A 72089-nucleotide genomic window follows, 5' to 3' on the forward strand; every position below is an offset into this window, starting at 1 on the left:
TGTACATGTTGACAAACAGATGTCTTCTACACACCCAGTGGACACAGAGCAATATCAACATTTGTTTGAGTTTTGTTTCTATCACTCCTTTCAGCTCTGTTTTGGTCTCCACCAACTCCAGAGATAAATATCGGACTCTTTAGCTTCTAAGGGGCCAAACACATGCAGCATTTCTTGTGCCCTCAAATTCATTGGTTTTAATATAGACGTCAAGCAGGTGCACTCAAGCGCCAGAGGAACACTGTCGAGTTCAAGTTTTGGAACGCAGTAGGGCACACTGCATGTCGTGTGACATGGACCAACCAATCACAGCTGACGGCTATCTTTTCCTTCTTCTGTAAATATCAGTCTGTGATATATACTGTATGTAGAAGTTGAGCCTATTACTGCGGGGCTGCCAGAGATTTACATCTGTCCCACAGACAACAGACCCGCACACAAACAGTGCCTAGAAGACGATCAGCTCTGCACTCAGGATTTCAGGTAATGGGTTACGATATGGTGCTTGTTAAGGTTGCATAGCAACCTCAGACGCAACCTGCCATCATGCTCTTGAAAGCTGGCACTGAAAAGGCACAAGAGTAGCTCCCAGTGCCCGACCTCGCTTTTTCCAGGCAGTTAAAGATGCAGCAAGTGTATGGTCCTTAGGTAGTGTCCAGTGGGTACAGAACATAAAGTGAGTTTAAGAATTGTTTTTGTACCCTTATTTTTTCACTCCTCAGCTTCCCTTCCTCATGACTTTGGTGTACTATCCAAATAGACTGGATACATCAACAAACTAAAAGAGGAAGTGAATGAAACTGTCATTTTGGAAATCTTTAGCAAAATTATTATCCTACATTTGGTCTCCAGTTCAACTGTCTGTGATGCAATGAAACAAAACTGCTCCTTTGTGTCCCCATTGCAAAATTAACATTATGGTCATGGGGGATATACACCGAGGAAACAATAATGAATCAGTTGTGGTGCCTGGTGCATGACATTATTTAAAAGTGTTGGTGGAGTTCCACAGAGAATTAGTTTGCCTCTTATCAACGCCTTGTTCTAATAGAGAGAGTGTCTGTGTGTTGACAGAGCGATAGGGGGAGAGTGAAAGATATGATAGAAACCGGAGAAGTGAGGGGAGGAAAGAAGAGAACGAGATAGCAAGAGAGACACAAAGAGACAGAAAACAGTACAGAATCAAAAGAGGGGGTTGCTCATCGTTATTGGTGTCAGTACAGTCTGATTCATTCTGTTATCTGTCATTATCTTGTTATACTAGGAATTCAAACTCATCTGTATTGTCTGCTGCCTGATTAGGAACAATGCTGGAGGCTTGTTTGAACACTCACGCTGCATGCTGATCAGCAGGCATTTTTACCATACACAATGCTGATTGTTTGTTTTTTGTTTTGCTTTTTTTTTAACATCTTTGAGTGTACATCAGGGATAATGTCTGCATTTTTAATACAGAGATCCAATGTCATTTCCTTCCATTATAGGAGTCAAAACATTTGACAGTTGCTGTTTATTCCTGTCAACATAATCAGCATAAACACAAGCAGCTGGAAAACACTCAAGTATCGGCTTAAATCCCCCGACGATGAAGTTATACTGCTGCTGATGGTAGTTAATCTGTCCGTGCAGGACGTCTCAAACCATTTTTTCACTTGTTTCTAAAATGTGGTTCAGTGATCCAAACACAAGTGGACAGTTGAGACACATCGCCGTTCACAGCTGTGTCTATCATACGTCCCCGGCTGACCACTTGTGTTCAGATTTCATTACTGCCTATGTCAATTCTGCAAGAAGGTCAGAGGGCTCAACAGTCATGGTAACGGTTGTGTCTGTACAGCTGGAGATATCACTGTGAGGGGAAGAAAGCACATCTCCTTCCATAGGGAAAAACGATAGATGGTCACGCAACACTATGTCCAAGTTTTTGTAAAATGGGCAGGTTACAGAAGGTTGGTCTGCTGTCCTCCATTGGTCTGGGTCTGAAAAGTGAAGCCAATGCTGAAGTACCTTAAACCTGTATTTTTTCAAATGGCCCTCAGGGATTGACTGATTGTAAAGAGAGTGCATGTAATGTATGAAATGTGTAACTTTTCAGTGTCACATTTTGAAAATAGCATGTTTGAGTGTAACACAAAGTACAGTGACAGAATTCAGGCATCTGATTTATCTTTCAAGTATTCTTTGAAGATATCTTCCTCCTGTTCTCAGACACACCACCAGGTAACAGACAGCAGTCTCACTCCTCCTTTGCACTGAATCATCCTGTGAAGGACAGAAAAAACCCCAAAGGGATGTGTTTTTAGTGATTATGTCACTGGGAAATAAGTCTAATGGGTGAGGTTTATGAGGCTTGGCGTGCAACAATTATTGATTCCTACTGTGTTTAATTAAAATTAAATAACAAAATTTAAAAAGAAAAGCCTTTAGAATTCAGCTAATTAATTTGGATTTTTATTCTGCACTACAAATTAAAAAAAAAAAAAAACAGCAAAAAAAAGTAATTTACTAATTAATAATTCTCCACCATTTTATTGCCTTAATCTGTCTTTAAAGGTTGAATATTGACTCAATTAAGAATTAGTAATTGAAATGCTAAATTAATTTTAAGAGGGCTTTTAAATTTCAATTTGTTACTACATTCACTCTCTGACTATGTTCCTCCTCACAGTTCATTTGTTTCCTGACTTGGTTTTCATAGTAGTAGTAGTATAAAAAAAGGCACAAATTAAAGGCACAATTTGATAATGTTAAAAAAAAGACACCTTCATAGCACAAGTCACAATGCCAACCCAAAAAAAGTCACTGACTGGTTGTGCTAGAATTGACCACTTCCTGCCTGCAAATTTGAGATTGTGTTGTAATGCCAAAAAATTAAATAAATCAAATCATCTTTATACAGTGTTACACTGGGTGGTTTTTTGTGGATCAGCTGATAAAAATGCACCTAGCCTTGGCTCTGTTTTCAGGCTTTAGAAAATTTAGCCTGTGACAGGAGAGTTTGGCCAATCACAGGTCATTTCAGAGAGGGCGCTCCTATTGGCTGATCTACAAATGCAGACATGCGTACATTCCTTCAGAGGCTGAAAGCCTGATTCGGTGGCATAGAATCCTGCAGAGAATGTTATTATACCAGCATTAGTCTGAGTGGGTGGAAGTTCACTGTATAGATCAGCCTCTCATTGGGCAGAACGAGCCACCCGCTGAAGTCCCGCCCTACCACCTCCGGTTGCAGTTTTCAACACGTCCTTTACTAACTTTTGTGGTGTTTGATCTTGCGGGGATGTAGCCATTTTTCTGCCATGGTTCGCGTCCTGTAGGTGATATTTTTGTGGGCGTGTTACACCAAAACCTGCTTCCCCCCGGCAATATTTTTGCAAGCGCCCCGTTGCTGTGGCACCGCCAAGAACAACTGTGATTGGTTGAAAGAAATACAAGCAGCCGGGATGTTTTTTTCTCCAATCTTAAAGTGAGAGTCGGCCCAGCCAGACCTTTCTTTTCTTGAGAAAGGTCTGGTGAGCGAGACTATACTAGCATTGGTAACAGCTACCTACCCTGCAAAGCAAGCAAAAAAAAGGAGATTGACTTTTTATCAAAAGGAGAGTCTAATAGTAAAAAAAAAGTAAAGAAATTCAATAAACAAAGAAAACAGGCATCAATATCAGAGAAGTGTTTGAGATGGAGAGAAGATGTTGCTAATAAGTTAGCCTTGAACTTACCAGAGCTGAAGGTTCACAGTAGCTAAGGGGGCATCACATGCATCTTTAGCCGCCTGGAAAACGCAGGGTTGGGCACTGGGCGTTGCTCTTATGCCCACTCTGTGCCGACTTTCAAGGGCGCAAGGCAGGTTGCGTCTGAGGTTCCTAAGCGACCATAACAGCACTGTATCATAGCCTGTTTACCAGAAATCCTGAGTGCAGAGCAAATCTTCTTTCAGGCATCGTTTTGTAAGTGTGTAAAGGCCAGAAATACTGTCCCTGGGACAGATGTAAAGCTCAGGGTAGCCCTGCACTAAAATGATGAGCTTCTCCTCCGAAGTTACTGTTGACAGTTATTTATGGAAAAGAGGAAAGCTATCTGCTGACTGGGATTGGTCATTCCTCATCACATGACATGCAGGGTGCACCACTGCGTTCCAAAAGTTGAAATCGGTTTATCTCAGAGCACAACCATTGCGCCTTGAAAAATAGGCGCTCGGGAACGTGTGCGCCATGATGGTGCCTTTCTGATGTTTGAGTGTATCTGCCGTGCGTCTACACTGAAAACAATAATTTTGAGTGCACAAAAACGTGGCATGTGTACTTTCCCTAATTCAATTCCATTATTATGTAAAGTACATGTAGCTAGAGCCTCAAACCACAGTTTGTGACTTGTGAGCCTCACTTCTTGCCACTGCAGACCACCTCACCCAGTGTACAGTAGGCAGCAGCTCCATGGACAGACCTTCAGTCAGCAGCTGTACTCAAATCAGTCAGCGCCAGAGGACCAGACAACACGACTCCTGAACTCTGTCACTGCCATTGCACATTAGATGTGGTATTTCCACTGGCCACCAGCCCTGTGACCACTGAATTCTAGTATCTACAGCCGCCGTCCAAAGGTCCATCCCTGGAGCCACTGTAGATCCCCTGGGGCAGTGAGGTGGAGGGACCGCAGTGTGAAGCGGCCAGCTAATTCTTGTCTCATTTGTGGTCTGACAAACAGAGAGAGCTCTACAATGAAACAAGATTAAATAAATCAATAAATAGGAAGCACTGGGTCACTGTATGAAGTGTGAGTGTATGCATAAGCATACTCCCGAGAGCCGCAGGAGGAAGCTGTATTTTCAGATTCTGCTGTTTTTTGTTTTTTTTTACCTCATTTCCAGGATCTGCATGCCCCAGCTTTAATATATTTTATACAATATTCATTGACTTTCATGTCCATTAATATGAAAAACCACAAAAACAAGCAACATTATTAAAAAACACAAACAATATTATCAACCGACACACCCAGTCACATGTAAAACCTTTTAACCATGAGTGCAGGCAGGAAAGCAGGCAGCATCCTGAGTGACTTACACACAGGTCCACTCCATGATGTGAGTCTTGTTGGCATTCAAGTGTATTTATTCATGTATTTATAATACAATGTCAAGTCTACATTATTATTTCTACACTCTCTGCCCAACTCAAGCTGAAATAGGCTCCAGGCTCCTAATAACCCTGAATGTGAGTAGAAGGGTATATAGTAAATGAATGACTGCAGCACATATGTATGATGTATATTTAATATCTGTGTGGGTACTTAAATATGAGCAGTACATTATGTCCTCAGCTCTTTAAAGGTGTTCAAACCCATGGCACATGAATCAGTCCATTAAACGCATGCATCCTCTAGCATATATTATAATTTTAGATACTGTGGACATGTATATTTCATTTAAATAGTGGAAAAAGTAATTAAAAAAATACAAATCACTGTATTTGTACATATTTACCTATATTTACCTTTTCCTGAATTTCCATGAGTGCACTATACATCCCTCAGTGTGAATTTTGTGCTTTTAGGATGTACATCCCTCCATTCATTCAGCCATTTCATTTGCCCAGGTAGCACTGGGAGCAAAATAAGCAATGTAGCCTAAATATAATTTACCCCAGCCATGTCCGCCAGCTCCTCCTGGGAATCCCAAATTATTGTAGAGTCAGATTTTCCTCCCTGACAGACATGGTCGGAGTTATCTCCACAGGGAGGCCTCCAAATCAGATACCCAAACCACCTTAACTGGCTCCTTTCAGTACAAAGGAAGAGGACACAAAGCTGTCGCACGGAGCCTTCCGTTATCTTTTCTTCTTTCATCACTTCACACATTCATATTAGTTGATAAAACACAATGGAAGTGGTACTCTGTGAGGAGGAATGAGCACTGAGTGTTAACACCTGGACTTTCAAGTGGCAAACTGCATCTTGTGGCGGCCATGGAGGTCCCATCCTTTTTTAAACACTAAATATTAAAATTAGCATCACGTTAGTTCAGGCGAGACACGATGTCAAGCTCAGTTCACATCCAAGTGACATCAGCTGATCTCAAACAGCCCAATCAACTGATGGAGCAGCTGATTGATGAAAGGGAGTCAGATCACATGATTCCTTTAAATGCAACCAATTGGCAAATCTCATTCAGGGTGCCCTGGTACTGCTCTGGCCCGCCTACTGTTGCTGCTACCTTTGCAAGCTGTTTTGCAACCTGCCTCCACCCCAGCTCCTCCTTTTCATGCTGTGTCTGACTTATCAGTGTCATTTCTGTTTGTCTGTGATGCTGGCTCTGTTCTGTTCCCAGATGGTCTTTGCTGCTGTTCCCCTGCCTTAGGCTTTTCATGTAGGTGCATGGATGGGCAGGGAGGTTTGCTCTCTCTGCCTCAGGCTTTCCTTGTTTGCATGTGGAAGGGCAGAGAGGTGTGCTCTCTCCACCCTAGGCTTTCCACGTAGGCGCATGGAAGAGGCTTTCTGCGTAGGTCCAAGAAAAGGCAGAGAGGCCCCAGAGCAGAGCCATACCGCCAAATATAATACTGCAAATGGAAATCAAGTTTTCTTTGACTTAAGTGTTCCTGACTGAAATTGCTTTTCTTTTCTTAACTGGAAAGTGATTTTACATTTATTGGTCAGGTAAACATCAGTATCTTGTTAAGGTTATAATCTTGTTCAGTAGTGGTTGATTTGATGACACAGCTTACCACCTCAACAATCGGCAAGCAAAAAGAGAACTGGTCGTGTATGTTGGCAACAACCACCTGCAGTTCCAACAAGCCCCCAAGTACCTCGGCGTACGCTTGGACCAGACATTGTCCTACAAGCAACAACTGGATGAAGTGAAGGCCAAGGTTATAGCTAGGGTCTCGCTCATCCGCCGCATGGCAGGTTCGACTTGGGGAGCTTCCCCCCAGACCCTACGCATATCCACACAAGCCCTGGTCCTACCCGTAGCCAAATACTGTGCCCCTGCCTGGAGCAGAAGCCCACACGTGAATAAGGTAGACACTGCCATCAACAGTGCCCTCCGGATAGTGACTGGTTGTCTGAAACCCACTCCTGTGTCTCACCTGCCAGTCCTCCCTGGAATTGCTCTGGCCAGTCTCCGACGGGATGCAGCTACCCTCGCCCTGGCAAGAAAAGCCCAGAAGTACGACTGGCACATCCTTCACAAAGCCACAACAACACCGGCGCCACCATGCAGGCTCAAGTCTCGCCATCCCTACAACAAGGTGGCACAAGAGCTGCTACAGTCTATTCCTGAAGACTTGTCCAGAGACCCCTGGCTGGCAGCATCCTGGAAACAGACTTGGGAGACGGCTGGGCCCTCCCGCATCCACCGATACATCCAGGACCCAGGTGGCGGTGTAAAAGGAGAAGACCTACCACGCCATCTATGGACCTCGCTGAACCATCTACATACTGGGGTCGGCTGCTTCAAGTCATCTCTGAAGAAGTGGGGCCTATTGGACAGTGCGGCATGCGAGTGTGGCGAGTCTGAACAGACTGCCGAGCACATAATCACCGGCTGCCCCCTATACAGTCCACCCTCAGAATCCGGCCTCTTTGACTTATGACCGGAGACGAGGGCATGGTTGCACAACAGGGAGTTGGCCATCTGATGATACACGAAAGAAGAAGAAGAATACCAATTTTACCCAGTGTTCTATCTGAAGTCACGCATCTGTTGATCACTGAAGGCAACAGGCACAACTAATCTGTCAGGAATGCAAGGATATAATATGAACTGCTGCATCTGTTTACAGTGCAGCCAAAAAAAAACTGTGGGCTGAGAGAAAACATTGCATCACATCATTTCCATCATGCTGTGAGCAGCCGTGATCTGATCTCATGCTGCAACCGTGGCACAAGCATATTTCCTGTCACCTGCAGCTCTTCATCTAGCAACTCACTGTAGCTGTTTCTTCTTGTTCCATTACTATCTGCAGAGATTAATAATGATTTCCTGACAAAATGCGCCAAAAATGATTTTGTAGACACTTGATAAGTGATCTGTGCCAATCAGGGCTAACCTTGGTGACAAATACAATGTCTTTTCTGTGGCACTTCATAATAAAAGCCACCCAGTTGAAGCTATTTAATATTTAGCAGAGACAGTAATGTTGGGTTTCAGTCAGAGCTGCAATTATTAGCCAGTTAATTAGTATATTAATACAAAATTTAATCATCAATTTTTTTTAATGATGGAGCTATGGTTAAAGTCAATTTTCAAGCAAAAATGTCAATTAGTTTTTTGGTTCCAGCTTCTTGAATGTGAGAGTATGCTGCATGTACTTGTCTTACATTATAATAAAATTTAATATTGTTGGATTTTAGACCATTGATTAGACAAAACATGACACTGGATGACACTGTGGGCTCTAAGAAATCAGGATGAATATTTTTACTATTTTCTGATGTTTAATAGACAAACTACAAATAAATTAAGTGAAGCAAGTAAATAATCTACAGATTAATAAATAATGAAATAAGTGGTTGGTTGCAGCCCTACTTCTCTTTAGCAGTAACTAAATGCAGCTCGGATACTGCCTCAATAGAGCGTTTACAGTGTCCAGAGAAGCTTATCTCAAGGAGTTAAATTTCCAGCAGTAACACTGAAGTACAGTGTGTGCATGCATCATTTCCTGTTTATCACTTATGTATACATAGGTAACTTTAATCCCATGTTGGAATAGTGGACTGTTGCTAACAATGAAAACCACTATGTAGGGAAGCAATTACTGAATGTTAATAGTCTGCATGGAATGGCTCGTGCAGAATAAAATGCCAACCATACAATGTATGAAAAATGGGGTTTGAAATAATGAAAACCTTACGGATGACATATTTACACACATTACCGTGGTAACAGCTTTTTTGTTTAAATAATAACCTAAGGACACATTTTCCACCCCAAACCATCAAGCTTCCTTTTTTTATTTAACTTGAATGAAAGGTAAAAATAAAAGTAAGCATCACAACATATAAATGTGCAGACGGAAAAGAACGTACCTGGTTTTAAATCATTAAATGTGTATATTTACATACTCACTTTCACAATTTCTGTAATTCACTGCGGCAATAACTTCTCTGACCAAAGCTTTCTGAATATCTTCATGTTAACAGACCCAAAGTATGGGATTAGCAGTGTCAAGATTCAATGGTAACACACCAGTAGAGCATCTCAATTTTAGTCATACAGCATTTTTATACATTACACTTATTTCATGAGTCAATTTTGGAGAGCACTACACTAAAGCACACCACTTTATTTAAGTGGAAACTGTAGTATTAGTTTCAACAGGCATTTGCCGTTGTGCTTAGAAAGCACTCATTTTTAAAACCCCCAATTGTAGTAAAACCATTACATTGTATTGACCTTCATCTCCATTCCGCGGTAATGAAGCACCTCATTTGGTTTTAGTGACAGACTGTGGACCGCGCAGCACTTCCCTTCCAGGAAAGTTGTGGAGATTGTGTGTATGTGTGTGTTTGTGTCTTTGAACTAGTAGAAATGTGTGCAGGAACTCGAGCATGTCGAGTGTGCAAATATGCGTAGCAGAAATTGTGGGCTATTATAAAAATATTACTGCACCTCACCTCTGTATGTGTGTGTATGTATGGGTGTGTTGTTTTGTGTGGGTGTATAGCATTTGTGTCTTGGGTAGAGAGTTAATGGTGTGAAAACTGCTATTTGTCCTAAGAGGAACCCCGGGCAAGACTGACAGGCAAAAACTCTCACCGGGCACAGACAGACACACGCACACACAGACACACGCACACAATTACCTCTGTTGCATACAGACCACAAATAGAAGGTTCAGCAAAAGAAATGCTGAGGATGGCAATGGATGTAAAAAATATTGAAATAAAAATACAGTTAAGAACATCTTCAGTTTTGCCACTTTTTGATGGCCAGGATTCAATAAAGCTGAAAAAAATCTCCAATCTCTCCTTTGTCCTTTAGTTTAGAAAAAAAACTTGAATAATGTGGTGGAGATGGTTGTAACATTTTTTGTTTTTTTGTTTCAGCGCCTATAACTTGTTGAATTTCATGCCCCCTCTTTTTTTTTTTTTTTTTGCTTTAATTAGCAATGTTTCCAACTTTTCCAATGATATGACAGAATTCATTATAGTAATTGACTGTCAAATACAAGAAGTTATGTTGTTACAACCTGCCTCACCAACGAAGGCACTATGTAACAATATGAGTAAATAATTAAAAATTACGTAATTAAAAAAAAAAATACACGTAAAAAAATGATGCATATATTAATAGCCAATTCCCCATTAAAACATTTTATTGAGAGTGGTGTCAGGTTGCACAGATCATAAGTAACTACATATAGATAGAGAAATTTTTGGTAAATACTAAAATGCAATACGAAGATAATTGTTTGCAAAACTGATAGAGACACCGTTCTCTTTTAGAATTAATAAAAATAATAAATAAAAAACACCAGTGAGAAAAAAAAAAAGATAAAGCCCCAAACCTACCCTGCCTAGACACCCAAAACAAAATTGAAGAATCCTACATTAAATTGCTAGCAAGAATGTGCAAGGGGCATCACAATGTTGTGTTCTTCAGATATTGAATAAAAGTTTGCCAGATGGCGTCAAATAAATTAACCCGCCGAATTCCTACTAAACTCTAACTTGCTAACCTGTACTGTTAAGGCCCAGACACACCAAACCTGAATCAAAGAAATAGTGGTGACAACTGTTGTATCACCTCATGTCCGTTACACTGAATAAACTGCAAGGACTACAACCAGCGGCCAACTAGCACATACATTCTGCGCCTGCGTGAGAGGAATAAACTGCCAGCAGAAAGCAGTAGTCTGTAATCGTCATTCAAAAAGGGAAACTGAAAGACCAACGGGACAGATTCAAGATGCTAGTTAGCCAGTTAGCACATTAATAGCACAACCGAAAGAACAGTATTCTTTGTTAAAAGAACAAAGGATATTCATCACTTCCGTCTCTCTGCTTGTGCACTGGGCTGAACTGCCTATCACAGTGATATTACTCCCCAATGAGCTTCACTGTCTCTGATGCTGATTCAACATGCTAAATCGACTGGAAAAAAAGAAGACAACGGCCGGCTAGTTCAAATAGTGCGGGACACACCACAAAAACTAAAGTGCAACACACACTGCTGCCATACACCGCGCGTCAAAACGCCCGCCTCCATTATATTCTATGAACCAACCCACACTGGCACCGGCCGATGCGCCATGCCGCTCTGCTTCAGCCCACTGCTCTATTTCCAGCGCAGCTGGTGCTCATGGCGGCGCTGGGAGAAAAGCCTTTTATGTACGTTTCGGCCGCTGTAGTATCAACTCCGGTTGTTTCAAATTTTTAATAAGACAACTTTGAGAAGAAACTCACACGTGAAATCCAAGTTGTTATTGCCTCAAAGTTTTTCCTCTTCTTACTTCCGTTACTAGCAGTTGGCAACCGTTGGCAACTAGTGTAGGTACAGCCACCTAGTGGGCTGGGGTGGGAAATACACGTTGACGGTGCCGCCACACACCGCTGCTAGTGTGTGTTGGGGGGCGGCACTTAACGGCCACAGCGCCGTGCCGGCCGCGGTGTGTGTTGCACTTAAGTGACAGACGCTAACCAATGGCCCACCACTGACAAATGGCCGATCATTGCCTTGGTGTGTCAGGGCCTGCAAAAGCTTAATATCTTATGTGGAATCAGTCCCCAATACAAGTCTGCTGCCTAAATCAAGTAACCAGTCAAGGTATTGCTGCACACTGAAGAACTTTTGACCGCTGTGATCTCCCACACAGGGCAACTGTGCCGATTCTCTTTCTCTGAGGTGTTCTAAATATGTGCTCAGTGTCACATGGCAGATACTTTGACGACAGACCCTACTGTCTTTCCCTGCCTCGCCTCATCTGATGCAGACCTTAGTACATGTGCCGACCCCTAGCACTTTTTCTCATTAACTCTCCTAGCATGCTGAGAAAAGGAGCAAGACAGACTGAGAAAAAGTGGTTGTAACACCTTTCTTCATGTCTGAAAATTTGTCTTTTGTCTTTAAATTCTGCACACTTTTTCACACAGCTATGCAATGTCACATGCAAGGTCAGTAAAGAAGTGGTCACACAATAACCTGTGAGTATGACATGACTCATAGGTCATCCCTTCTTGGTGCTGTTACAACCATCCTGCTGTTACAACCAAAGTGGGTCTGCCCCTTTGGGAAACCTTCATTCTTGCCTTCCTTTCTAAGAGTAACATTAGAGAATATCAGTCTTAAGTCAAGTGCAGAGCTGGAGTCGAGGCATAGTAAGCCTAGCTTAACTAAAGACTGGACGCAGGGAAACTGCTACCCTGGGTTTGTCCAAAGTTTAAAAAAAGGAATATCAAGAGCTCTAAAGCTACCGAATGAAAATGTCTCTTTTGTTTAACCTATTCATAAACAGAAAAGTAAAAATGATAGTTTGTCGTTGTAGACTAAGTGAAGCTACATAGAGATAATTACCAACAACCAATAAGGACCAACTGACACCTGAGCTAACTTAGCACAAGGCTTAGCACAAGTCTGTAAACTACAGTGCTAACAACTTAGTATACTGTATCTGGCAACCAGACGGTGCAAATCAGTCCTAGGTGGATAGAAAAACTGTTGTTTTTCAATGAATAACACCAATACATACCTTCCTCTAAAACACAGTTATAATTGAAGTACGTAACAGTGCGTCAGTAAGCAAGGTTTAGAGGCATCGCAAAGCATATTTCTAAACTCTGGACAGAGCCAGGTTAGCTGTTTCCTCTTGATTTCAGTCTTTATGCTAAGATAAACTAAGCTAAGCTAACAGTGACATGTTTCCTTTATATGCTCAAATGCTACAAAGTATGAATTGTCCTTGTGTTTGAAAAGACCAGGACATGTCTGAATGCTTTGAATATGCAGCTAAAACTGAAAACATAAAACACGTACTTGGGTAACAGACCTGAAACACTGCAACAAAGTATTTCTCTGGTTTTATAAAATCCTAAGCAGCAGCTATCTGTGTAGGTGTGTGCTGTGGAGCACAGTGACGCCTCTTTTACATCTGAACTTGCACATATATCGTGTTTACATCGGTAAATATCTCCAAATATTTGTCCAATTATTCCAGATGCAGTCTAGATCAACAGAAAGGGGAGAAACAAAAAAAGACAGGGAGTGAGCATGTAATGCTGAGTAAAATATTGATTAGTGATGCATGGTAGATTAGCTTTACTCTAAACAGGGAGATGATGCAAAAAAGCTGTGATTGCCTGAACCACAAACAAAATGATATCCAATTTATTTGAACATAACACAAATATCGACTGTGTCATTCAAGGCCATTTGAGTTGATGTGCACATGTTTAAACATCCATATATCATTGTCATATTAACTGTAGCCCACTACTCTGGTAGAGTTTCTAATATTCTTCCAGGTATGATAATCTGTAACACTCTACATTTATTATAAAACTACCAGATACTTGCTGAAATGGAAGTGTAACATGATCCCAAGCAGCAGGGGCCAACCTACATAACATGGTAGACCACTTTGCTGTTGCTTATAAAAACAAGGTGGTTAATGATCCTGGCAATTCAAACCACATTTCCCTCCTGCTCCCTAAAGACAAAAGACATGTTAGAAATAACATGATGAATTTTAAAGGAGCTGTATAGCCAACATATTCTCACGCCGACCTCGTCACATATCGACGTTTAGGTCATGGACTTTCCACGTCCACATACAACGTGCAAGGTACCCTGGGTGCATTGGTTGTTGACGTTCTGGAACACTCAGTACGTTTACATGGACAGTTTAATTCCACTTTTAATCGGAATGAACGGCCATTCCGATTAAAAGTGGTTATGTAAATGGTCATTCCGATTGAAAAATGGTCATTCCGATTGAAAATTAAATCCGATTAAAGGGGGTGGTTTATTCCGTTTGTCATTCCGAATGAAAGAATTTTGTGTGCATGTATACACTCATTCCTCTTTGAGTTCATTCCGGTCTTTCTGCGCATGCTCGTTTCCTTGCCCTTCTCGTGCGATGACGTATATAGCGCGCATAGCAACAGGCTGCATAGCAACGGGCTGAGCTAGAGCAGTCGGACTCGTTGCAGTCACCAGTTTCCATTCACCACAGCACGGTCTTCTGCCTCCCTTCTCCTGCTCAACAGATGAAGCATTAGCAGAACAAGGTTGTTGTTGTACTGCTGCTTCAAGAATATAAGCAAAACACGCCCGAAAAAGGCACTAAGAACGGCATCGTCAAGCATCTTGTTATCCGGAGCGAGTACTACAGTGTTTTCTTCCGGTAAACGTAAACGCGTAACATCCGCCCCGCCCCCTATCCAATCAGAAACCTTCCCTGCCCCAAACCTTGCGCAGACCTGAATAAAGGCGATTGAACTGATCTCCTGTGTAAACCCTCATTCGGAATTAATATTTCCCATGTAAACTACCTGGAAACACTTTAATTCCGAATGATTTCATTCAGATTGATTTCATTCTGAATGAGAAGCCATCATGTAACCGTAGCCACTGTGTCAAGTTGTCTTCTTTCAAGATACACTTCGGCTCACACTGAGTGAGCTGGCCAGTCATTTATCTTTACAGAACAATTTTTAGTTTTATGTGTTTACAAGCTAATTAAAACATAATTATGCATACTATATTCCATTTCTGCCAATATATCTGCCTAAATCTTACAGACTGGACCACTATAGCCAACAAGGATGAGAATAAAAAGACAAAAAGGACATCGTAACTTCCATACTTCACAATTTCCACTGAGAAGGATCATGTTTTAAGATCTCTGGGACTTTGAGGTGACTGTTTTGTCAAATGTGAGAACTAGTTGGAGCATTTGATGTCAGCAGAAACTGTAAAAGCTTTACCTCCTTTGAAAGAACAATGTCCTCTTGTTTGTTCTGCAAACAATGTAAAAATGCAGCAGAGGCTGGTAGAAGCTGCCAATCTTTTCTTCAATTACTGTATTTGTTTATGGAAAAAAAAAATAACGCTAAAAGCACCATCCTTTCACCTATCTTGACAGCACTGACATTTACAAATAATTGGCATACAAAAATATACCATATATGCTAATATCAATGTTAGCACAAGTAGATGCAAAGGTACTGAACATTCTACAGTCATTGGTGGGATATGTTTAAACTGGCTCGGCTGCTCACAATCATGGATGCAGTGCTGAATATAGTGTGACCATTAGTCAGTGTTCATTTTTAGCCAAACATCCTCAAATATGAGTGAAACTCATACATGTTTCCAATAACATCAGTTCTGCTTTTTTGTCTAACTTGCACAGACTGTGAGATACCAAACCTCAAAATCAATGGTTTTTACCCACCATTTTACACCAACAAACATAAAAAGGTTAAATGAGTTTGCGTGGGTTCACTGTTCTCTACTTTTGTTGTAACAGGAGTAGGTTTAATGATTAAAGAATACAGCTTTACCCTGCCTATGTGAATTATCTTACTTTTTCTTGCTCTTTTTGCCTTTCTCATAGACAAAGGGCATCTGACAAAGCAAAATGAATTCCAAATACCCTAATTAGACACTCTGAAGAAATAATATGACGAAAGGATTGCAGTATCAAAGGAAAAGTCAGAGGAAGAAAGTGAGAGCCACTCTCCAACTGCTCTAATCAACAGTGGGCTATAATGCACAGATGAGAAAGCGGCCAGAGAGACAGATCGAGGAAGTGACAGATACATAGAGAGAGATGACGACTTGGGATGTCTCAGAGTTTAAGGCTTGCATCTTTGCTCATCACAAAGAGCTTCATTTGCTTTGCAGTAATACAAAATAGCATAATCTGAAAGAAGAATGGGTTGTTAAAGGCAGTTTCTACCCTCACATACTCTTTGGATTGTTGAATCTACAACGCTGAGTACATAACAAGAGTTTTGGGTTGTAACTGCCTGTTGTTGTTCTCACTTTCCCTCTGCGTGATTGTCTACACCACCTTCAGTAAGAGTTCTTCTGTATGTGTGTCATTCAGATGGCAGTTTTATATTGCTTTAATAAGAGCAGAAACAATAAAAACAGCAACAGAAGGAGACATTTTTGCAACTTAGGGAAAAAACAGTAAGTCAGCCCATACTGGAACACAACACTTCCTGTACCTGAATTGCACACTGTTCTGCTGAAGCCCATTTTTTGATTGTTCTTGTCCAGAATAGTGTCTGTATAGTGAATGTTCTTGCTTTTTTTATTCTTAACAACTGGCCTGACAATGTCTGTAGTTATTCGTAGATTTCCACAGAAATATGAAATATACATCACAAAAAAATCAGACCCTGATGCAATCACACCACTTTCATACACAGTGTATTTCAACAGAGCTGTAGGATGTGCCTTGCTAACAGTGCGCCCTTACTGTGTATACCAGACACATTTCATCCACATTCTTCAGTAAACTACTCTGGCCATGTAACGTCTCCCACTTTTAATGCAGAACTGAGACAAGAGGTGTTTTTTTAGGTTAGAAGTCTTTTTTCTTTGACTTAAACAGAACTACTTTTGCAATGTTGGACGGGTCGGCTGGTTCACACTTTGATCCAGACTCAAATATCTCAACAACTATTAGATAGATTGCCATGCAATTTGGTTCATATATCCATGGTGCAGAGAGGATGAATCCTAATTACTTTTCCTGTGGCACCAACAGCAGTTCAAAGTTCTCACTTCCTGTTGAAAAATGCTAACATCTGAAAATCTACAGGGTGGACTGGCACCAAATTTGGTACAGATATGTTGATCGTGATGATATATCCTAATGACTGTGGTGACCGCTTAACTATTCTTCTAGCGCCATCATAAGGTCAAAATGATTATTGTCCAATACTTTTGTAAACCAACACTTCGTGTTGTGGCGGTATGAATTGTGATGCACTTGCTTTGCAGTGAATTCACCACAGAGTTTGTGACTACAGAATGCATTATAACAATCTGAAGTAGCAAAGTGATTCTTAATCCCTGCCCCTATTCAGTACATGACCCGTGTAGACAAGCTGTAAGGAATGCTGTGTCAGTTGGTTAGTCTGTCTGAATACCATTGAACAAAATATCTCAACAACCTCCTGTGACGCTATGTCCTGATATGAAAACATTACATTTTGGGTATGCTGCACCTTGTTTTTGTGCAATCTAGTGGTAGCAAAAGCACAACAACAATCAGATGGCAACCATCTCTGCCAAGTAAGTCTACAGCTGATCCTGACACAAAAGTGGACAAGGTCCAAAACCTGGTCAGATTTTATGGTTGGAACTTGGGAGTGTGTAGCGTGATATAGCATAAAAATTTAGCATACAAAATTGACCAATTTTAGCAATAGTAACAAGCTAATATGCTATTGATTAGGAAGTACTTCTTTGAGGACATTGGGACTTTATGATTGTAACATTGTAGCATTTCAAACAGGCTAATTTAGTGTGACAGAATTTACACAAAGTTACAAAACAAACAAACTGCAGGGCTTTTAGACATGTTGCATTATTGAATTTTGCTTTTGCACAGCCATGTTCAACGACAACTTTGAACAGTATTAGACTTGTTCGGTGACCCTTGACCCACAGAGTTACAAAACATTGAACAAATGTTGCACTTTTTGCGTCTTTTTTTTTCATCACAATGATGACATTGAAATAAACTGTTTTAAACTTTATTATACACGACTTTTAAAATTAAAACCATTGTCCCCATATCATTTTTACCCAAAAAACTACAAACTATTCAAAAACATTTCTTAGTTGTTCGTAGTTTTTAATTTTATTTTTATTAATTTTTATTTTTTTTTGATAATTTTTATGTCCTACTAATTTTAAATAACTATAAGAAATTAGCTTGAGTCTCAGGAGGTTAATGAAATTTGTGGTGGATGTTCATGGTCCTCAAAGGATGAGTCTTAACATTTTTGATGATCCCTGACCTTTCCTCTGTCACTACCATAAGGCCAACATTTTGCTTCAGTGCCAAAAATATCCAAATCTGAGTACATTCATGATCCCTAGAAGATGAATTTTTTATTTTTGTTTTCCTATTGTGCTGTTCCCAGACCAAAATATTAACTTGGCCAACAAGCTATTTCATGAGTTCATAGGCAGGTTGCAACAGAATTTACTGAGCACATTTGTGTTTGTAAGAGGATAACATTCTTTATTTTACTGACCCGTGGATCTTTCTCATGCTCAGGGCACTTTTTGCACATTCAGCCCCACTACTGGTAAGGGCCAGAGAATAGCAAAATTGTCCATCTTTTGTTTGTTCAATCCAATTCTACAGAACAGTGGAGCCTCTATGGGCTGCTAGAATGTGTTAGACTTTTAGTTTTGTTGCTTTGTGGAAAGAAAGTAAAGATTGTTTCATCTCCTCTGACAAAGACAAAGCCTTGGCTCTGCAGCCAGTACTGAAATAAGCCTGAAAATCAATATGATTCAAAGCCAAACACAACAACAATCAGTATGTGGTACACTGTAGCTGTACATTGTTTAACAGTGAGCAATAACTCTTTACACAGGTATACTTCCTACAATTCTGAGTTCCCCTGACAGACTGAGAGACCACAGCACCATAAGAAAGCTCTATCAAAGGTTAATGCCAAGTGGGTGCAATGTTATTCCTCCCTCTGTAGGATCTGCACACATAATCCAGAATTCATTTTACTGCCAGTAGCCTATTGAGGTTAGAGCAGCAAGTTTGTCGCTGGTTAAACATGACTAGTTTAAATCCCCCAAGTGGATGGCAAAATGTGTGGGTAGAAAGTGAGTGAGTGACAGTTCCCCTCTCAGCAGCTATTGTGGAGGTCCGTCCCTTAGCACCCAACTGCTACAGTGGAGCCACTTACTGGCCAACAGCATGTGACTGTAATTATCAGAAACTTCATTTTAGACTGCTTAAAATTGTGTTACTCTCTTTAATCTAATTAATGAACAAAGAAAAGTTTGGAAACTTTGGTGACAAGACCTCATCTTCAATGTGTTATGAGGGCTTTAGTGAATTATAATGCATTTATAATGATGTATGACTGCACTTATAAACACACATAGTGCTTCCTGATGCACTATATCAACAGTCATAAAACATTATAAATGTAACCTATGATGAATTATAAACGTCTTATGGATGTTCTTGACTAGTTATAAATTAGAGGTTGAATGATGGGATGACACCACAACAATCAACTGTAGTAAGGACTTATAGTATGTTATAGCACTTCATAAGTTATCATTGTATGTGTTAAGTAAAGTGAAGTTCACATTGATGCACCTATAATAATGCATGGTCATCATAACATTTCATTGTTGGTGTTAAGTGTGATGCATTTTCATGTATTTAAAAGAATCTATGAAGCATCATAAGTGATTAATGTCTAACCGTACACTAGAATCTTTGAAAGAGACTTTGAAAATACCTCTCACATCTAAAGACAATTTGTCATGAGTCAGAGTTTTTAGTCACAGAATAATATTTTGCAAAGACTGAGGATTTTGCAGAGTCACTATTTGCAAGATTGTTAGCTTAAAAAAAAAAAAAGTAAATGGAAATTGTTGCAGCCCTTGAAATCCCCAGGATGTATGCTACATGCTATAGCTAGCCAGCTAGCTAACCACTGTCCACATCCCAAACAGGGTTACTTGTAAGTTAATGGTAGCGACTGAATTTTTGCTATTAGCCAACAAGCAAACTGTATATTTCAGCTAACGATTTCTAGCTTCCCTCATATAAGTGGTCATATGATGTGATTTTTGAAGCTAATAATCTTTAGTTGTAACATACAGTCAGCTCGTAGGTTAATAGCAAACATTCCAGTACCTAGCGTTAGCTTGCAAGTAGCCCCTACAGTGGTTAGCTAGCTATCTATAGCATGCTGCATACTTACAGGGGATTTCGAGGGCTGCAGCAAATCTTTTGTAGCACAAATGTGCGGACATGTCAAAGAGGCACTCCTGTCACTCCGCATCTTCACTTTCTGCTCCTTTTCCATAGTCCAAGAGAAACAACACAGCAGCATCATAATGGCAGTCGCCATTACTTCACTTTACTTAAAGAGGCAACAGATAGGATTTGGGTTTTTTTAGCTTGGCGCCACCTAGCATCAGCGGTGTTACTCGCACTGTCACAAAGACCAAATTGACCGTGGGGATCAGAGATAATCAATAAAATGTAGGCTATAAAGCCACCAGTATACCTCTATGTATATGCAGAATGAGAAGGTGTGTGGATACTATACTAAATAAATGAGTAAATAGACCGAGCAACAATTATCAGATTTATCTGAAGAAAAAAACAAATAGTAATGCAAATAATTATACCAGAATGCACAGTACCAGTAAACAACTCACAGTAAATGATACCAATAGGCCTATATACAGTATCAGTTCAAACAACAGTAGACACGTAAGGGATAATGCATAGTGAGCTGGTGACTGTTGAAAAATAACTCCCGACAGAGGAATGGAACCCTGACGCACAGCGGAGTTATTTTTCAACAGTCACCGGCTCACTATACATTATCCCGCTTAGAACATGGCTTACTACTAAAAGATTCAAATTATTATTATTATTATTATTAAACTGCTGGCAGAGTGTATTGACAGAGGAGAGGCGTTCACCAGACAAATGGGAGCGGAGGAGAGGATTTTACTCCACTTCTCCCGGTCGGAGAGGCTGGGTGCCCAGTAGCTGCGGCAGCGGTGGGGGGGTATCACTGTCCGAGGGCTGCCGTAGAATGGCAACGAGGATGTCAACCGACCAACACTTGCTACCCGGTCCCTGGTTGTGGCGATTTGCGATGCTGGCCAGCTAGGAATGAACTAGCAGCCAGTACAGTACAGTCCTCTCTGGTCTAGCTAACATTTAGTCGTGTTACTGATCCATTAGAAAGAAAGCTAGCTAGACATCAGTTTTGAAGCCTCTTTGGTCACGGAGTTCCCTCCATCTCCTGAACGCCTGACTGAGGTTTACTCGTTTTTCCTCTTCTTTTATCACTCTCCTTTTTGCTCTTCTTTGCCTCCTCAGACAGAGGAGCTGTCTCCAAACTTCGTCCGTCTACCATTGTGCTCCTGACTCAACTATCTCATGCCCAGCTCCTCATAAGGACCAGCTCCAGTCCCTGATTGGCTGACTGACCAATTTTGCAATACATGATGGGTTTCCTGCCGTAAAGCAGATTTTTCCGCGAAAAATCATCCCGGTGGCAGAAGCTTATTGCAAAGACTGCAAAGCCACTAAGTAACCTATGTAAACGCTGATAGTCTGATTTTATTGTGGCTACTACCCTGTGCAACCCACATTATTTTCATAATAATATATATATAGGAGAAAATGTTGTCTGTTGCTTCTTTAACACATACAGTGATAACTGATGATACTGCATGGACTGTTATAACACACTATGAGTCCTGACTACAGCTGATTGTTGAGGTGTGTATAGGTGAGTACAGGTATTCATAATGCATCATAAGCCCCATCAGTCAACCTCTAGTTTAAAGAACATCCATAAGACACTTATAATTCATTATAAATCACATCTATAATGTTTTTTGACTGTTGATATAATGCTTCAGTAAGCATTATGTGTGTTTATGAGTTAAGTCATAGAGCATTGTAAATCCATAATTATTCACTTTGAATGTCCTTATAATGCATTCTAGATGTGGTCTTCATAGCTAGCTCCACAGCATTTCCAGAACTTTTGTGCTCTGCTTTTCTGTCCTCATCTTTTGCTCTGTAGCAGTTGGTATGTGTCACATGCTCCATAACTGGACCACCTTGTCCTGCTGAATCCAAATGTTAGCACTGTTAACTGGGCCACTGCAGACTTTAGTTATGTGTACCATCTTGACACTTCATGTCAAGCCTCCTGAGTTAGGTTTAAAGTGGGAAAGGTCTTTAGAATCAAAAATACGAAATTTCTCTCGAAGCCATTGACTGGGCAGGCTGTCCAAAATCCAAAATGCAGTACACAATATGTTTTTATTTGTAGATAAGAAGGAGACATTAGCTAGACTGCTAATTTGGGTCGTTGTTGCTCAAAGTCCACTCTTCTTGTGTTGTCCTTTGGTGTTTTCACAAAGAAAAAAACATGACTTCGAGAAAAAATTTATGAGGTAGCAGCATTATTTGGCAACCTCCTTTGAACACCATCCCATCACTGAAACTCTACTCAGCACCAACAGAGTTTCCAGATAAACTAGCCCATCCGAAAGAAATTTGATTCTGCTTTATTTTTTTGCTCAGAGGTAGAAAATCAGTCATGTCTCCACTCCTTAGGAATATTTTCTCCTTTAGGGATATCTGCCTGCTGGTGTACGTGATGTCCCCCGTGGGAAGATGCACCACTCTCTCCTCCATTGTTTGTCATTAATGTCTTCTCTCTATTGCTCTTTGCAGTGGTGCATCTTTCTCAAGGGAACCATCTTTGAATAGGCAATGTTTACTGAGCTTGTGGAGATAAACAGAAGGCTAACCTAGCGTTAAACTCCAGCAGTTGTACTCTGATGAAACTGCTGCCTAAGTACAAAGCATGACAGTAAAGCACTTGCGGTGCCACATGCATGGCATTTTCAAACGTCTGCCGATGGTAGAATGCTAGATTCAGTGTACTATAGATGTTAAGATTACGTATCACCTTATCAGATTTTTTTATAACTTTCATTTTTACTGCCTACTTCCATGCCTACAACACAAAGTGATTTCTCTTTCCCTGTACATGCGTCACAGATTAGATATATCTTATCAAAGATCTGAACCAAGACGAAAATCATGGAATATGACCTTTTCAGATCTAATTTGGACCTATCCCTTGTTTAATCTAAATGTAAAAATTGATTATTTCGGGTATAGTAATCCAGTTCTTTTATCCCTAGAACAACCCAACAATCATAGATGAGACAAAATGATTACTGTGCCCATTCTGGACCCAACTCTCAGTCATAATTTCAGTCTGGTTTGCAACCAGTGCTGGAGGGTATGTCATTCTCATCCCTGGAAGCACTGTTGGACAAAAAATAATAAAGTCTAATTACAAGCTTTTTTTCTGGTGCTTTTGGCTGCATCTTGTGGTCTTTATAACTGAACTTTCTCCATAAAAGTCCATCTGGTTGAGAAGACCTTCACTCTAGAACACCACTGTACAACCACAAGGGCACAGCTTGTTTTTGTAGTTCACCCAGACCAGCAGAAAATGTTGACATTGTGCCTTTCTGCAAACCACAGACACATAACTACATAATATTTACATTTAATGTATCCATGGTTTGCAGAAACGTACAATTCCAACATTTATTGTGGTGTTTGGATTGTTTTAAACCTAACAGGTATTGTTGGACAAGATAACCCAAAGTCTAATTACTAACTTTCTGGAGCTTTCATCTGCATCTTGTGGTCTTACAACTGAGCTCTTCCACGACAACAAATCTGTCTATGCAGAAGATCAAAAATGTGGTTGAAATCTCTGGAGACTCCTGCTGCTTACATCGGATTTAGTAGGGTCTCCTAGTCTGACTTTCACAAATATCACATCAGCATTTTAAGCTTATTAACTAAGTATGGGACCTCCAATATTTGGAGAAAGTACCTTAAAATCAAGTTGTGAACATTAATTAGGCTGTTAAAAAAACTGTCACTGCCTTCTCTTCTTATTTTCAAACATGGAAAGTGAAACCTGATAAAATACTTGAATTAATTCGGATCTGATGAAATGCACCTGAACTCCAAAGCCATTAGTAAATTTGCATTCAGTGACTTTGCTTTCATGCACTCTGTTTGAATGTGCTCACAGACAGTTTGCATCTGCAGTTTATTCCAAAATGTTCTCATCTCGTGTTGTCACATGCTTCTTCTCTGTAAGTGGCCTTTCACATCTTCATATTATGCTCTAGGTATCATTCTGTGTCTGCTGCTGATGTTCCAGGACGCCTGCTACCAATGCTGGGACATCAAAAAAAGCACATTGTTAGGCTTAGAAAAAAACATCATGGCTTGGCTTTACATTCATACTGGAAGTGAACACCGTGCTCCTGGATGAAAGTCTGGAGTTTACTGGAGCCATCCACCACCTCCTCCACCCGCCCAATAAGGAATTTCCAACTGCTTGTATTATTTTGTTACCGTCAACTTTCAACCTGGTGCCATCCAGCAGCATATCATCCCGCCGTGAAAGGTGCTGTCTGGCTGTGTTAGGAACTGAGGCTGCCTGTCTACGTATCGTACTGCTGCGTCAGAGCAGATTGTTGTTTATTGTTTATTTGAGTGTTATTAGATGACAATTAAACCTTCACTGTAAAGGGAACTGTGTGACTGCATTAACCTGTGCGTGTTTGTGTGTGCTAAATGTAACCTGCCTCAGCTCTAACTGCTAATGGTAAAAGACTGGGAGATACAGATATTTATTTCATCAGTGCATCAATTACCTTGTGGACCAGTAGTCAGAAGTTTAGGTCGCTACAGGAGAAAGGGTGCATTAGCAAAATGCATTGAGTGACTGAGTAAAGAACCCCACACACATCAAAGGTAAGTTTTTTAAGTGTGTTGTATTGTATTGAATGAAAATGAAGTTGTAGAAAAATAAATAAAAAAAACCAATTTTAACTTTTCAGCTCTTCAGACATGAGACATCAACCACAGTTCTCAATAAATCAGCCTTTTTTAAACAAATCACAGTCTCTGTATAAATCCCAGTCTCTGTCTTTTGGGTTGGCTCGCCACGACCACTGAGGTCCCGTTCTACCTTTACAGACACAGGAAGAATCCCCAGTAGAAGAAGATGTCTCGCAGATCAACACAGGAATCCATACAAGGGAAAGGAAAAAAAAAGACCCAGCCTATAAAGGCCAAAAACGGGGTTACTGTATTGTTCACACAAATAAAATATACTTTCAAATTTAAATAAATACAAACACACATTTTTATGCATATACTTTGTAACACAGCTTCTTAATAAATATTTTAACCACTTTTTACTGTTAATTCAATGAACTGAATACATTTCTCAGTATTAACATGAGGCAAAATGGCTGAACATTTCTTTCCCTCTTTTTTTTCTACTGCTGCTCACACTAAAAAAAAAAAAAAACAACACACAGAGCAGGGTAAATGTAAACAAAACACCGTAACTTTTTTTTGTTTGTTTTTTAACCACCACATTCATGAAAATAATGCCTCATTGATCCATATTAACATCAACAGAAGCAGCACATTTCACTCCATTTATCAGACCAACTAAAGTAAAAGTTACTCACCAGAGGCTCACGGTTCACATACACACACACTCCGGGCACAGGGCACAATACACGGCTCTCATCAGTCCAGGATTCCGCTTTTTAAGAGACAGGGACACGGGAGTTCAGTAGCGCGTAACCTTTACAATTTAGCAATGGATGTGGCTAATGACTGGAGCTAGCGTCGAGTTAGTGCCGAATGCTAATCAATACAACTCACGTTCTCCTCCGCTTCTGTTGCAAAACACACGGTCCGCTCATCTACACATGGCAAAAAGGGAAAGGCTCCGCTCTCTGCTCTGACGATAAAAGTGACAGACTTGGAATATCTGGCTCTCTCAGACTAAAAAATCGGCATAGTCTGCAGGAGGAGGCTAGCACACCGCTGCCTCGGAGACGATCCGGCAGAGGCAGAGAGAAAAAACGGAAGCACGCATGTACGCCCTGGTGGCGTCTGATTGGTTACACTATCACGTGAACTCCTCATGTCACCTGAATCCTTTACACTTTGAGAAAGGCACTTTCGCCACGCTTGAAATGAAATAAAATACTCCTTTTAAAACAGATAAATGAACTTGTGTGTGTTGATCTTTTTAATCTATTTATTAACATATTTACGATTTTTAACCATAAATCCTATTTTTTCATTTTATGCAAGATTGCCATTTATCTGTCACATGAAAAAAAAAATGAATTTATTAATTCATTGGTCTAATTAATTAACTGGTGGACTGGACTGTTAATAAGGCCTGGTAACCTGGGTTACACCCTCCCCTCCTAAAAGTGTGTATGTCCCATTACACCCATATGACTATGAAGTGGCCTTGGGGTTATTTGGGGAGTATCTGCATAGCCATGGTTCTGGAGGGCATCGGCAAAGGCAAGGTTGAGGCCTTGGAAGAGTGACTGGACTATAGGCAGCAAGGGATTTCCCAACTGACCATACTGCAGTCGTTCAGGCTGTTCTCTATGCCTCTGGGAACGTCTGGGAACACTGTCACTCTCACTCTCTCCCATGATGGCTGGAGAGGTTCTTCTTCCAGACGTCCCAGCTGCTGTCCCTTCATTGATTCTGTCCACTGACACGTCCTCACAAGGTTTGTTGACAAAGCATCCTTCATCCTTGCTGCTGTCACTGAATGACAGGTCTGAGAAAACAGGAAGACTTTCATCCATGATGTTTGGTTCTGGGGCAGACTCCGACATGCTCAGCTGGACAGGTAAGGTCTCATCCTCGTCTCTTGAAACATCAGGGGTGGTGTCCTGAGATTTTCCAAACAGAGCTCTCCTCACTTTGGGGTCATCAGTTTCTCTGTGCTCTGAGGTGACCTCAGCTTCCGGATCCACAACTGCTGAGCTTCCTTTCCATCCAGAACAGTTTGATCTGTCAGAGCTTGGCTCTTTTGCATCCCCGGGAGCTGGAGGTTCCTCTGATTTGGATGAAATGATCTCCACAGGTATCCACTGTACGGTTCCTCTTTCAGGTGCACATCCCTTCCCTCTGTCCTGTTCCTCCATGCTCAATGTCTCTCTCTTTCCTTCCAGGTCAACAGGAGCAGGAAGTCTACCAACTGAAGTCTGGATTGGTTGTTTTGTCTCTCCAAGGTGTCTCTCCCTTGCAGGTGTCGTCTCTGGCCGGGTTAAAAGTCGTGTCTTGATGAAGTCAGTGTCCAGTGTCTCTCCAGGTAAGCAGTAGTGGTAGTCGATGTCTTCTGACTCTGAATTGTCATCTCCCACCTCAGACTCGGCTGTGACTTCCATTCTCGACTGTCTCCTTGTTCTAGGTCTACTGATGGTCTGCTTCGGAGGTTGTTCAGGCTCAGCAACAGGTAAGAATCCACACGGCAGCAAAAGGTCACGGTGTAAGGTGCGAAGCGGTCCATCCTTTCCCTCTGGCTTGACAGTATACACAGGTAGGTCACCAGCACATTTGACCACCACGTGCACGTCTGGTTCCCATTTGTCGGCCAACTTGTGTTTCCCTCTTATCCGAACGCTCCTCACAAGGACACGATCTCCTGTCTCCAGAGTGGACTCAACGACTCTCCTGTCAAACCGTTGCTTGTTGCGCACAGCTGTCTTTGAGGTGGCCTGGACTGTTAATAAGGCCTGGTAACCTGGGTTACATAAAGCCTGCCTTTGTATGTTTAATTGGCCTTTGAGTGTTCCCTTTTGTTAAGACCTTGTTACAACTATCTGTATCTCTGTGTTTACACACACTTACATACACTGGTGATGGCGTTGGTGATGGCGTTTGTGATGCTCCTCATGGTCACTGTATGTGGCAGTGTTTCTAAAGCTCACTGTAATCATGTAATAGAAGGCCTTCCTCATTAATATCTCTTTCTATAAAGAAGGTTTATATGCGTCACTGTGAATAGACTTTTACACGGTAACTGTAGACTTTTACACGGTAACTGTATTACCCATGTCACCATTGTGTTTTCAGTTCATCCATAGTTCACCTGTGATACATCACTTCTCCTGGTCAGGGTGGTGATGGCAGTAGCACAATATGCAGACCCTAACTCATTATTACTACATTCATCCTATGTGTATTTCTGCCCCAGTTAAATTTAAAATCAAACTGTCATTATTGTGAACACAGGCACTGCAGCTTAATGTTTGCAATAATGGTAAAAGGATGATTCATATGACTCACATCATGTAATTACGGTTTCATTATCCGTCTTTTCTTTGCAGGCTGAAGTCAAGGTTTGCAGAGCATTTTCAATTTTTAATAGTGGGTCATTTTTAATCGTGGGCTGTTCGGCAAAATAACAAGAGAAGGCAGAGGATAATAAGACTATGGTTGAATGTGTTGTTTGGTTTCTGTGTGGTTGAAGCGGTTTGTTTTAATGAGGACTGCATGTGGGATATTTTTATGTTAATAATAAAACCAAAAAGTTGTACAGTGCCCATGTTACGGACTGGAAACAGGTAGTGGAAACACATGTTAGACACATGGTAATGAGACATGTTTAGAGCAGGGGTTATTAAAGTTTTGATGACAAAATGCCAATTTAGGGAGCCAGCATGTAATTGAGGGTCACAAAGGTTAAAAAACAGTTGCATGTCGTTCAACAAAATTAGCAAATTAAGCTAACAGCACAAGTTACAATAAGTTGCCATGCAACCATCAGCTTTCTATAAGCTGTCATTCCTAACCTGACAGACACTTGTTAGGGTGATGCAGTTTTCACTCAGTAGCTGGGTAGTTGTTTTTTTTTTTTATTATTAGTGGTGTTGGTATAGACAAACATAGATACAAGTCATGAATGTTAAAGAAATATATATAACACCTTCTTTTTTACTATTTATAACAAAGTTTACATGTGCTTCAATTGTATAGTTGTTTTCTGAACAGTTTAACCCCTTTTTCTTGTAAATAAACATGTTGGAAACCAGATAATGCTCTTCAGTGCTCTGATGAGGAAAATGTGTACACACCATGCTTATCCAGGGCACCACAATACAAATTAAAACAAGTAACTTCATATGTACGCTGCTGCTCTGGGTTTGAATCTCACACAGTAATGGTTAATATATGTGAGACAAGAAACTTGTTCTGCTGGCAAATATTTAAGCTACACCTGCACAAACCTGCATAACAGCTGTTATGCAGGTCTAGATTAAATTCCTTAATCAATTCCATTTCTGCATAGCAGGTGTGGAATTGATTAAGTTTTTCCAACAATAATGCTACTAATGGTTATGACACAGACAGGAATAAAATATTATTGCACCAAGGTGCTATACACCCACACACCGTGTAGATGGAAAATGTTGAAATTATACCTTTTGCAAGAATATATTTTCTGACCCGTGTGGAGACAGTAAAACTCTACAACTAAAAGCTAAAGCTTATAAACACATTGCTCTGTCATACTACTGCCTTATAAAGTTATTTATGGTGTCTGCAAACAATTATCTATTGACACATCCAGCAGGCAGAGCAACATTACAACTGATGTGAGTCATCTGGATCCCTGATGAACGGTAGTCAGTAATGCACCTATTTTAAATCTTATCAGCCCATTAAATGACCATTATCAGTGTTACCACTACCATTATAATGCTTCAGAAAAAAGGTACATATCCTACATGGTGAAATGGTTGGGGAGTTTGGTTCGGTTTAGGCACCAAAAATACTTAATTAGGTTTAGGAAATGGTCATAGTTTGGTTTATTACAAGTAGGTTTGTAGTTAACTTTTTCTATTTTGCTATTTGGCTCTGTGCAATTTGAAGTTGGATCTTTAGCATGGTATGGTTTTAAATCAGTCAGCACTCCTCTGCAACATATTCATTTGGGGTCGTTAAAGTTGGCGCTCACAAGCAGCTAAATGGAAACATCATAATGGCTTATGATTTTGACATATGGCAGCAGATCAAATTAAAGCCAGACTTGAAAGATGAATTTTAATTGATACACCTTGTTTCAGCTATCCTTGTCCAATCCGTGCTATGTATATTGTCATCAAAGTGTTCAGGTCCGAAGGTGGGTAGGGTGGGGGGCGGGAAGTATGTGTATAAAGTTTGTTTGACATAATTGTTGATGCCACTGCTTATAAACAGAAATTGTAAATAAAAACATTTGATCACAAAAAAAAAAAAAAACAAAAAAACATGTCAACTTACCCTGCCTAGTTGCCTTCATGGTCTAAGGCGCTGGATTTAGGCTCCAGTCTCTAAGAAGGCGTGGGCCATGTGACAATGAAAGATATCTGTTGGAGTGTGTCTTAGCTATTAGCTTATTAGCTAACTAAGGGTGTTAGACTTGGTAAACTTGTGTGCAGTCTCTGTTACCAAAAGGACACATGGCAAGTTGGTTGATTTCGTGCTGACTCGACCATTTCCGTCCATACTCACTCACATTTCCATGGTTTGATATGACTGAGCAATCAAGTGTCTATATTGAAATGTGTAATACGTATTCCTTTTGAAGTGGAAAACAAAAAGGTAATTACAGTATCTAATTTATTTCACTGTGCAAGTCAACTGTTGACTGTTGCTCTTAAGACTGACTGGTGGAAGGTATTTAGAGGCACATTTCTGTTGTCTGAACAATAATCACTGACGGTTGACTATTATGATTAGTAGTTGCAGAGCAGAGTAGGAGCACTGTTGAAAGTAAGGTAGTGTGGCCGAGTGGTCTAAGGCGCTGGATTTAGGCTCCAGTCTCTGTTGAGGCGTGGGTTTGAATCCCACCACTGCCATCCTTTGGGGATTTGCTTTCAACATGATTGGAAGAAAAATGTCAACAATCCAACTGATCATCTTTGTTAATCTCCCATTAAGTTATACACATGGGAGCTGATGACTTGTGAAACTGCTATAAATTACTTGGCTAGCTTTAGAAAAAGATCATGGTTTGGGTGAAGATAAGTATGTTTGTAGTTTATTTTGCCCACCTGCCATCTACAGTCATGCTCAGCACAACTAAAAACACAAGTGTTCTTGCTCAGTTTATGAATGGTATGACATCATCCACCAAGGCAGCCAGTGTGGGCTTCTGCTGTTGGATTTCAATGATGCTCTCACGAAGGCTTCAGCATAATGTTAACAAACAGGTTTTTATGCATGACAAGTACACACACACACACACACACACACACACACACACAGACACCTCCTTTCTGTCTCATTCATGTATAATACCATCACCCTGCCCTGTCAGACACACACACACACACTCACACACACACACACACACACACACACTGATGGGTTTGTCACTGCCTTAGTCATTTAAGACACACACACACACACATACTGTACACACATTTCCACAGGTTAGTCATACACCATCGGCTGAGGTTCAGAGGACATGTCACTGTGTCTGAGTCACACAAAAACTCATCAGTCACCCAGCCAGACGCATGTGGCCTCTGCCTCCACCTGCTCACTCTTAACTGCCTCTGAGTGGATGTGTTTATGTGTGTGTGTGTGTGTGTGAGAGAGAAACTGTCAAACCAATGGTCAGTCTACGCATTTGTTTGTGCGTACCCTCATGTTTGGGCTCCTGGATGTTTGTCCACCTATTTGTATGCATCAGTGTGTGTGTGTGTGTGCGTGTGTGTGTCTGTGTGTGTGTGAGGGTGTGAGGGTGTGTGTGTGGGAGATTGGGCGTACTCGTATTCAAGTGCATATTTGCGTGTGTGACACTCTGTGTCAAATCCCCTGCTCTCCGACAGCGAAACCAATTGTCCAGATTGTCATGGTGCTAATGAATCATTTAGCTAACACAAACACACACACTCAATTATACACACAAATACACACACTCAGATATATACACACACACATTATGTGCTTGCCAAGATATCTACAGGTAGACATAGCACTTCTGTTGCCACCCACTTGACACCTCTTACTTTTTAATTATTAAACTCATGTGAACATCTGTTACTGTCACAATGTATAGACTTCATTTAGACAACTGTATGTTATGTAAAAGAAATAACACTAATCTCCAAAACACATTTAAAACCACAATATATGCATTTTGACAAGAACAAAACTTAAGGATTTTAAAAACATGAAATTCACCATATAGATATCATTGGCACTCTATTAGCTATTCAGTGATGTTTGTGCTGTTTTGGTGTGTTTGTCATTTGATGTGAGCATGCTATATGAGTATGACCAGTGGTACACCTACTCGTGATGAAACACTAGTAGCACTATGGAGCAGTGTTTTTATGAATGGACCCCTGTTTGCTTATCTTGTGCACATGCGTCAATATGGTTTTCATGCTCATGTTGGTGGCAGAAGCACACCAAAAAACAAAACAATGAGTCAGCAAAGGTACGAAAGAAGAAGACTTCAAACTAGCAAATGTATGTAACCAATGCAGGTTTAAAGTATTTTAAAAAATCTGCTTTGCAAATGTTTTCTGAGGAAGGAGTTCCATTCAATACACACGCAATGCATTTTGGTGAGAAACCATGAATGTCAATATAATTTCAGTCAAGAACACTTTCGTTGAAGAAAACTTTATTTCCATTTGCAGTATTACATTTAAAGCCTAAGTATTATATAAAGCCTAAGGCAGAGAGAGCAAACCTTCCTGCCCTTCCACACACCTGTGTGGAAAGCCAAAGGTGGAGAGAGCACACCTCTTCACCCTTCCACATGCAAAAAAGGAAAGCCTGAGGCAGAAACAGCAAACCTCCCTGCCCTTCCATGCGCCTACATGGAAAGCCTAAGGCAGGGAGAGCAGCAGCAAAGACCCCCCGGGAACAGAACAGAGTAGCATCAATGACAAACAGAAATGACATTGATGACTCAGACACAGCATTAAAAGGAGGAGCTGGGGTGGAGGCAGGTTGCAAAGCAGCTTGCAGAGGAAGCAGCAACAGTAGGCAGGCCAGAGCAGTTTAAATAGGGCAGCCTGAATGAGCTGACTCAGCTGCTCCATCTGTTGATTGGCTGTTTGAGATCAGCTGATATAGCTGGGACGTGAGCTGAGCTTGACATTGTGTCCTGCCTGAACTAATGCTATGCTCAATTTTGTTTGCTTATAAGAAAACTACAGAAAGAGTACCTTTTAAATGTATACTATGTAGGATTTTCCTTAAAAAAACAAAACAAAACAATGTATTACTTATACAGAAGTGATACCTTTCAATTGTCACTTATGACTCATCAGAAGTATGTGCAGAGAAAGACAGGAGACTGAAGAAACCATTGAGGATTTTTATTTTCTTGGCACAACAAAAAATACTACAGCCAATGAGGCTTTCTAATAAGTACCCTCACACCATCAATCTACAGTGCAGAAAACAATAAACATAACTGAGCAGGCTGTTCTCATGAACTGTTCATACGTGTACCTATAAAAATAATGCACCACCTTTCATATTTCTCTGATCATGTGACCAATGCACCAATGGGAGTAAAGACGGAAGTAGCACAAAGAGCAAAAATCCGCCTAAAAAGGCAGGTCGGGTGATGGATGGGTCAAACAAACACAGGACTTTCCCCAGGAGGCTGGTGTTATGGACTGTGTAAAACCAAGTGACCTTGACCATAGTCACCATGTTTCTTTTCCTAGACCTAACCTAAGTGACTTTCCAGTATCATCTAACATATCTGTTAGAACACATCTTAGCTCATTAGCTAACTAAGGGTGTCAGGCTAAGTAAACTTGTGTGCAACCTCTGTTACCAAAAGGACACATGGCAATTTGATCGACTCGACTTGACTAGCTAAAAGCACTTGTCATCCAAGCAAAGTCAACTGTTGATTGTTGCTCTCAAGACTGATTGGTGGAAGGTATTTAGAGGCACATTTCTATTGTCTGAACAATAATTATTGACAGTTGACTATTATGATTAGTAGTTGCAGAGCAGAGTAGGAGCACTGTTGAAAACGAGGTAGTGTGGCCGAGTGGTCTAAGGCGCTGGATTTAGGCTCCAGTCTCTGTGGAGGTGTGGGTTCAAATCCCACCACTGCCATTATATCAGGCTTTGCTGTCAACATTGGAAGAAAAATGTTGACAATCCAACTGATCATCTTTGTTAATCTCCCACTAAGTTATATGTGCATACATACACACATGGGAACTGATGACTCGTGAAACTGCGATAGTCAGATTCAGGAACCAAAACTACTTGATTAGCTTTAGAAAAAGATCATGGTTTGGACTGTAAAAAAACAAGTGACCTTGACCATAGTCACCATATTTCTTTTCCAAGATCTAACCTAAGTGACTTTACAGCTTGCCGGTAGTGTGGCCAAGTAGTCTAAGGTGCTGGATTTGAGCTCCAGTCTCTCAGGAGGCATGGGTTCAAATCCCACCACTGCCATTTGACGAGGAAAGATATCTGTTAGAACAACTCTTATTAGTATAACTAACACTGTTAGCCGACTTGTAAATACTTGTATAAGGATAAAGTTAACAAAGATTTACTTTTCTCGGGTACTCACCATAGACTGTATAAAATTAATGAATGTAGTCACCCTGACGTCACGCATGTGTTTGTGAGCTACTATTTTGAAGCCTTGAGTTTGTCATTTTTTGGTCATAATCTTGGATTTTTGGAGCGACCACATTTGTGACCACATTAGGAGCCAGAGGGTGGAGCTGTGGAGGAACGAGAGGTGGATCTGACTCACAGACTGTGGTGTTGCCTCACAGACAGTCTGTCACTCAAAGCTGCAATGCTCTAGTTATGCATAACTATGGGGATTGACTCTCTTATGGCACTTCTTCATTGGCTTCAGTTTTCAGAGCCTGAGGTTGCCGCTTGGTACTCACACGTGAAAGGAGATTCAAGCTTCAGCAAACAGAAAACACTAAGAGGGAGTGTGTATATAAATGTTAGAAAACAGGTTAAGGACGTTATTGGCTGGAGGTTCCCTCTGATGGAAGCCTTCCCACTGCTCTGGGCAGAGGAGAAAGAGAGCACGCTGGAAAGCTCCCACACTGCTCCCAGCAGCAGGATCAGCACCTCGGAGAGCTCCACAGCACACAGTCCTGACACAGAGGTAATGCAAGGCAAGAAAAAAACAAGGGAAATCTGCTGAAGCATTGCAGGAAACATGTGGGACCTGTTGCACATTTAGCCACAACATCAGACAACATCATGGTTCAGAGGGTGGCCAGCAGTGCAATATGCTTTGCTTTTTCAATCATCACAGGGCAGTGAACCTTTATTGTTAATTCTCTGGGGGCATCCTGAAGGATTTCTGGGTAATGGAGTCCTCCAAATTTAAACTGTTAACACACATTGTTCTTTGGGGATGCAAAAAGAAAGAAAAAAAGTTTCCCTTTCTCGGTTGAACTTTTACCCTCCAGTATTTCCAGTCCATTTAAGTCTTTGTCCTATCATTGTTACACATCCCATTACACTGTTTGATTGCATTTTGTATTTGTTCTGCTTTCTTTCACAAGTTCAAGCTCAAGGAGCAATATGGTCATCCAAACAGCGAGTGCTGCCAAAAAATCAGCCGTCTACGAAATGATTTAGACTAAGGACACAATTTAAAATAGCTTCAAAAAACTAATAGAAATGGGAAGTTATTACTGTAGTGTTAGATTTACTGAATCACTAGACTGGATAGAAAATGACAATGGTGTATCTGAATCTTTCCCAAAGTTTGTGTTTCTGATCACTCTTTAAACAGTGGTGTCTTTTACACGATGCAGGCTGAATATATTACAAACTACGAACCGGTGAACCAAATTGAGAGCAAGTGGAGTGTAAAATATATTTAGCATAGAAAATGGCAGTCTTTGCTTTCCAGAGTGGGTTATGGTATCACAAGAAAACAAAATAGCACCTCTAATAACTCAGCTGGCCACAGTAGCAGTTTGTGTGTGTGTGGTTGGCTGAGGCAGGGAAGTTACTACACTGGAAAATCTTTTATTTTGTGAGGTCAGTGTCAGAAGGTATAGCAGACAAACTGTTGCAGCGCAGGTGGAGCATTACTCTGAAGAGCAATTGCAAGTATTTGTACATAGGCTAAAAATTATATTCATGCTGCTGGGGACAGGACTGATTTAAATTGAACAGAAGTGATTTTCCCTTTGAAGCTACTCTTATTTTTACATTTATTAATGCACTGTCAGAGTTGACTTTGTCTCAAGGTCACGGTACATGTTGTACGTGTGACAGCTTTACGATGACGGGCATGTATGAGCAAAGATTAAACACGATGGTCTCGTTTGAACAAATATTGTACGCTGTGACATTAACAGATGTTAATGGGAGCTTAGTAATTACGCGGTAATAGGTGTCAGGTCTGCCTGCAGATACAGGGGGGGGGTGGTTTTGATTAATTACCACATAGATGTCATGGTACAACATGTGCAGACAGAGGTGAAAGGGATAGTATATGTATATGTGGTGGATTCTGTTATCCTACTGAGCAGCGATATAGATTTTTTTTTCCATGGAGAGTGCAATCAATCTACTCTCATCTTTTTTCACCCATCCTTTTCGCACCACATCTCAAACACACATGGTCTGTTTTTAATCAAACAAGAGCAGAATTAGAGATTATTTTGTGAGAACTATGAATTAAAATGTTATGGTATACCTGCAACTAATTTTCTGCTGCCTCTTTGTATTTTCTTTTTTGTTACTGACAGATCTATTCGGATCTTTAGCTAATGCTGGGTTCACACAACACAACATATTTGTCTGTTACGACGGTCACTATGTCAGATTAGGTGATTGTGGAGTCATAAAATCTTGCTGTGACTTGGCCAACAAAGATGACAGACACGATGTTCAACAACTAATCATCCCTGGTTGTTTTTCATGATGTGTGTGTGATGTCCTACCTTTATTACTATTACTATTATTTCAGTCACTATGGCAGTTCACGTCCCAGCTGAAATGGTTATTGAATTCTCTCAACTGAAATTGTGATGGGCTTTAAATTTTGAACAGATACAGGAAGTGCTGAGTTGAAATGATGAATTATAGAGAGAATTATATAAATAATGGCTCATTTCTAATGGAGTCTGTTTCTATGAAGCTGGTACCCTCTGCAGTTGTGGTAAGTAAAAGCCCCACCACACATCTTTTATTTCATTACTTTACTTTTTACTTTCATTATGAAAAATTAACATTTTTTGCTAGCTTGATGCTAATGGCAGTACTCACCAGGCTGCCTAAGTGCTGTTTCATGCCATCATTTTTCCCATTTTACCCTGTTGTGTTAACATTCATTCATTAATTGTCCATAACTGCTTATCCTGTTGGGGGTCACTGGGGGCTGGAGCCTTTCCCAGCTGACATTGGGCGAGAGGCAGGATACACCCTGGACAGGTCGCCAGACTATCACAGGGCTGACATATAGAAACAGACAACCATTCACACTCACATTCACACCTACAGACAATTTAGAGTCACCAATTAACCTAACCTGCATGTCTTTGGACTGTGGGAGGAAGCTGGAGTAACCAGATGTTGTGGTAACATCCCTACAGGAAATATCAAAAAGGCTGCAGTGTTGTTGACATACACTTGTCCACAGCAACAGATCACTCTGTGTTTCTATTGGTCAAAGGGACGGCTGTGACCGGAGCAGTCATGAACGACAAAAAGAAAATCAAACATGAAAAAGACTGTGTCAGGATATTGCAAGGCATCCTAGACGTGGCATGGGTTGTTGTCTACTATGACACACTACACAAAATAAAACAATGGATTATTGCACACGACACTCGTTGTCTTTCAAGATCTGAGCCGATGCTGCATCGGGCTATGATCAGGCCAATATGTGTAGTGTGTACCTGGCATAACTTTCTGTTTTGCTAATTTATTGGACCAAGGCAGTAACACTGACCAGGTTACCATTTCTATTTCTGTGTGCAGATAGAGGATTTAAGAGTTTAGTCATGCAACGAAACAACACACCACAAAGTGGACTTATTTTTTCCATCTTTGACAGAGGCTTAACCAAACACACTCAAGAAATTCCTTTTCCAATTATATCTCAACTCCTGAATAGGGACGCTGAATACACACCTCAGAGGCATCTAATGTTTGAGGATTATTGTCCATGGAGTAATACAGAAATAAGTATTTGAAAAGACAAAAAAAAGTTTTATCAAAGTAAAGTACTGCCTGAAATGCTCTCTCGGTGTGCATTAGTTAAAACACTGGCTTTTGAAGGTAAAGCTATCAAGGCAGTTAACACTTAGAGATGGATGTGCCTTTAAAGTAGATGCTCTGCTTGTGTTAGCTGAGCGGGTCTGCTTGTGTGTGCTAATGAGTTAAAAACAAGCTCTTACTGTGTGTGTGTATGCCGATACCATACACAATATGTGTGTGACCCAGCGTATTGTGTGACTGTCTGTGTGAGTGTGTTACTGTGTTACTTTCTTGTGTTCTCTCCTTACCTGCCACTTGCCACCAGGGACACACAGGTGATAATGGATGTTTGTATCCCGGGAAAAGGTTTTGTCTGGAGTCCAAGGAGAGAATGACCTGCCATCACCATTCAGCAGAGGCTACCCAGCATTCACTGCTAACAGCCTGTGTGTGTGTGTGTGTGTGTGTGTGTGTGTGTGTGTATGTGTGTGTGTGTGTTTTGTTTGTATTCGCCCTATTTGCTCAAATTAAATTCTGCTGTTGGGTATGGTTGCTGGGGGGAAATCGTCTCCAGGCAGGAAGACACTCCTGTCAACTTGGTCACTTTGTTGCTAGATTTAGTGACTTTTCAAATCCCCTGATGACTTCATTTCTCAAACTGGCTCATTTTTCACACTATTAGGAAAAATATTAATGTGTTGATTCCCGGAGTAGTTAGCAACAACTCTCTTTATAGCATTGTGGCACTTGCTTGTCTGATGCAGAGAGGTCTGATGATCACACCATTCACTGATGCAGAGTAAATCCTGGTTTAAAGACTGTACCATTTTGATTAATATATTTTGTTAAATTGTGTATTTTTTTTTATTTTCAATTTTTGTTTTTGTTCATATGTACCATATTTTATATTATTGCTTTTATGTCCTTGATTATCGATTGTTGTTGTCATCGACATATATGTACTACTGTAACTTATAGGGATAGTATTAAAGGGATAGTTTTTGAAGTGGGGTTGTATAGAGTCAGCGTGTGTTACCTACAGCAGATGTCTCATGGCATACCCCCTGTTTAGAGAAAAGGCAGGAGTGCTGACACGGAAGATAAGTCACCACACTCCATTGATATGAACAGTAATTTTAGCTCGCTGAACACAGGAGCTGCTGGTCTACTGCTGCCTTGATCAGTTAGTTAGTTTGTGTTATTGTGTGACTCTGGTGAATCCGAACTAACCTCTCTAAAGACCAAAATCAAACAGTAACACAAACAAGCTAACAGACCGAAGCAGCGGCAGACCAGCAACTCCTGTGTTCAACGATGATAAATGACTATTTTTCTTAATTAAAATATTATTTAAAATATTCTAAATATGGTGTACACTTAAACTGGTGTCGATTTTTTAGGTTGCTAACATACTGTTGTTGCTGACCCCCCCAGCAATGCATTACTTAGCTTTCATGCCGGACTCCAGTCTGCTTCTCCAAACTGGGGCCATGCTGGCTGACATCTAATTTAGGTAGTACATTGATTATGACTATCGCATAAAACCCCACTTCGAAAGATGCAAACTATCCCTTTAACGCCTGCCTGCAAGCTTAATTTCCTTCGGATAAGTAATAAAGTTAAAGTTAATTTGTCACATGCACATATGCATCTAATTCTGAGGCATATATTAAAGAGATCCTGTTGAGTTTTCTTGGAAACAATCACAATAATATCTACATTCAATGTTACTCTCTAAAATACATTGTGTGTATTTGTTGAGGTCTAAAAAATGTGATGAATTTATTTTCTTCCTCATAGCCATCAACAAAGCTGATTGCTAGCTAGCACTCTTCTGCTGTGCCTTTGCTGTGTATTGATATGTTTCTTTGCACATTATCGCCAAGAGCCATCTACTCATCCATACCCATAGAGTACAGCATACCATACTCATACCAAAAATGAGAAGAAAAAACAAACATTGGGCCACAGGGGGAGCCACAGCAATCGGTCACATTTTAGCCATTTTTAAGCGCTCTTCTGTTGTTATAGCGCCACCCAGTTGCCAATTAGAGTTAAATTTCTCCATTCACTTTGAGGCGTCCTATTCTACACATCTACCAAGTTTAGTAAAAATCGATTTTGTGGGTAGGCCTTGATAAGAAATTAGCTCTCTAGCGCCCCCATTTTGTTTGATGGGGTCAATAATGGAGGGGTCCCCTCAGATTATGTGTGGTCATATGCCTACAAAGTTGCGTGGTGATGGGTGAAACCCTTGAGATGTTATCCACCTTTATGTGATGAACCACACCCTCCGCAATATTCATTGCCTTATAGAAGCTCAGTTTTAGTAAGTTTTCCAACTTTTGCCAAGAGGGAACTTTAGATATTGGTCCCTAGATTATGTTCACCGAGTTTCATGCATTTTGGTCAAACTTCCTAGGAAGAGATCAATTTGAAGTATTTAAAAAATAAATAAATAAATAAATAAATAAATAAATAAATAAATAAATAAATAAATAAATAATTCAAAATGGCGGAAAATCTATATAACCGGAAATTATGGGTTCTTGATGCAAAGTTGTTCCTCATGAGGAGAGGCATCTCTGTTTCATGTCTCTACGACATACGGGGTATGAGATATGCCCATTCAAAGTTTGCAATTTCAATCAGTTGCTATAGCGCCCCCCTTTGGCCAATTGATGTAATATTGCTTCATTCGCATCCTCCCATGACCCTCTACCACTGTGCCAAATTTCACATGGATTGACCAAGTCAGTGAGGAGAAAAACGTGGAACAGACACACACAGACAGAGTTTTCATCAATATATATTAAGATATAGTAAGATATAGTAAGACTGGGCAAACAGCTTAAAACTGTCAGCAGGACTGTATATACAATGACTATTTGCTTGTGCACACATGTGGGCCCTTGCATGCGTTCATGTGCTACAAATAAAAGACGGACCTGCTCAGAAACATTGCCCTATATCACTACTATTGGCCAAAAAATCCACAAGGTGCCTTTAAGTACATTGTCAATACCTACTGTACTCACATTGTGATAGAGATGGCAGCACTCCTAGAAACAGACCAACTGATATCTTGATGATTCTCTAAAGAAACTAGCTTGTATGAAGTTTCATTCAAATGTGTTATGAATAGCCACACTCGAAGGTGGCAAAAAGAGAGTATTTTTGGCCTCTTCTCATTGGAATTCATGGTATTGCTATACTAAGTTACGGAAGTTGTTGTGAAAAGAGTGAAAAAGAGAGTTTAAGAAAGGGAAGTTCAAATCTTGCATCATCTAGCCTTTTGGAAAATATATGCCGCCCCTGATTTCAAAAGTGGGATACATGAGGGGGGGTTTGGATGTTGTATAATCTGACAGGCATTTTGTTGGATGCAGAGGCAGTCTGTACAGTGTCCAGAAACCTGCCCTTCCAGCATGTCTTACCCACCTGCCATTTACAAGGCAACATTTTAGACGGAGTGCTCTGCACAGGCATCTGATTTAAAGGTTTCTACATAATGCAAGTGAGACTTCTAAACCTTTGAAATTCAAGTTATCTCCCACATTCAGTCAGTTTTGAAGTGCAGCTTTAAGTATATTGTGACCTTGACCATAACCCTTCGTATCCATCATACCATTACTTTTTGACTAAAAGCTGTGGGTGACTTGTTTAGCAGGGTGGGTGGCTCATCACTGAAGTCTTAAATTCACCAACAACCTCAAAAGCATTCAAAGCTTTTTCCTTAAATTACATTGAGGGCAGCAGCAGACAGTTATTTGCGATGTAGAGATGTAGTGAGGTAATGGCATCCTGAGCAGAGGATAAAGTCACGCTTCCTCTGTGTGTGTTGCAATCTGAGCCTCCGTCCCGACCCACAGCATCCTCACAGAACTGCCACCCTTTCCTTCAGGTTCTCCCCCAGGTTAATGCTGCTAGCTCTTTCAGCACTGTTGCCAGTGTGAGCATTGTTTGCACTGTTAGCACTGTTAGCTGCTACCTGCCGGCTCAGTCACATGCATGTTGAGAATTGTGTGCAGACAACCTGAATCCGACTCTGAATCATATATTTGCTCTGAATGTCATATACAGCTCCTTTCATTTACTAATTTTACTTTTTTTTTTAAAGCTTTATTGCTGCACTAGGTAATCAATTGATGGCCATTAATCTTTTTTTTTATCTAATTATAAATTATTATTTATTTATTACAGTTTGTAATTACTGCATTTAATGAACTGTATACTGAAGTAGGTTCTGATGAGTTGTACAAGCAAGTTGCAAAGCAATCAGTTTTATTACTGTAAACATAAATATTTTGGTGACACATTTTTTTGTCATAATTCACTGTAAAAAAAACTGTCAAGGTTCATTTCTATATATCAAAATCCACAAGGTGCTTTGAACTGACCATTTATGATTGAATGTGGGCATTGTATTCCAAGTTAATTTCTGATTTATTAAACTATTTTAAGGAAGCTGAAGAGTTTTGATGTAGATAGGACTGTCATGAAAATGTTGCAAGATAATTGGTGTTACTCTAAATAACCTGAAGCATCTGTATGAAGAGAGGGTCACATCTAAAGCTTGGTCAGTTGTCTTAGACTCTCAGCATCCGCTCCATGACGAGTTTCGGATACTTCCATCAGGGCGGAGGTTTTGCCTCCCTAAATGCAGCACTAAGTGTTAAAGATTGTCCTTTGTCTCATCTGCTATCGCTTATCTTATCCAGCAGTGACCACTAATGTCCATTATTTACCTCTGACAGTGTGTGATACTCCCCTCAGGGACATTTAAGTTTACCTTACCTCACCTTACCTCACCTCACCTCATCTTACCTCACCTCACCTCACCTCACCTCACTACAAAAGTGTGCCCTGGGCTGGTCACAATAAAAGGCCACTTTACAATGTGCAGTTTTGCCACAGATGTCACAAATTTTGTGGGAGCATGCACACAAGCTCAGGAACTTCACATCCTGCGCCTTCACCTGCAAGATTGTCTGAGGCCAGCAGCCTGGACAGCTGATGCAACAGTTGGTTTGTACAGCCAAAGAGTCAGTCTCAGGGTCTCAGACAGCTGTTTGGCATTGCAACTGCCCACTTTCAATGGCATCTGGCACTTTGGAGAACTGTTCTCTTCACAGATGAATCCCAGTTAACACTCTACAGGTCAGATAGCAGACAACGTGAATGCCGTCGTGTGGTGAGTGGTTTGCTAATGCCGATGTTGAACAAAGCGCTCCACTGTGGCAGTTGGGTTATGTATGGGCTGGCATAAGCTGCAGACAACAAACACAGGTGCATTTTCTTACTGGCAGTTTGACAGCACAAAGATACCATAATGAAAACCTAAGACCCATTGTCATGCCATTCATCTGTCTTCATCTTGCACTGCTCCACGGTGCAAGGATCTGTACACAATTCCGCAAGCGTGGAAACATCCCAGTGCTTGCATGGCCTACATACTTACCAGACATGGCACCCATTGAGCATGTTTGGTATGCCCAGATTGGTGTGTATGACAGCATCTCCTAATTCCTTCCAATATCCAGCAACTTCGCACGACCATTGAAGAGGAGTGGGCGCAAAATCTGTGGCAGCAAAAACCAAAGTGTTGTGTTTAAAGTTTTGTACAGTGTATATGGGAGCCTTGGTGTTAATATTTGGAGTGTCCATTGGTAAAATAAGACTGTACTGCAGAGCTAGAATAGAAACAGGAATTTGCTGGTATCGTTCATTGTGCAGTACAACATTCTAAAAAGTTGTAAAAAAGATGAATAGGTCACAAAAGCTGTGATTATCAGTTTGATCCATGTTCCTTCTGAGGTTTGAGACAGGACTCCTGGAGGCGGAGCAACGCTGCATCACTGCAGCACATGTAAAGTATCTCTCAGTGGATAGCTCCACACGCTCACACACAGTTCCTGCATTTTCATGCCCTTCCTCGCTTATCTATCACGAGGAAGAAGAGGAGGAAAGTAAAGAAGTGTTGAGTTTGTGTGTATAAGAGAGCAAGAGGGAGCAATATCTTGGCCTGTGCTGGATTTACCCAATCGACGGAGCAGTGAGCAGAATGGGCTGTGAAACCGCCAGCAGCGTTATCGACAAACCGTTGAGAGATTAGAATTTAGAACACCTCCTCCCTCTGCTGGGCCTTTCTTCCGTCAGAAAAGATAACTTCTCTGCAATCCATGGGAGGGGATTACCAAACAGCTGCTCACATCACACACACACACACCGACACGCACACACACACGTGCCCTGTCACATACATACACCGCAGGATCTGCACTCTCAGCATCTGCACTCTCACAAACACACAGCAGCCACCCTTGCCTTCAGTGTCACAGGCCCCAACAGTTGAATTAGTGTTTGGCAGACTTATTGATTACACACAAAGTTCTCTCACTCTGCTTGGCTGATGGTTATTGTCGGCTAAAAAAAGAACAAATTGCTGCTATTGAGTCTATTTTTCTTTCTTTTTTTAATCTGTAACTGAGTAGATTTGACCAAAACAAAGAGCTTATTGGAATAGCTTGCTCAGGTTATTCCGGGTCTAAACTAACAGTAGGTGAGTGAGGGTGAGCGAGGGTGAGTGAGGGTGGGCTGGGCTGATATGATAAAAGAAACCATCTTGTTTGTTTACTGGCTCCAGAAACATCTTTGAAGGCTCTATACACACAGCTCATAATGTGCCAGGTAGCAGGAAAACACCTTTGTTTACAGTATCTGTCTTTACACAACCCCAGTGCCCTGTTTCACTGCTGACATTCTGCCGTGCTATAGTCTCTCTGCCAAGATGTGTTGTGATTTTAAGGTGGTGTTGTATAAAATCCATGGGATGTATATGTATATGTTGTTTCAAGATGGCATCCCATTAATTCCAGTATAAGTTGTTTATATGCTGCAAAAGTTTTCAGGCTTCCTTAAGTCTTATTTATAATTCTGTAGCTGTATGCCTATCTCAGGGACTGCACATGTGGCGTGATTTCACTCATGGGTGTTTGAAATTGCTATTGAGGCTTGAGGGACTTACCTCCACTGTAGGTCCATAGTTTCCCCCACCAATCCCTGTCATTATATGAAAGGCTGGTTTTTTCTCCCCCATAAACTCCCATTGCTTTTTGCTGCCTTCTTTTTTGTTTGTTTTCAATTTTTGCCAACATCACTCTCCAGCTCTTCAGCAATCTCCTTCTAGGACTGACTTACATTTAAGTTTTATAATCCTTACATAGACATTATCTTATTACTTGCTTCGCCAGCTGTTCCTCAAACTAGTCCATGTTTGTGTTATAACGGATGTGAGGTACTTGTTCTGATGTCCAATCAAAACTTTGCAGCATCCGCAGTGCTTCATACATAGTCTGATTTTTCAGGAGCTGTGCAGCACATGTCTGCAGCTGTTTGTGAGCTCTGCAAACCGTTTCTGCAACTCTGCCAGTGCTGGCCCATGGCATAGGCAGTATATGCATATGCAAAGGGCGCTTTCATCCATAGGGGGCGCCACAAATGGGGGAGGAAATTTTTTTTAAAAAATGTTTATCTTTTACTATTTTTTACTAATACTATTACTACTATTATTTTGAAATATTACATTTGGCATCAACAACATAGCCTCATAGCAAAGCCTACTAAATAATAAAGAGACCTTTATTTGTGGGTTCCTACCGACCCCCTTCTCAGCTCGTTACACTTTACCTGCTCTCTGGAGGAGATGGGTGAGTTATTCAATGTCATGTAAAACAACAGAAGCTTTTTGGTGCCCACTCATTCACCACTACACTACTGAGAGAAGCAGATGTGGAGAGAAAGTACACGAAAAACCTATAAATCCGTGTTGAAATCAGCAGGAGGAGAGCTGGTTATCGTTACCTCTAAACAGCTGTTGGCTGCAACGAACAGCTCACGGTTGCATTAAGTTACATTGTGAAGCGTTCAAGCTATTTTCAGAAAAAAATGAGTTTTGGGCGAAAGTAAATTATAATGTTCTCATGTTATGTTCTATGTAGTCTTGTAAAATGTAGGTTTTGGTGAGAAAATTTAATAAATTCAGCTGTTTGAGGGAGAAATGTTTTGACATTTTCACAGCAATCTAAAACAGATATAAGAGAGGGAATTATGATGTATTATATTTAGTAAACAGGCTTTTTACTTTTTTTTTTTTAATATGTTTTTCATGTAAAAGAAGGTTATGTTACTATGGGGTGCCGTTTGTAAAGTGTCTCACGCTGAAAATAACATCAACATTTTGCCACATTTAGCTTAAAACAATGTTTAAAAAAAGTGTTGTGAATTTTTTAATGTCACCTCTTATTATATAATATTTGTTAACTTAGAAATATATTAAATAGTTAAATCTAAATATTAAATGTGGCACCTAAATGTTAAATGTTAAATCTAAATATTAAATCTAAATCTAAATGTTAAATCTAAATGCTAAATCTAAATCTAAATATTAAATCTAAATCTAAATACTAAATCTAAATCTAAATGTTAAATCTAAATATTAAATCTAAATCTAAATGTTAAATCTAAATATTAAATATAAATATAAATATAAATGTTAAATCTAAACGCTAAATATAAATATAAATGTTAAATGTTAAATCTAAATGTTCTGGGTGAAACTAAATATTTAGCTAATATGCAAATTCACACTGCCGATCACCGGAAGTACCAAAATAAAAGCTCGAGATGGTCAGACTGTGTTTATAGAATCAAATAATGAATTAAAACCAACTTATCAGGGGAAATGAACACTTGAACATACATTAGCGTGATAATAACTACCTAAAATAACAAGAAACGTGTTTGGAGAAATTTTATTTGACGTGTACTTTGAGTTGTTAGTGTCCCTTCGGAGGGATTAACAACTTAAACTAAGCTAACAGCATTTAGATTTAATATTTAGATTTAGATTTAGATTTAGATTTAACATTTAGGTGCCACATTTAATATTTAGATTTAACTATTTAATATATTTCTAAGTTAACAAATATTGCTGTAAATGTGGTCAAAGGTGACGTTAAAAAATTCACAATACTTTTTTAAACATTGTTTGAAGCTAAATGTGGCAAAATGTTGATGTTATTTTCAGCGTGAGCCACATTACAAACGGCACCCCATATGTTACAGGTTGATTCAGAAATGTATATTATTGAATTTGTGTAACAAAAGACTGAATTTATTTTTTTATATTGTAGAACAAAACAACAAAAGAGGAATAAATAACAACAAAAAACAAAGGAAACAAGCATGAAAACACTGGTACTGGCTATTGGCAAAAAAATAAATAAATAAAAAAAATTAAACATTGTTATCAGTATCGGCCCAGAATTTCAAATTGGTGTATCCCTAGTTCTCACACAAGGTACCAATTATGCGCAGAAGTATAAATTACACCTGAGTCTCATGCATATTTTTTGGGCCCATAGTGCATAGGGTGTTTTCACATGTGACAGATTTGGTGCAACTGAAATGAACTTTGGTGTATTTGTCCATTTGGTTTGTTGAGGCTTGTATAAAAGATGTCCATCCAGCTCTGAAGACCAAACAACCTGCCTGTCTGAGAACTGACATCAGCAACAATTTTATATTGGACTTTTCCTGTTCAATCAGACAGTGAAAAGTAGTTTATTTTGTGTTCTACTCAACTATATTTTGACATTTTCTCAGGTTGCAGTTGTTATTTATGGCATAGAGGGTCCAGCTGCAGACTCAATCGCTAATGCTTTCCTCTTGAGTTCTTTGAGATACCAGAGACAATAAATAATTCTGAGTCCACGCCAAAATAACCTCACAGCCCAGCGCTGTTCCTGGAGGCTTGGTAAAAATCCAAGCATAAGGCCCAAGGTAATGCCTGAGGTTTGGTGACTTTGATCTGCCCATAGCAAAACAACACGCTCATGTCAGTCAACCAAGTCTGAGACTGATTGTGAGTTGAGGGCTGAATGCTGCAATCTGTTGCAAGCAGGAAGTTGATGATCACAGCTCGGTCTTGCCCACTTCCTCTCTAAATTTGTCCCAGTGCATTTGCTCAGGAAAACATGGACACCGGTAGCTAAGGATTGTATGGCAAGTCTTTGAGCTTCACAAGTATCTACAGATGACCTAAATCAATTACCACAATGCCAATAGTGAAGAGAAACAGTGTAGTTAACCAAGTCAACTGTCTTGCTCATCTTTGCTCATTAAAATACCATACAACAGCTAAAAACTGTGTAAACAAATGCAGAGTGCCAATAGCATAAAGTTGTTGTGTGCATATGTTTTGTGTAGACAGAGGTGGAGATTCCAATGCCAGCAAAGACTTCTATCAAGCACATATCAGCTGAATGGAAATCAAAATGGCGGCTTAAAGCATGTTTTACAACACAAACATAAAGTACACAGGCAGTTTTCATGCACTGTCTGTATATTTTCTTACAAAAAGTAATGCACCAAAGTTCATACATATCCAACGTAATGATGAACCAGTAATTCGGGCATAACCCATGTATTTTGTACGTCCGCAATCCTCCAGGACTCTCCCATGAGATGGTTGTTCAAAACTGCGTGAACTCTGAGTCTTTATAAGTTACATTATTACCATGTTTCTTTTGCTAAACCACAATGAGGATAAATTGACATAAAATATATCAAAATATATGACCGTGCGTCACTATGTTGCTGTGACTTCACACGTGTTTATATCGGCAATTTGAGTTGGATGGATCTTGCCCGAGTTTCCAACTTGGAATTCTGACGTCAGTGACCATTCAATTGCACTTTGACATGTCTGAGGTAGCATTTTTTCCAAGTTCTGAGTACAGTGGATAACAGCATATCTTACTATATAATGACGAAAACTCTGTGTGTGGGTGTGTGTGTGTGTGTGTATGTGTCTGTTCCACGTTTTTCTCCTCTCTGACTTGGTCAATCCATGTGAAATTTGGCACAGTGGTAGAGGGTCATGAGAGGATGCGAATGAAGCAATATTACATCAGTTGGCCAAAGGGGGGCGCTATAGCAACCGACTGAAATTGCAAACTTTGAATGGGCATATCTCATGCTCTGTATGTTGTAGAGACATGAAACTTTGCACAGAGATGCCTCTCCTCATGAGGAACAAATTTGCCTGAAGAACCCATAATTCTGATTTATAGACTTTCCACCATTTTGAATTTTTTGAAAAACACTTCAAATGGATCTCTTCCTAGGAAGTTTGACCGATCTGCATGAAACTCGGTGAACATAATCTAGGGACCAATATCTAAAGTTCCCTCTTGGCAAAAGTTGGAAAACTTACTAAAACTGATCTTCACATAAAGGTGTATAACATCTCAAGGGTTTCACCGATCACCACGCAACTTTGTAGGCATATGACCACACATAATCTGAGGGGACCCCTCCATTATTGACCCCATCAAACAAAATGGGGGCGCTAGAGAGCTAATTTCTTATCTAGGCCTAACCGCTATATCGATTTTTACTAAACTTGGTAGATATGTAGAACAGGACGCCTCAAGGTGACTGGAGAAATTTAACTCTAATTGGCAACTGGGTGGCGCTATAACAACAGAAAAATGCTTAAAAATGGCTAAAATGCGTCCGATCGCTGTGGCTCCCCCTGTGGCCCAATGTTTTTGGGTTTTTTTTCTAATTTTTTGTATGACTAAGTCATGGTATGGTATGCTGTACATAATCACGGAAACTGTCAGTGTGTCATTCTGTCAGTCAGTCAGTCAATCTACCAGTGCGCCCCACTTTTAAGTCAATACAACATATAAACACTAACTATCTGCCTTTCAACATGCTACCTCAACTACTAATGTACAGTTTTAACCCACTAACTATCCCACTATTGCCAATGGTACTACTGTACTTTCAATAAAGCAATCGTACTATCAAATTCACAAAAACTCTGTCTGAATACATTGCTCTTCTTAAGGTGTTCAGTTGACTATTTAATCTGCGATTTCCTATGACCTGTATCCCAAACACACAAAGGGTATGGACTAGTTAACAAATGTTTCCAAAAACAGCAATCTAGTTGCTGCAAATTTTACTCTTAAAACAGATCTACTTGAATGAAATTTATTAATCAAATTATATGGCAGCCTAAAAAAGGATATGTAGCTGTAACAGACTATGCTCATCTGAAGTGGTCATATTGTTGCTTTGTCACTGATTTCGGCATCATACATGTGATACACGACCAGGCAGCGTCAGTATATAACACAGCCGAACATAACTTTACGTGTTACCATGATACACCGTTGGATGATGTCAGGTTGAAACCCTGCCGGTAATGATGTAATAGAAGGGGCTGGAAAGTACGAATAGGGTGGGTGGGTGGAAGGGGTGGTGGATGGGTCCAACAAACCCCAGACTTTCACCTGGGAGCCTAGTGTTCACTTCCTGTATGCCAAACCAATATGTTTTTTTATAAACCTAACCATGTGCCTTTGTTTATGTCCCGGCATTGGTAGCGTGTCCTGGAACTTCAACAGCAGATACAAGAGGACAAAGTTGCAAAATGTGACAACTTGGGAGGTGAATGCGTTGGTTGTACACAGTTTTAGGTAAGTTACTTTCAAAATGTAATACATAAAATATTACCCGTTACCTATATTTGAAAGCAATAAGTTACTTTACAATGTTGCTTCCTGTTTAGAGTAATGTGTCACAACTTTTGTGTTACCTTCACCAAAATAACCTCAGGAGTGTGAATAAGAATTATAAAACAGTAGAGGGTCATAGCAGCTGAGTCAAGCACGGAAGCTCAAGTTTACTGCAGTTTATTAATGTGCATGTGAGTCAGCCACTATGACGAGTGCAAATTAATACAGCTGAGCTGGAAGACCCACCAGCTGGTTCCCGTCAGCCTGTCAGCTATAGCAGCACTGTAAAGGGGATGGGTGGTGTTGTTCTACAGTTGTAGGGGATGTGAATGGAAAAATATTAAACATGCAAACACACATTTCGAAATCCTGCTGGTAACGCATCACATGACATTGTTACTTCTAAAAAGTAATATGTAATATGTAACTGTAATGCATTACTTTTGTCACGTGTTACCCCCAACACTTGTTGTGCATATATGGAACTTGCAGATTTGCTTTGTATTTTGCGAAATAAAGTTTTAAAAAAAATCTTATAATATAAAGCTCTTCCCAAAAACTTCTTCTTGTGATTCTTGCCAAGTCTGTCTGAGTGTTGTGAATTCTAAATACTGAGAACACAGAGTTTTTAACTTCATAGTGTCAGATGTATTCTGCGCACTCACACATTAGGTTTAAATACCACACATAAACAGCAAGTACAAAGCCAGTAGCTTGAAGCAACAGAGTGCTGCCATGCATCTATTTTTCTGTTTTATTGATCCATAGCTGCCTACCGCGTCTGAATTCTAAGACTTAAACCTCAAACTTATTCAAAATCATTGTGATCTGAGATGACATATGATAAGTTGTCCTGTCCCTGGGAAAGAAACGGCCTCGTAGAGTAAAAGACAATTTTCCTCCCGGGTACAATAAGACTGATCTTATCTTCTTGTTTATTTCTCAGTACACTTGAAACATTTTTTTTGCACAAGCCAAGGCCCCCTGTCTAACATGTCCTGAAGGTCAATGACTGAAAAGAGAAGATTTTAAACTCTTGCTGTGTTTGTACTCTTTTAAAGACATTCTTAGTGGAGTTTGGTACACCAAGTGCTGCATTTCAGTACAGCATGTGTTATGAGCAACATACTATGTCATACTAAACTTTTAGCAAGCCATCGGGGGCACTACAGATCTTATAAGGTGCTGATATCGCCGCCGTCACACTTTGTTTTTCTTTAATATCTTAACCAGCATTTTGCTTTGATAAACTCACAACACAAAACACAATTACATCAGATGGTGTGTATTGATGGATGTGATTAGACTAAAGTAAACAGCTTTCAAAAAGATCATTATAATCCATTACACTTAATTTTAAACAAGGTTGGAGATAAGATGATTTTCAACACATATTACAGTAAGGAAAATTGAAATCATAGCTACAATATGCCTGAGAATGTCAAGCTATTCAATGCCAAGGACACCCAAAATAGAGCGCTGCCCTGCCAGGGCCCCCCACCAATCAAACATAAGCTATCATCCACCCACATACTGTGCAAGACTCAGCACCATCTGATTTGGATAATACTGGTGCTGAATAACCAAGATATACCTGCATGACCATTATTGTGCTCATATTATTTAATTTCTTAAAAAATTGAGAGTAAAGTTTCTGTCTAATACTCAGCATGCTCAGCAGACCTTTTAAGCACAATGAGACCATTCATTCACATTTTTTTTAAAAAAAAAATCTATTTCATTCATTCATTATGTTTCAGTTTGCTTTATCAAATTTAAATTTGTTCAACATACTTTTCAATAATTTAATATTTTGTTACTCTTTATCCTCCTCTGCTACTTGAGTGATTCACTTTCAGGTACTTGCCTTGATACCAGGGACCAGCTCTCTTATGCACCACACCACTGTGTCGGTGAAGAGCAGTACTTTATCAGCCCTCCTAGCAGCCTCATCAACTTCCCAGACAATGTCTGTGGCATTCTTCATCGGCTGCGTGCAGTTTCATTGCGTGGGCAGTGTGATACGAGGCTGTAAAGGATGCCTTCAGGGCACACTGAGGAATGGTTTAAGGGATCATTGTGTTCAGCAGGCCTCTTTACTGCAGTGAAGCTCATAGTCCGTGTCTATTTAGTGTCCATTTTCAATAATCCCAACAGATCAGATCACTTTGGCCTGTCTTTTATATAGCTAACATAGCTCGCTGGTGCAAGGCATCCCTGCACAAGTGTGATTGACTGAAGATGAAGAGATGCACTGGAGCAGAGCTTTTCAAACTGTGCGGGACTTGGGGGGAGCTGAAGAGGGGGACATAGATAGAGAGACCTGAGGCAAATATATTGTGTTAGGTTAAAAGGACAGGTTCATACCTGAGTTCTAAAAGGAACAGGAAGTTAGTTATTGCAATTTGCTCACTACATTTGACAGTGAGTGAGCTGTAGTGCAGCAGCCATGACGCATAGCTCTTAGAGGCATTTAAAGTACTTAAAAGCACTTAGCGCATGGTTGCCACAATTTGAGTCAAATAATTCCTGTCCTGAGTCTTTACTCAGTCATATCTGAGCACACATATCATTACACATCCATAAATCAGCTTAGAAAGAAAAAGACACTTCTCATAACTCCAGAACTTTTTCAGCATACATCTAATGGTGCCAATCTACTCCATAATGGTACTAGAGTTAGTAGCCCAGTGCTAACTTTCTGACTCTATGGTTGCATTTTACTTCCTGTGTTTGAGCCCCAGATAAAACTAAGATTTACAGTGTGTGACTGTGATTCTATTTAGCTGAGCTGGTAAATGACTTGAATAATGATTGAGGCATTGCAACAAGTCATACACCCATTATTTTGCCTTAATTAAGTCTTCATCATTATGATGGTAAGAAAATGATATGATTAGGCAGTTAAAGGAGCTGTATATAGCACTCAGGGCATATCTATGATTCAGAGTTGGAGCTGAGATTCACTGGACATGGCTCTCAACATGGAGGTGTCTGAGCCAGCAGCTAATGGTTCTAAAACAATGTGAAAAGTGCTAACAATGGCAACAGTGCTGACAGAGCTAAGAGTGTTAACATGTGGGGGAACTGGAAGGTGGACATGATGCTTCTGCAATGGCAATGTTCCGCCACAGTTGGTGAAGACGGTGTTATCAGTACCACACACACAGACTCACACGCACTAACATGCATGCACTGTTGCACTGTTTACTACAACAAAGAACAGAGAAGGTCAAAATTTTGATCCAACTGCCAACTGCGTCTTCATCAGAGTCAAACTGGTTTGGTTCTGAGAAGCACCGACCTCCAATTGCGGAAGGGCTGAAGCGCAAGAGATTCCCCCTAAAAGAACAGAGAAGCTTGGGTTACAACATGCACAGTGTTAACTTGACTTCATTCTCTGCTCTGTGAGCCAGACACTGTGTATTGCCCGTGTGTAAGTTACAGACTATTTATTGTCGACGAAGTGTGGTTTTGCAACTACGAGGCAAGCTAATTAGCCTAGCTTGCCTACCGTCATCAGAGGGGGAGAGGCTGGCCTCATTCTTCTTCACCTGCGGGACGAGAGAGGAGACTGAGGCTGGGAGGAGCTGCAGCGGACGTCGCGGACGTGCTACTGGGTCCCGAGTGTGGTCTGCGGTCTGCAGGGTGGGGCTGCCTGCTAACGTTACTCATCACTCCTGTGCTGCGGTGTTGCTGCAGCCTGTGCCAGGGCCGAGGAGCGGGATTTCTATAGACTGTTCTCATACACGGAGGTAACCTTACGGCTGGTTTGTTTACTTCATGAGCTCCAACATTAAGCGCGCCAACGAACCTGAATGCAAGCTCACTTAAAGAACAAAAACCTAAAGAGTGTACTCAGGTTAATCCAGACTAAAGACTAAAAATACCCGGGACCTTTTTGTTTGGGGGTTATTTTATTTTTCATACTGTGTTTTTTGTATTTCTGCCCTGTGAAATATGTGCAATTTCAGTTAATACTCTGTTGAAATTCAGCTACTGTGTGTGTGGTATTATTCATTGTGTTTTGCTGAATAACTGAACAGGTTAATTCATTTATTCCAATAAATAAGTAGCCTTAACATTTCATTAGGTTTATCATAACCAGAGTTATCCCCATAGCCTCTCAGTGATTATTAATGAGAGTGAGAGTCATAGTTTACCCTAGACATGTTATTTTACATTGAGATGTCTGTTTCACCCTTTTGAACATTTATTTAGTCAGATATTAAGTTGTGTTGTGCATAACGTGGTCATAATAGTACGAGCCCAGGGTGAAAGGGTTACACTTGGATATTAATGTGCTGAATGTTGCATACAGCTCCTTTAAAAAAAATAAATGTATCTAAAAACATTATAATTATATTATAAAGGCTATATATATAATTATTAATTAATTATAATAACTGTGACATTAGTCTATGTTAGATAAGGCATTTCCACCATTATATTGTCCTTTTTTGGTGATAAACATTTGGACTCTACACCATTTAAGGGCAGAGCACAAATGTTGTTAAAAGAAAAAGGATGTCTTTGGGATGTTAAAACAAGATCTTAGGTTCTCAAAGGTTAGAAGACCTTTTGAGTTGTATATGTGGTTAAAAGTATTAATACCTGTTTCACTCCATCGTTTACAAACAAAGGGCTTATTTCCAGGTAGTATGTGCTGTGCATGTTATGCCATAATAAGGTTTGAAGATGACACTTACTGGAATGTAAATGTAAATGCACCTCTACTTGTCTGAGGTTACAGTTTCCCTTTTTTTTTTTTTTTTTTTTTTAATTTGCATTTATTGCTAGTGAAAAAAATCATCACCCTGCAATTCCAAGTTAGCTGCTTAACACATTTACATTCACATGCTATTTTGTTGGAGAATCAAACTTGGATGAAGATGAATACCCAAACTGCAAAATTGCCTTTTCCATCATTTGTGATGGTTTGTGCCTCCCTCTGCCTTTGGGTTGAAAAATGGCATGTTGGCATCAACGGCATTCTGACTAATAGCCACTGGGTAATGCTGGCAGCAGGCGACTCATTAGCCAGTGGCTAACAGGAGGCATTAGTTTAAATAATGTTTTCCGGGTAATGGATTGCAGTGTGGAAACATTTTGTTTCTGGAGACTTTGGTCATTGCATTATTATACCACCACCACAAATGGATGCTGTTTTCCTTCAACAACAAACATACGTTGCTACATTTTGGTTGAGTGTAGGCAAGAAAAGCATGTGGTTGGGTTTAGGAAAAAAGAACATGGCTTTGCTTTACAGTTTATGGAAAGCAAACACCAACCACTACCTGAAAGTTGGTGGTTGTTGGACCCATCCACCGCCCCGCCCATCCGCCCTACTCAGACATCTGCTGCCTTAACTTTCATTGTTGTCCTGCTGCATTTCCCCCTAACGCCCCTGGGCGTCATTAAACAATAACGGCAGCCGGCCGTGTATCATGCCGACATGAAAAGGTGGCTTTATTTGTCCGTGTCTGACGCCAGAAGTCGCTGACCAAGCTGGATTTCGAGGAGATTGGAGTGAAACCGAATCAAAGCGGTTACTGTATATTTTTTTAAGATGAGAAGGATGCATCAACTGATGTTTGCAAAGGAGTAGCATTTTTTAGTCTGATAAAAGTTCAACATTTTGTTATTCTTATCCTCTCGAATGTAGCATATTTCCAGCCATTACTGAAGTCTTATGGTTGTACCTGCACAACACTCACTCACTTTTTCCATCCTTATGTCTGCGCTTCTTCTCCTGTCGTATCCTCTCTTTCTCTCCTTTCACCTACCACCTTCCTCTCCTTCTCTGCAGTATAGCCCCGCAATCTCTCTAATATTCACAAAAAAAACTCTGGAGAATAGGTTCCTTCCCTACTTTGGCTGCAGTACGACACTTAATATGAAAATGAACAAGTCTGAGTAACTGCTGCAGCCAGCGTGCTGCATTCATCAACGTGCATTCAGAGCGAAGGGGAGAGGGAGGAAAAGACAAGGAGGGAAGGAGACCGAGACCATCAGGCAGAGAGGTCAATTATAAAGAAATAGAGGAGTGGAGAGAAAAGGTCAGGGAGAAATAGTGGGAGAGTTAGGAACAAAGAAAGGGGAGACAGGAGAGGTCAACGGGAGACAGCAAGCAAATGAGCAAGTGAAGGAAAGAGAGACAGAAGGGAAAAAGACAGTGTAGGAGGAGAAGAGGAAGGTCAGTGATGAAGTGGCAGACAGGCTGCCAGACTCCCCACGGCTCAGAAACACTGACTCACAGACTGATGGACTGGGTGGATGAAAGGGGAGGGGAAGATGGAAGGAGGGGAAGAGGAATGGGTGGCATGGAGACAGGATGGGAGGAATGACTGACTTGCCAACCAAAAGAGTCAGAGCAGAAGGCTTTGGAGTCGTTCCCTTGGAAATATTGGGAGACGACTGAATTTGTTCCATAAAACAATGAAAATTTAATGTCACAGCGGCATGTTTCAAACTGGGCTGGACAGCCATGGGCATGGTATTCATCCCGGCACATCCTCACTACCAGCTCATCACATACTGGAGCTTGGTCAGTGTCTCTATGCGTCAACCCATGACACTCTAGGTACTCCTGTAGCATCAGTTTGGGATGCTCAGGGACGGCTTCTCAGTTTTCACAACATGCATACATTCTCCTATCTTCCAATGTAGGTTTATTTTGTTCGGTTTACAGGGCAAAGGTACTTGGTTAGTTTAAGAATGAAGGGATGGTTGATGATTGATTTAAGGGCTTACTTATATCATTTGAAAAGCTCAACATCTCTCTATTTCTGCTTTCAAAGACATTGACACCACAAACAACTAATCAGAGACAACTAGGATTTGGACCCAGGGTCATTGTAAACTCTGACTTATCCAACTCACTGTTAACAAGCACAGAAATATCTCGGCTAAAGTCAAAATCATTTCTTAATCTGCAACATGTTAGTCTGGAAGTTTAAACTCATGTCCTCTCGCAGAGTCGGTTATTAAAACTAAAATTCTATCTTTGTCTAAGAAAACTCAGCTGAGTGCAGACTGTTTTCTTACACCACAGCTACACTCACTGATAACTGAGCCTCCTACCTACCTGCAAAACGGCATCAAACCATAGACCAGCTGTGAAGTCTGGTGGCCGGTGGCTGCTTGCTCCACTGCTGTTCTGCGGCTGATGAGCAGAGCTAACTGCTAACAGCCACCACTGTAACTAACAAACTCCACAAATCCATTCAGCAGCTCCACCATCCACAGTGAGACACACACAGCTGAGTATTTACTTCTGAATTACAGCTCACAACTTGCACCAACGGCTGACGCTGCTCCGGTGTGAGCGTTTCTGCTGGCTAATGAAACATCCTGGAGTAGACTATTTTCTGAAGTTTACCAACCTATCGCTCTTGTGGCATCTGAAGATAATTACAAGCCATTCTCAGCTTTCAATGTCCGATAGTTCACCACTAACATTTTCGTTGTCGAGACGAGACGTGACGAAAATGTTAGTGGTGAACATTTTCGTCACGTCTCGTCTCAACAACGAAATGAAACATATATTTTGTCCTAGTTTTTATCATCAAAATCTATTTTTAGCTTTATATTGTCTTTTTTTTGTCATGGGCAAGAGGTTGTTGACAAAATTTTTCGTCATTGTTTTCATCAACGAAATTAACACTGGCCAGGCCTCTCAAATGACAAGTTAAAGGTTAGAATGGCGCTCAAAAGTTGTGTCTAAGCCCCAGCAGCTGAGTACAATCTGTGCTTATCTCACAGATCAGAGTGATTTTCATGATGTCATTTTGAAACAAAAAAGGGCCTGAGTCAAGTATGACATGCTCACATGCACGGAGGTTGTCCCGTTTCTGTAGGGTAGTTTGTGGTGCGTTCAGGTCCTGGTGTGAATTTCATGTTTTTCTTATTGTCAGAGTCTAACTGTACGCACAACTGTGATGACATAACTGTCAGTTTGAGTTCAAACTGATATTATAATGTTAACCATCCCTATCAACCCCTTAACACCTCATTTAAATAACAATTCAAAACAAAATCTGCCACTCACAGAGACGTAAGTAACTTCTGAAATTATTCATTGAACTTTGTGTGTGTTTTTTTCTTTTACAACGCAACAATGTGTTTGTGCCATTAGAAGAGCTTCAGCCAGGTTGTCATTGTGCTTCCTGAGACCGTTTAGCAAAATCACAGTAATTCATGAGCTGTCATGGCTTCTGTTGTTAGGGGCCATGGCCTTTCTCACTTTAACTGCAGGGTTAATTGAGATATTATCTTTTTGACTCAAAGAGACAGATTTTCTAAACATTTTACATTTTTCTAAACTTTAAATCAGCTGTGCATGAAAGGAGAGGCTTTCTGATGAAAAACACTTTATGGGATTATGAATTACCTTACAATGCATGAATGCCTCTCTGTATGCTACAGCTTAAGACCAAATATAGTATTTCTGGTTGACAAATATCAGAAGTCTATAAGTTATAAATCCCTAATCTCCTTAAGATGCCTCAAACATCTTGGGTAGCATCCCTCAGAGATCAAAGTGTTCCGGTCTGAATATTCATACCTATACATTAAGAGAGCACAGCAGGCTGTTAGGTTGGCTGCATGTTCAAAGTGGAGCCTGATGATGACTTATATCGCCCGTAGTCTTACAGCCCCCGTATTTGACGACATGCTTTTATAGGGTAGGTTACGCTTACGCCACTGAAAAGAAAATAATATATATAAATATTTATAAAATAAAGCATGCGTGAAACACTAAGAAAGTTTTAAATACAACTAAAAAAAAGAAAAAACAAGGAAATGTCACATTTAAGAGCTGTGAGAGCATTGAAACCATATCAGTGATTTATATGGCAGCATTTTCTCCTTCCTATGGCTGCAGCATAAAGTACTTTTGTAAGACATTCATATCTTTTTTCTTATTGACAAATCCTATGGAAACTCCAAAAGCAAACAAGAACAATCTGTCAAAATTATTCTCGCATGTACAGCAAGTATCACGCTATCAGGCCAGTAGCTGATTATCTCAGCATAGTAAAGACAGGAAACAAGGGAAACAGCCTGGCTGTGTCCAAATGTAACAGAATCTACTGAACTTCCCTGAAGCTTACTAATTAACAAAATCATTACTTCACACACACACACCATTGCTTCAGGAGTGTATTTCAGTTAAGCATGTGAAAAAGGCCAAACTCATATAACAGACAAAAGGACATGGATACAGAGAAACCAAGAATGTGTAAAATTAAACACAGCAGTGGTTACTTGTATTTTTTTTTTTTCAAAAGCAATTTTTGTTTCTATTTTCCATTAACCTTTTTGACAGTAATTGAAATTGTAGATAAATCATATTTAATACAGCTTTGTTAATACAGTTAGTTATTTATGAAATTGTTTTTTAGTTATTTATAAAGTATTCTTTATCGAATATATCAGAATATAAAGAATATATAAAAATATGTCAAGCTGAACACCACTGTTCAAGGCTACCTAACAAAACTGGGAGTTTTTAGCGACACATAGAGGCATTTCCAGCCACAATTTTGCCTCCAAAACTGGGTGTTTCCAGCTATATCATAATCTTTTCCAAACCATAATCAAGTGCTTTTTGTGCGTAAACATAAATACACATTAACCTAGTGCTGTAGGGACGTAAAGTTTATATATCTGCTACATTATGACGTAGAAATGTTCCATATCTGTGGTTTGCAGAAACATACAATGCCAACATTTATTCTGGTGATTGGGCTAAAAATCCACAGGGGCCCGCTTTATTTGAAGTCTTTTGTGTAATTTCAATAAACATGTTTAACATTCATTCACCACCATTACATCTAATCATTTAATCCTAAACTTAGCTGGTATCTAAGGATTAACCTAAAGTTGAGCTATAGCCACCTGGAGCACCAGTGGTGGAAGCTTCCTGGATGGCTGGATTTACTAAAAAGTTATGCCAACTACTAACCAGAGACCCCGGCAGGAAGTGGGTGCCAATAGTTAAGTTGGCAAACAAAGCAGGCAAACATTATTATAAAGCACTGTTAGGTTTTAATGAGCACTGTAGATGTTGCATCTCTCTCTCTCTTTTTTTTTCTTTATTATCAACCCAAAAATATATAAATGTGACACACTGTGGTGTTATCGCAGGGATACTGGATTTGTGCCAACTTAAGCTAACTGGCTGCTGGCGGTAGCTTTATATTTAGCACACACAGGCATGAAAGTGGTATTAATTCTAATCTAACCCTTGGCAAGAAAGCAAATAATACACCAAATGTGTGTTAATCCATCCATCCAAAACTACAGTGCCCAGTGTTTGTTGTAAGATGTATGTCTTCAATATGAATAAATGTGCTTGGAGCCTCAGACGGTAGGGAAGTCAGTCTATAAATGTTCTCATGTCACTGATCATCAAGCACCTACGTAGGTGAAAAAAACAAACAAAAAAAACAACCCTCATACATCTAAACCCCCCCCCCCCCACCCCAGATTGCTGCTTTATTGCCCCTCTCAGCTCTCACCCACTCACTCACACACCCAGCCAGTCTCTGGAGCATCATCCAGGGATGTTTTCATCTTTGCCCAACTGCGTGCAGTGTCCCCTGGGCAGGAAGAGATGCCAGGGGTCCCTGAGGCCGAACGCCCACAGATGGATGATGGGGGTTGTGTATCCCGACATATTTACTTATCTGTGTCTGATTTGGCGGATGTTTCATCTCTCTGTCATTTACTTGACATTCTGTTTATCTCTAAACTCCTCATCTTGCTCTATTTTTTTTTTTTTTTGCTAATATCTCATATTTTGGAGGCTCTTTAATCTGTCTCTCCCTCTACCCACTATTGTTTTCAATAAGTAACTTTACTTTCTCTTCAAGTTGTAAACATTTAGAAAGAAACAGCCTCACTCATATGGGGTGTGTGTGTGTTTTCTTCTTCTACAAAAGCATCTCATGTCTTTAGCTTTGGGCACAGCCCTATGTATGTGTGTGTCCTTGTTATCAGCATCAGCCTCGATTAGTGGTTAGTGACAGAGACAGGAGTAATTAGCAGTGTTTGTGTTTCAGCGCATCAACCAAGCGGCCCGTGATACAAGCTGAGTTTGATGACCCTAAATGAACCAGAGTCGGAGATAATACTGCTGACCTTTAAAAAGTAATGAGTATGGGAGAGTTTTACAAGGTGCAATAACAGTTGCACTTATTAGGAAACATTGTGTCTGACAGGGACGCACCACAGCAAGATGGGAGCGCTTTGTGTGGCAGACCACCATCGCACACATTTACCCCACAGTGATCAATTAAGTCTCATCTTATCTTGGGCAGGCCCACAGCAACTTCTGCACACGGGGGAACAGTTTGGACCTGCACTGTTGTTGCTCATGCTGCAGTAGAGTCAGTGAGACAGAGAGAAGTTAAAAAAAGAAAAAACAAGACTTGGTCAAAACCTAGGAAATGGCTGGACCTGATTCTTTCAAAATGTTTTTACAAGGACTTTAAATTTGAAACAGGAAGTGGTGTCATCCACTCAGGGACAGACTTTCACTCTTATCATGCTGGTTCTGTTGTTGTAGGATATTTCAATACATCTTCAAATGAAGGACAATACAGACATATTAGACATTGTCACACACCAGAAGTAGGGTGACCACACGTCCCGAAAAATTCAGGACAGTCCCGAAATCCAAGCAGTTGTCCCGAATCCTGCCCTAATTGTCCCGAAAATGACACTAGAGCAGAGTCTGAAGTAGTTATTGCCTGATAAAACATTAAAAACTGATCATGGTGGTTGAGTCGTCCTGCAGCTCCCACTGGCTGCACATTGGTTGCAGCAGTTTCTACATGAATTATGGGTGTTGTAGTTTGAAGAAGAGAAGAGAGCGCAAGCGGCAGCCGCAAGGACAGGGAAAGCGCAGGCAGCCACGAGAAAGAGTGCTTTGCACGTTGCAGTGCAGCCTCTTGTTCTAACTGTTCAAAACTGTTCTACAAACTGATACAGCTGTAACAAATGTACCAGGCGTCTTTTATTTTGTTAGCTTTTATTTTTTATCAAGTTTAAAGGACAAGTGCACTTACATTGATCACTTCCATAAAATAAATGAGAAATTGGAAAAGAGGAAAAGAATTTGGAAAATTGTTAAAATTAAATGAAGGAACTGATCACAGATGTATTGTCTGTGTGTTTTCACATCTATTGTTGCTTTAATTTGCAGCTATGCTTTTAATGAAACTGACATGTCATGACAGTCAAGCACCCCTCAGTAGCACACACGTGACTGATCAACTGTTTCTTGAGTTAAGAATATTGAATATATGTTTATTGCTTTTCCAAAGAAAGGGACAGACAGGAGTGTGTGTGTGTGTGTATGTGTGTGTGCGTGCGTGCGCACACGCATGCACACGCGCTTGTGTATGTGAACAGAAGTCTATCTCCAGGGACGCTGCTCTGCCTCTCCTCTTCCTTTCTCCTCCTCCTCTCCTCTCCTGCCCTGCTCCCTCTTACATGCATATGTTCATGACCTGCCGGCAACAGCATGTGAGATTTGTTTTGTTTCTGGCTCTGCGGCCAGGTAGTCTCGCAACTCGCGCAAGTTCGTAGTGTAGTTTTCACGCTCCAAACATTTAATGGAAACACACATGATTCGCATTTCTAAAAATGTGCATTTCCCAAAGATTCTAATCACTTATAGATGGAAACAAGGTTAATGATATTATGTATAAATTTAAGGCTTATATTTTACAGACACAGCTGTTCCCCCAACACATTTATTAGGTGATCCATTTTCCTCAAAACTGCTATTTCAACCATGACTGGCTAGTTTGCTAGATAGCTTGCTTGCTAATTCATGCTTTGATGCAAGTGGTTACAGAAAATTAGCTGGACAAAGCTGTCACTCATCTGATGATAGCAAAGCTTTCCTATGCTGCGACAAGAGTGTGTGGATGATCTACTAAGTTGTTAAATTTAACTTATGTAGTGGCTGGCTAGTTAGCTAGCTAGCTAGCTTGCTAATGCCACTATCATGCTGCACTGGATACAGAAAACGAGGAAAACAATAATACAGGGCTGTCAGCACACACATCTCTGTCAACACCTATACAGTGCCCTAGAAATTACTCCTGAAACCCATAAATTAGTTCGCATTTTACCACTCATAGCTCCCTCAAAGTCAATGGATTTTCTTTGATGGATTTTTGTTTTTTTGTTTTGCCTGAAGGTCTATGGTTCACACAAGCTTGAGAGAATTTCTTCTTTTTGTTCTACAACATAAAATATGTCCGCAAATACCTTACTCATGAACTCTGAAGCTTCTGTGTCTTAAAGAAAGGTGGTTGCTAACAAAGTGGCTAAATGAGACTAACATTAGCTTTTTCCCTCTGACGATTGTATTTAGGCTTCAATAATCATGAAAGTGGCGTTCATTAGTGAAGATTATCTTGCCGGACAAAACGTGTAATTATCATAAACTTTTATTGGTCAGAGAGCTGTGCGGAGCAGTGAGGCCGTAGTCTAGAGGCCAAACTCTAACTAACTCTAAATGTTTATTTTAACTATGTTGAAAAAAACCTTTAAAAAAACATCATCCCTGGAGCATCTTAATCATTTCGTAAGAACGATGACCAGAGGGGAACACAACACTCATGTCATCACTTATTCCATGCAATGATGTAACTTCATTACTTACTCATGGCGTTTATATTACTGCCCTTGCATGCTGCGGTCCAGCCACAAGAACATATTAAAATGTTCATACAATTCTATGAGCTTGCAACTGTGAGGTTTTACTGGGTGGAATTTGTTTTGAGACAAGAAACATAATTTTTCATCTTGTTATGCTCCCTCTCATCCAATTTAGCCCAAAGCTCTGTTAAAAAACAACACCCGGTTAGTATAAAGTACAATTGACACCTCAGAAAATTATAGATCTCCCCATGTCAATAAGAACAAGTCAGTGCGTGAAAACTTTTCATAAACTTCTTCACAAGAACAATCTTTATAATTGAGCCAAATATCCACATGGTACTGGCCTTGTCCTCCAGCTGACAGTAAATAACATTTTAGACATTCAGCTGCTGCTCCTATTAAGATTGACAATGACTGAGAATGAGCAGTGAGCATGAATGAGCAGGTTAGAGTTCAGTGTCTTTTCCTGGACACACTGTTCCATCACTCCGTAGCTAAAACATTCTACTGGCAGTAAAGCAGGCATTATGTTTATCTTCAATGACTTAGAAGGTTATGTTTTCACCCCTGTTTGCCCGTGTGTTAGCGAGATATCTGAGAAGATTTTATGGACATATTGCCCTTGGTTGTATTGAGATGTAAATAATGATGATACAGATATGAAGGATTACTGAATCTTAAACAGTCGTCTTACAGCCATGTTTTCCAGCCCATCTCACACATGTCTGAGGAACAGATAAATTTCCATTTTAATCAATACAACTCTGTACTCACATGTCACTCATATGAACACAAGTGCAACCCATTCATCTCATTAGACTTAAAGTCGATTTTCCTCTGACTTATATACATAACTTAAGTGGTTGTGTGTTGGGCTGTGAATACTGCCAAAAAGTATTGCAGCCAAAGTGGCAACCATGGGCTGAAAAATGAAGCCAACACAGAAGTGCCAAAAGATGCAGTTCCTCGAATGGCCACTTGAGGCCTGCTCCAAAAGCAAGTCAATCCCTACAGACCCCCATGTTAAAATGCAAATCTTTATAGCTAAAATAAACACAGCCTGGTGCAAACATTTTTCCCTACTCATGACAACTGTGGAGGGTGATCGTAAGTGCTATATTGTAGGCAACTGGACTTGCTTGCTTTTCTTGAAGATGTTTCGCCTCTCATCCAAGAAGCTTCTTCAGTTCTAAATGACTGGTATGAAGTTGCAGGCTTTAAACCCTGTTTAAAGTTAACTTAACAACTTAGCAACTTAACATAACAACAACAACATAACTCACACATTTGTATTTCATTCAGACTTAAAGTTATGCTAAATTAAGGGCATGGCCAGGAGTGGCCAGACTGTCTGCGAGGTGTTGCTACAGTCTGTGAGTCAAAACCACCCCTCACCCACCCACAGCTCCACCCACTCTTCCAAATACGGTCACCCCTGGCTCCGAAAATTCGAGATGGAACTCGAGGCTTCAAATGTTCACAGACCAATGGGTGACATCACAGTGGATGCATCCATTATGTTTTTTGTAGTCTATGGCTTAATTGCAGAGCAGTACTCTGCACTGTCGCACCCTGTGGAACCAAGACTTGCTGCTTTCAGTACATGACCAGCGTAATCAAAGAGATTCAGTTTGTGTGTCCGGCATCTTTTTAGCCACCAAACATTTGTGTTTTTTTAGCAACCCATCACTGCGTTTTCAAAGGGGCTAGTACCAACTCATTACTGCGTTTCTAGCCAGGATTACACCCCCAAAACTAGGTATTTTAAGCCAAAACATGATCTTTTTCTAATCATTACCAGAGTTGGGTATAACGCGTTACAAAGTAATGCATTAGAGTACTTTGATTAGTTTTTGCAGTAACGAGTAACCTAACGCGTTAGTTTGCTGTTTGAGTAATCAAATAGTTAAGTACATTTTCAAACAAGACATCAGTTACTTCCGTTACTTTTAGAACGCTGGTCCTTCAGCTCAGAAACAGCAACGGCTGTCTTTTGGTTCTAATAACGGAGATAATGTTAAACCTATCAGTCTGAAAGAAGCCACGGAGCTTGTGGCTCACTACGTGGTCGGAGAAATGCTGCCGTTGTCTACGGTGGAGTCTAAAAGGTGGAGTAGGACTCGCTGACAGACATATTTCAGACTCAGGACTTGCATTATGCCTGGTACACGCTACACGCTGGTACTCACCAATTATCCCCGGTCGTCTTTCACGGTGTGTGTGATGTCATCGGGTTATTCTTGTTCTATTTTTATTTCACTATTATTTGAGTCACTGTGTGTCTGTTCATGTGCCAGCCGACATGTTGTTGTAGTCACCTAAAAGCGTCAGCACATGGCAGGAGCTACATTTGAAGTGCCATATGTAAACTATCAAGCTACTGTATCTTCCACAGGAAGTTCTGACAAATGTTTCAGAATAAAAGCCTATTTAGAAAATGGAGGGATTCTCTAGCCGAGGTTATAAGGGGCTTTTAATTTGAAACAAGTGTTGAGTTTGAAATGACGGTGCGATATGTTAACTTTACAAAGACAACGGAGCGGATAAAAAGTAAATATATAAACACACAGAGGGATTAATAAATAATGGACCGTCTATAATGTAGTTTGTTTCAAATGGAGCTGGGAGCCTCTGCAGTTGTGGTGAGTAAAAGCCCCGCCGCTATTTGTTAATGTTATTACTTTATGTCCGACCGTGAGGATGTAGCATTGTTTGCTAGCTTGATGCTAATGATAGTAACGTTAACTCAGCAGGTTGACAAAGTGCCTCTGCTGTTTCACACCATCATTTCCCCCTTTTACACTGTGTGGTAACATCTCTAGAGGAAATATTAAAAATGCTGGGGTGTTGTTGTCATACAGTTGTCTACGGCAGCAGATCGCTCTGTGTTTCTACTGGTCAAAGTGACGGCTGTGATGGGAGAATTGGATCTCAGTGAAGGGCAAGTGGTCCATAACTTTAATTTTGGAGACAAAAAAATGTAGGCTTAGCGCCCTGTGGTCCATTGCCCAATAGGAAATGTAGAATACTCAAAAGTACTTTAAAAGTGCTTGAGTTACTTTTCTCAGGGAGTAACGTTGGAAGTACTTTTAAAGTAAATGAGTTACTTTACTCAGGGAGTAACGCAGTAAAGTAGCTGGTTACTTTTTTAGAAAGTAACGCAGTAAGGTACTTTGATTACTTTTAAAGTACACTGATCATTATCAATGGTTTTTGTGCCTAAACCTAACCACATGTTAAAATGTAAAGAACTGTAAAGTTTCAATGTGTTTGCCACATGATAACATACAAATGTAACATTTGCAGAAACATACAATGTCAACGTTTATTCTGGCAATGGTGTTGTAAAGTAATTTAATTCCAATATGACAAAAATTGAAACTAACACACAAGGATTTTCTTTTAGTGGAACAGGTTTGTTTCCATCACAGAACATTTATCAGATTGCAAGATATTAAGCATTAGGATGATTCTTTATTTGTGTTTGAGAAAGACAGAACCATCTTTGCTTCTTTAACATCAAGCTACAATGCTTCTAAGACCAACACCTGAAGGGATTTAAACTGTCAGATTTCTCTCTGTTCAAAATGCACATGTATAGATTTCACACCTTTTGGTGGAAGACAATGGCCTGAGGTTAAAGTATGAGCTTGTTGTGTTTTGGTGGGACAATCTGACATCTGTGTTTTCATCAGAAAATCAAACTCGAGAATGATATGATAAATGAACATCAGCCTTTAAAATGATTTTTAAGACATGTTCAGCACAGGTGCAGGTTTGCACTCTAGCACCAATTTCTAGCATAAAGCAGTTAGTGTCAAAACTAGTGTTTCACCCTTTAATACCTTGATACAGTACTGTTATTATCACCTGTATTTGTCCATTATTAGCTTCCTTATGATGCATCGTGCACAAAAACATCGAGGTGCTTTAGATTAAGTTTTTCATACGTCACACTGAATCCAGACAGGCTGTGGAGAGGCTACTGAAAAGTTAAGGACTCCTGGATGGACTCCTCAGCAGCCAGCTGATCCACTGCTGCTTCTCTCAGGCAGTGGCAGCAGGAAAAGAAACAGAAAACTGCATGAGGGAAACTACACCCCCTGACGAGACATGACATTGTTGTGAAACTACATTTGACAACCTCACCTCAGCACTGTCAGCAGCTGGCATCAGAGGTAGGAAAACGCTGCCGGGGGAAAATCCTCTTATCTGGACTGCACCGAGGCCAGGAGCGAGGCAGCGGCTGGGATTTGGACCAGGACTGCAGCCAGAGGAGGAGTTGGACTCTCGCGCAGATGATTGGGCTTACGTTTGGCGGACAAAGCAGCCAGCACAGGATGGGAGAGGATACACCCAGCAGCCTCCAGCAGCCTAGAGGATTTAAAGACAGGAAAATGGACAGGCTCCAACATTACGGCCTCCTCCAGCAGCTCTTGATCCGCTGGGCCCTCTTCCGCAGATGACACTTGATCAATGTCCCCCCTGTGTGGAGGTGCTGCAGTGGGAGGTTGAGGCAGCTGGAGGACGACAGGAGGGGCTCCAGCTCTGCTTATGGCAGTGGCAACAAAAAGCATCTCTCTTATCAGAGTGTGTCCTTGCTGGCTTTCACCAAAAGTGGAGATACACTCGCTGTCCTTACTGTAGAGGAGTGCTTTTGGATGTCAGTAATTCAATTTATACTTAAAGAAGCATTAAGTAATCTATGACTTTAATCAACCTCTATCAGCCACAGAGGGAAGGCAGAGGCATCGACAAGAGCCTGGCACACATTCCACTGGTCTGTAATTGACACAAATACTAATGTCATATTTTTACAATAGAGAGCAGGAAGCTGGGTGATTAAAGCAGAGGCATTAAGGCAGGGACATCCAGTGAGGAGGTAAGATCAAATTGTAATTATAAAAACTGCTCTGTCAGTTGTTCTTTTCCATATTGGCATGTTGCCTTTGGAACAATTTAAGCAAAGTAATAATTTTGGTATGGCAAAAGGATATTGTAGAGCTTTTACTGCCCCTGACAATGACAGTCTTTGCTCTTAGAGCTGTTTTCATGTGTAAGTGACACACCCATGGAAATAAAGAAGATTACGCTGCTCTTTTTGTTACAGCTACAGGTCAAATGCATCAGTAAATGTCAAGTGGGCTAGCAAACACAATGTCAATGAGCCCATTTTATGATTGCAAAGAAATCACCTTTCTTGGTGATGAACCAGCACATTTTCAAACACTTGTGTGATTAGTTAAAGTCAGGGCCGGTGAGCAAGCCTGGGTTTAGGAGTAAAGAATAGAATCTATGTGAAAAGCTCAACAAGTCTCCCTTATTTGACAACAATATACGTTGTCTGTCTCTGCCCTCTAGTATAGCAGAGCAGGTTTCTTTTCAGCTTGCTAATTGTCACATGGCTGCATTTAGTGACTCACTGGTACATTGATTTCAGGGGCGGCACCAAGAGCACTATATCTAGGTGGATGATTGTTGCTTGGGTATGCATTTCTTACCAGGCTTCTGTATTGGTGGCATGGTCCGCAGTTCAGCATGGCCAACACTGTGACTCTTTGTGGACTGGTTTTCGAGCTCTTGTAAGGTATGCATTTTTGTGGTGGTATGAGACGCGCCAGGCAGCGCCTTTTATGATGCTCCAAGCAACTGCTGTACTATAAACAGTGAGAAAGTTCGCATAGGGTAGGCGATTTGGTTGTCCAGTGTACAACCAAAAGTCAATCGAGTTATTTTAATGCCGCTTTAAGGTCAGTGTTTACTTCCCATATGATTGTGAAGCCATACCCTGTTATGTCTTTCTAAACCCAACCACGTGCTATTGTTGCCTAAACTTAACCGCATGCATGTTAGCGAAACGTAACCACGTGTTTGTTGTTGAAGGTAAAAAATGTCAAGTCATGGTGTCGTACCAACATAGTGTGGTTATTTTGAAAGAGACCGTATGCAGGTGTGTATATGAAGTGTATTTTGAAATCACAAAATGCATGTATGGGGGAGAAGTTGACATGCCGTCCCAGAACATCGACAACCTACGCACCCAGGGTAGTGAAAAGTCCATGACTGATTATTAATATGTGATGAGGTCGGAGTGAGAATGTGTGCTAAATAAATAATAAAATAAATGAATATTTATGTTTGGAACCAAGTCTCAGTTTAAGTGTTTCCAACATGTGACCTTTTTGACATTTCCATTGGTTAAACTTCCTAAGAATTTCCTGGGGTGAAATTTCCCAAGATGCCACTGTCAACAGTACTGCCGCATAAAAAGAACAACCCCCTATCCTGCCACGCATAGACACACTGAGGCAATGATTACTTAGTCATCTAAAGACAGTAATGTGAGTATGAATGGGTTGAAATTTCTTTATTAACGGGATAAACCCCTTGAGATGCGACATCTCATATGGAATTAGTTGGGGATGTCCCGATCCAGCTTTTTCCACTTCCGATCCGATACCGATATTACAGCCTTGAGTTTTGGCCGATACCGATACCAATCTGATCTGAGCGTGTATTATACATATTCACTTATTTTGTTGTCAGTCATGTTAGAAAAGGTTTGATCAAGCAATATTACTCTAACAAGAACAACTACTTAATCGGGTTAGTTAGAATGATCCACAACAGTTGGTATGAGAAACTGAACTGTTTATTTTTAACAGGGTTAAATAAACAAACTTTAAACTTGAACATTAACATTAAAAAAAAAATATAGCTGGTTTCCTTTGGCTGCTTTGGCCCCTTAATAAATAGAAAATAAATCAACACAAGAAATCTTTAAAATGTCTAACATTGAAATTAAAACAGCAGCAAGACTCCACACACTTGTGCTTTGGCCCCCTAATTAAAAAAAAAAAAATATTAACACCACAAAACATTGTTGACATTTAACAAACAATGCAGCCTTTCCTTTTCAGTTATTTTAGTAGTGTCAGTGCCAGCCTGGTGCTGCTGTTTCCTGGGACCAACAGAGGGGACAAAAAAAACACACACAATATTGTACAACTGTTTAAACAAGCAATAGTCCATCCATGGCTCCAGTTTCACTAATTATGCCCAAAACAATGCCATCAGTGCTCTTAACTTAAACAGTAAGAGTGTAAACCAAATAAAAATATCACCCTCAAAAAACCAGAGCAGAAAACAAATAGTCAGTTAACTAAATTGACCGCTACTCTTCCTACCCTTCCCTCTGTTTTTTGCTAATATCGGCGGCCATTACCGATCCGAATTTTGGATCGGGACATCCCTAGAATTAGTAAGTCGGCATGGAGCCAGCCAAACATCAACTTGTCTTCTTGGGAACAGTGGTTCCTTCACACAAAGCTTAGCAATGCTAACAGGAGGGATATCTAACTTAGGATGACTCAAGCCACCACATCAGGCATGAGATCTAATATCAATCATCATCCAATGGCAGTGGTGGGATTTGAACCCATGCCTCCTGAGAGACTGGAGCCTTAATCCAGCGCCTTAGACCGCTCGGGGTAAAGGGCTCTTCATTGTGTCTGCAGTTTTTTCATCCCTTGCAGATCTAAGCAGACTTTTGCCTTTTTTAACTTCTTCTGCTTGGCTCATTGGTCTAAGGGTATGATTCTCGCTTAGGGTATTTGGATGCAAAAGGTACAGGGTTGAAATTCCAGATAAGCTCAACAGCAAGTGTTTGTCAAAGGGGACTGTATAGTGAATAAAAACAGTGCAGTGGAAGAAGTGTGCACTTAACAATTGATCCACTGACATTTTTTACCAGAAAACATTGTGTTACAGGTAAGTGATGTCAATTGCCTGTGATCAAGTGGCTTTACACTTAGAACACATGGCAAAGTGAGCATGAATGGAAAGGAGAAGAACATCCCTCTCATCCAAAGCATTTAGGATTAGCAGAGGATGGTTTTGATCCTTCGACCTCTGGGTTATGGGCCCAGCACGCTCCCGCTGCGCCACTCTGCTCGAGAACCTAGGTTCGGGCATCTGTGGTTCTGCG

General features: G+C 40.4%; 1 long non-coding RNA gene and 3 other non-coding genes across 4 annotated transcripts; 3 read left to right on the forward strand and 1 right to left on the reverse strand.

Moving 5' to 3' along the window:
* Positions 1-24385: 24385 nt before the first annotated feature.
* On the reverse strand, positions 24386-26031 carry LOC125894116 (uncharacterized). Its single transcript, XR_007450036.1, has 3 exons — positions 25491-26031; positions 25292-25368; positions 24386-24874 (listed from the first exon to the last, which is right to left on the reverse strand). It is a non-coding gene; the product is annotated as an uncharacterized LOC125894116 (long non-coding RNA).
* Positions 26032-30405: 4374 nt separating this feature from the next.
* trnal-uag (transfer RNA leucine (anticodon UAG)) lies at positions 30406-30487 on the forward strand. The gene has a single exon. It is a non-coding gene; the product is annotated as a tRNA-Leu (tRNA).
* Positions 30488-33649: 3162 nt separating this feature from the next.
* trnal-uag (transfer RNA leucine (anticodon UAG)) lies at positions 33650-33731 on the forward strand. Its single transcript has one exon. It is a non-coding gene; the product is annotated as a tRNA-Leu (tRNA).
* A 269-nt stretch (positions 33732-34000) lies between these two features.
* trnas-uga (transfer RNA serine (anticodon UGA)) lies at positions 34001-34082 on the forward strand. The gene has a single exon. It is a non-coding gene; the product is annotated as a tRNA-Ser (tRNA).
* Positions 34083-72089: the final 38007 nt, after the last annotated feature.

The sequence above is a fragment of the Epinephelus fuscoguttatus genome, linkage group LG9 (assembly GCF_011397635.1).
Source record: "Epinephelus fuscoguttatus linkage group LG9, E.fuscoguttatus.final_Chr_v1".
NCBI classification, from domain to species: domain Eukaryota; kingdom Metazoa; phylum Chordata; class Actinopteri; order Perciformes; family Serranidae; genus Epinephelus; species Epinephelus fuscoguttatus.